The 72,089-nt window shown below is 36.3% G+C and overlaps 4 protein-coding genes and 3 pseudogenes across 5 annotated transcripts; 1 reads left to right on the top strand and 6 right to left on the bottom strand.

Moving 5' to 3' along the window:
• Positions 1–10,698: 10,698 nt before the first annotated feature.
• LOC145789359 (putative CCR4-associated factor 1 homolog 11 pseudogene) lies at positions 10,699–11,731 on the bottom strand (annotated as a pseudogene). The gene has a single exon (XR_014345926.1). The product of XR_014345926.1 is annotated as a putative CCR4-associated factor 1 homolog 11 pseudogene (transcript).
• Positions 11,732–17,799: 6,068 nt separating this feature from the next.
• Positions 17,800–24,143, bottom strand: LOC114283170 (putative CCR4-associated factor 1 homolog 11 pseudogene; annotated as a pseudogene).
• Positions 24,144–30,434: 6,291 nt separating this feature from the next.
• On the bottom strand, positions 30,435–31,500 carry LOC145789198 (putative CCR4-associated factor 1 homolog 11 pseudogene; annotated as a pseudogene).
• An 855-nt stretch (positions 31,501–32,355) lies between these two features.
• On the bottom strand, positions 32,356–32,871 carry LOC114283171 (chaperone protein dnaJ 20, chloroplastic-like). Its single transcript, XM_028225997.1, has one exon. It carries the CDS (start codon positions 32,869–32,871, stop codon positions 32,356–32,358), a length of 516 nt encoding a protein of 171 aa, XP_028081798.1.
• A 4,042-nt stretch (positions 32,872–36,913) lies between these two features.
• Positions 36,914–40,907, bottom strand: LOC114283188 (non-specific lipid transfer protein GPI-anchored 31). The gene is made up of 3 exons (XM_028226018.2): positions 40,441–40,907; positions 39,240–39,266; positions 36,914–37,308 (listed from the first exon to the last, which is right to left on the bottom strand). The coding sequence occupies exons 1-3, from the start codon at positions 40,775–40,777 to the stop codon at positions 37,148–37,150; spliced, it is 525 nt and encodes a 174-aa protein (XP_028081819.1). The 5' UTR covers positions 40,778–40,907; the 3' UTR covers positions 36,914–37,147.
• A 10,875-nt stretch (positions 40,908–51,782) lies between these two features.
• On the top strand, positions 51,783–53,125 carry LOC114283189 (chlorophyll a-b binding protein CP24 10A, chloroplastic). The gene is made up of 2 exons (XM_028226019.2): positions 51,783–52,281; positions 52,455–53,125. Exons 1-2 carry the CDS (start codon positions 52,064–52,066, stop codon positions 53,002–53,004), a joined length of 768 nt encoding a protein of 255 aa, XP_028081820.1. The 5' UTR covers positions 51,783–52,063; the 3' UTR covers positions 53,005–53,125.
• A 131-nt stretch (positions 53,126–53,256) lies between these two features.
• Positions 53,257–58,484, bottom strand: LOC114283191 (uncharacterized). The gene is made up of 4 exons (XM_028226020.2): positions 57,995–58,484; positions 57,852–57,912; positions 56,527–56,671; positions 53,257–53,741 (listed from the first exon to the last, which is right to left on the bottom strand). The coding sequence occupies exons 1-4, from the start codon at positions 58,230–58,232 to the stop codon at positions 53,490–53,492; spliced, it is 696 nt and encodes a 231-aa protein (XP_028081821.2). The 5' UTR covers positions 58,233–58,484; the 3' UTR covers positions 53,257–53,489.
• Positions 58,485–72,089: the final 13,605 nt, after the last annotated feature.

Genomic DNA, 72,089 nt, shown 5'->3' with positions numbered 1-72,089 from the left:
TGAGATTTATCAATAAAAATCTTTTTTTATTTTATTTTAAATCCATGAACGAAAACAGTCTTAATTAACAACTTCTTAGAGCATCTCCAATAGTTATTGCTATAATGCCATTGCTATTGCTATAATTTGGCGATGAATAGTACTATTTTGCCAAATTATAACAATGGTGCTCCAATGATCATTTGTTATTTTGGCAAATCTCAACCAACTTTCTCTCCAAATTTGTAGGTGTTGTTTGGATACAGGTTTTTTTGTTATTTTATTTTTGTTTATTTTTTATCTTTTATGACATTTTTTACCTGTTTGTTAAAAAAAATTATATATTTATATTATTCCCAACTAGATAATATAAAAAATGAAAAAAAATTGAAAAATTAGAAGAAAAATAAATAAATATAATGCACCCCACCAAAAAACATATCACTATACTTATCTTGTAATTATTTATTTCAAAAAATATATTTATTTTTTCATTATACTTTATTGAAAAATTTAAATTATAGTAAAAAATAGTCAACATTATACATTGCAAAAATAATATTACATTCTTTTGTAGAAAATACTCAAAAATAAAATAAAAAAGAAATTTCATTACAAAATTAAAAAAAAATGACATTGCAAATAAAGACTGATAATTACATTAAAAAACAAATGACATTGCAAAATTTAAAAATATATTATCTCGTAATTATTCATCAGGAGGTAGAGGAAAATAGTAATTTGGGCTACTGACATTTGAGGACCATTTTGTGAAAATCTCATTTTTTCGCATTGTGTAATACTCTTTCATATGAAGGTCTGTGGACACCCCATTTTTGACCGTCCTCAAGACTTGGACGTCACCATTGGAACACTTGGGTGTCGTTTGGTAACACGTGTGTGTTTGGTAACGTTTACGTTTTCAGTTTATATTTACAAAAATTTTATAAACTGGTTTTTGTTTATTTTTTGTTTATTTTTAGAAAAACATGAACTACAAACACGTTTGGTAATTGACAAAATGTTTAAAAAAATTTAAAAATATAAAAAAGAGTAAGAAATGGCAAGTGGCGGCGGAAGACGGTGGTGGAAAGTGGTGACGGTGGGTGGTGGGTAGCTGGTGGTGGTAGGTGGGTGGTGGTGGTGGTGGTGGGTGAGTGGGTGACGGTAGCGGGTGGTGGGTGGTAGCGAGTGGGTGGCGGTGGCGGTGGCGATGGGTGATGGGTAGTGGTGGCAGGTGGGTGGCGGATGGCGGGTGGTGGTGGTGGGTAGGTGGCAGGTGGTGGTGATGGGTGACGGTGGCTGGTGGCAGTGAGTGGGTAGTGGTGGCAGGTGGGTGGCGGATGGCGGGTGGTGGTGAGTGGGTGGTGGGTAGTGATGGTGGGTGAGTGGGTGATGGTGGCGGGTGGTGGGTGGTCGTGGCGGGTGGTGACGATAGGTGGGTGGCAGGTAGTGGTGGTGGTGGATGGGTGGGTGACGATGGCTGGTGGTCGGTGGTAGCTAGTGGGTGGTGGTGGTGGTGGTGCGTAGTGGGTGGTGGTGGCGGGTGGGTGGTGGGTGATGGTGGTAGTGGTGGTGGTGGGTGGTGGTGGCGGGTGGTGGCGGCAGGTGGTGGTGGTGGTGGTGGTGGGTGGGTAGGTGACGATGGCTGGTGATCGGTGGTAGCTAGTGGGTGGTGGTGGTGGTGGTGGGTAGTGGGTGGTGGTGGCAGGTGGGTGGCGGGTGATGGTGGTGGTGGTGGTGGCGGGTGGGTGGCAGGTGGTTGGTGGTGGTGGGTGGCAGGTGGTGAATGGTGGTGGCAAGTGGGTGGTAAATGGTGGTGGCAAATAGGTGGCGGGTGGTGGTGACAGGCGGTGGATGGTAGTGACGGGTGGTGGGTGGTGACGGGTGGATGGCAGGTGGGTGGTGGATGGTGGTGGCAGGTGGGTGGTGGTGGAGGAAGACGGTGGTGGAAAATGGTAGCGGGTGGTGGCTAGTGTTGGGTGGTAAAAAAAAAAACAGAAAACTCAAAATGGAAACACATTTTTTGTGTTTTCATTTTTTAGCCAAATTTATAAACTGAGACCACTGATTTATAAATCAAAAATTTTACCAAACAAGTTTTTATTTGAGTTTTTAAAATTTTTGTAAATATAAACAGAAAACTGAAAACGTAAGTGTTACCAAACGGCTACGTTTTCAGTTTTCTGTTTATATTTACAAAAATTTTAAAACTCAAATAAAAACTTGTTTGGTGAAATTTTTGATTCATAAATCAGTGGTCTCAGTTTATAAATTTGGCCAAAAAATGAAAACATAAAAAATGTGTTTCCGTTTTGAGTTTTCAGTTTTTTTTTTTTTTTTACCACCCAACACTAGCCACCACCCGCCACCATTTTCCACCACTTTCCACCACCGTCTTCTGCCACCACCATCCACTACCCACCTCCCACCCCCCACCACCACCTACCACCACCACTCAACACCCACCTACCACCACCACTCGTCACTACCACCCACCCCTCGCCGCCACCACCACCACCCACCATCCACCATCCACCTGCCATCCACCCGTCACCACCCACCACCCGCCACTACCATCCACCGCCTGCCACCATCACCCACCACCTACTTGCCACTACCACTCACCACCCACCTGCCACCACCAGCCATCCACCACCACCAGCCACTTGACACCCACCACCCACCACCCCCTACCACCACCATCACCCACCACCCACCACCCACTACCACTACCACCCACTCACTACCACCCGCCACCGTCACCCACCCACCCACCACCACCACCACCCGCCACCTACTCGCTACCACCCACCACCACCCGTCATCCGCCACCCACCTGCCACCACCACCCACCACCCACCACCCGCCACCGTCACCCACTCACCCACCATCACCACCCACCCACCACCACCACCCGCTATTCACCACCCACCTACCACCACCACCACCCACTCGCTACCACCCACTACCCGCCACCATCACCCACCCGCCACCACCCACCACCACCAACTACCCACCACCCACCGTCACCACTTTCTACCACCGTCTTCCGCCACCACTTACCATTTCTCACTCTTTTTTATATTTTTAAATTTTTTTAAACATTTTGTCAATTACCAAACGCATTTGTAGTTTATGTTTTTCTAAAAATAAACAAAAACTAGTTTATAAAATTTTTGTAAATATAAACTAAAAACGTAAACGTTACCAAACACACCCTTGGTGATTACCCTTGTTTGTGTTCGTTTGGAGTTCCCGGAGGTCTCGGCTACGCGCTTTGCCTCAGGATCTCCGAACTTGACTTTTCAGTGTCTGGTTTTGCACCAAACACTTGTGTTTTGCCTTGGAGGGGCAGGGAATGCCTTGTGAGGCATCCCCACACACCACCGGCAGTGGCTAGAGGCCACCGGCTGGTTTTTGCTGCCATCGGCAATCTTTTCTACCGGTCTGCACCTTTTGTTGCCGGTCGGCACTTTTTTTTGTCAAAATGACATTTTTGGGCAGCCGACCACTGTTCATCTACTTTATGTAGATATTTTGTGCCAGCTGTGATAGCTGGCACCAACTCTGCTTCCCTCCATACACGTGTATGGAGGGATTGCCCTCTAAGCAAGCTTGTTGTATAAGCTTTGCAAGAGGGAGTTCTATAAGAGGAGAAGCCTTCTCTTTGCTCTTGGTTAGAGACTTTAAAGGCAAAACCAGAGCTTCCACATATAGATACACCTTATCTCTATATTTCCTCTCTCTCTCCTCCTCTGTGTGTGTTTCTTGGCCTAAAAGTGTGATTTTACCTTACTTTTGCACCAATACACACACTATTACACCTTGCTCCGAGATTGAGGACTTTGAGGGTTAATTCTTGAGTTTTTGGGCTGTTTTTGATCAAAAGAAGGGGGCTGCCTTGGCTGTTCTTGAAGTGTGCTTCAAGGGTGAGCATTTTACTTTAGTTTCTCCAAACTTGCACTAGTCTTTTACCTATCTTACTTGCTGATTTAGTTTTTGTGCATAACATAAAAAAGGCTTGTATTTTCATGCTTTAGAACTTTCATTAAAAGTCTTTCATGGTTTGAGTTCATACTCACCCTCTTAGGCCTTATTTGGCCTTTTAGTTGCCTCTTTGGTAAGGCTTTGTTTGCTTAAGTGTTTTGGTCTTCTCACCACTGAAAACTAGTGGATTTTCAGTGGTGAGGAAGGTGGTTTGAAGTCTTGCATAGGGGAGGGACACCCCTCTCCCTTCATTGTCTTGTTTCCTTGCTTTTTGGCTTAAAAGGGTAACATGCATGCTTGATCATTTTTGGCCTCATTTCAGAAGTTTTTTGGGTGTTTTGGGTCATATGTGATCTCTGTTTTTGGCCGGATTTGTACCCATTTGCATGCTTAATATACTTGCTTTACATTCCTCCATTTGGCCTAGAATTGTATCTTGTGTTTAGACCATGATTCTTGCATGTGTTGGCTTGGTTCCATGAAGGTGTTGGCATTATTTTACCATGTTTAAGGTCTGTTGGCCATTTATTTCAGTCATGCTTGCCTTGTTTGGTGTCACCTCTTTGTGTTTTGGCTTGTAAGCCTTGAGCATATTGACCTCCAACATGCATAGCCTAGGCTATCCTCATGATTTACCATCATTTAGGGTCATATTTCAGTCTATAAATCATGCTTGTATGCTTGCATTTGTGACCTCTTCCATGCTCTTAGGGTGTACCCTTTTATGCCTAGAAATGAGTCTTAGTGGATGCATTTCATGGGAGCCACCTAAGCTGTCATATTAGGAGGTTTTGGAGTCCCTTTTTTGCAAGTTAAAATTCTGTTTTGGCTTGTCCAAGTCATGCCATGAGTGGTCATGTTGGTGGGAGTGAAGTGCCTCCTTTTTGTGCCTTAACCTTAGGACCATTGGCTTGCTTGTTGGCATGAGTATTGGTCCACCTTTTGGACACTTTTGGCCACTGTTTTGAGGTGGGTTAAGGTCTGCCCCTCTACTATTTTAAGCCACCATTGCATGCTTGTTTCATGTTTGTTGTATGGTTGCTTCATTAGGTGTTGTAGCATGATGATCCCATTGCTTAAATTGTCCATGTTTACATTGCATTTGCATCTTGTATGCCTAACATTGCATGCTTGCCATACTAGTTGCATGACACTTGGCATGCCTTGCATCTTGATATCATGTTGCATTTTGAGCCATGTTTGCATAACATGCATTGCATCACTTGGTTTGGGGTGTCAAACCAAGTGTGAGGGTTAAGGGGCGCTCATACCATAAGTGATGTAACGTGCCTTAACTCTCGGTCACTGGGGCCTTTGATTTCGACATGATAAAGTCTGGTCCTCATTTGTGTGATTGCATGCATTTTTACATCAAGTGGCAAGCTTGATCTCTTGGGCTATCATGCACCATTGATGGCTCGAGTATCGAGGGCCATGCTTCCCTGAGTTCAAAGCATGATGGGAAACATGACCATGCTCACATGTGCCTGAAATCCCATGCCATATACTGTCTGTTCTCTGTTGCTGTCAAAACTGTCTCCTGCAGGAAGTTTCTACAGACCGGCAGAATTCAGTGCCGACCGGCCTTTGGTGAATGGCCGATAAATCGAGAAGCAGCCGGTGGAAATTATGCACTGCCGGTGGGAATTTCCCCCAGCCGGTGGTCCTCTGCAGTATGCAATAAACCTGTCCCAGCACTTTGGAATTTTTCAGAGAGATAGGGCAGTGTAAACAGAGACAGCCTTGGTATGGTGCGGGCTTTCCGGGCAAGGCCGGTTCGAGCATGCATCATTCGCGCATCTCGAGGCGGAGGCTGTGGCCATCTCTCTCCTTCATTTTGCATTCTTTCTATTAATTAAGTAGAAATTCTGTAATAATTAATTTATTTGTCATTCGGACTGTAATATTTATTTGTACCCTCCGAGCGAGGGCAAATCTGTAATAAGTGTGTGTGAGTGGGGTGTATGTCTTCCAATCCCACGTCTTTCTTCCCTTTTATTTATCTGCTTATGATGGTAGACTATGGCATATTTTAAAATTAGCATACCTTATGCAATGCATGCGTGCATTCATACATTTGTCCTGTATGCACCAGGCTCGGTACATCATGCTAACTGCATTCGTATTTCAAATTCCAAATTGAATACGTGCATCAATTGGTTGCATTTCACATGCCATGTTTAGGTTAGCCGAGCCTACTCTAATTGCATCTTGTATGCGTTGCACTAGTCAACTTGACATGAACCAGGACATGCATGTTTGCTAACTAGTTTGTTGTTTTGGCACGGAGTACGATGTAAGTATTTATGCTTTAGCATACCGCATGCGTGTGAGTGTTGCCATGATAGTATGTTTGCCATGCGGCTAGATGCTTATGTGATAAACTGTTTGAATGCCTGTGGGTGAAGGTTGGGTTGCCTGAGTTGGAATAGCTCATTAAAATCCGTATTTTAGCCTACTTGCGAGTAGCAAATTCCAAAACATTTCTCCAAAACAAACGGACATGCAATGCTTTTTTCCAAATTAGGCAATCTAGTCTATACTTGTTTGCTGCGCGCATAACATAGTAATTCAAAGCTAATAAAAAGGAATAAGAACACATAATATTTTCAAAAACGGATATCACGATTAGTAGAGGCCGATCTTCGGATCGGGCGAGAGGAGGTGCTCATAGCTGACCTTCCCCAATCGTACCCTAGCTCCCGAGCCGAGACAACTCCGGTGATGACGGACATGTGGCCTTCGGCACCGAGTCAGGGTTTCCTAAATTCCCCCATAAAAAAATTTAGGTGGCGACTCTGTATCTGGCAAAGCAGTCCATGTTTGGCATTTCTTTCCTAAAATCTGTTTTTTCAAAACGATTTGCCAGATTTGGCCTCTTTGGTTCAGATTAAGGACCGCAAACAAAATCGAGTCCGAACTGTAGTAGCGGGGTCCCTCGCAGGCGCGTGCTACAAGGTCCAAATGAGAAATGTCTGCAGTCATTAGCATATGTTCTTCCTTTTTCATCTCATGTTCTTGTCTTCTGAACTCAAAATCATGTTTTTTCATCTCAAGTTCTTTCAGCTCCTGTGGTGCTTGAATCCTTTTTTCTTCTCTTTCATCTTTTTTTATTTTCCTTCTCAGTAAGTTATTGGTTAAATGTCTCCAATTGTATGCTCATTTTTTAGGCTTTAGCTTCAACGACTTGATTTCTCCGAAATAATTCTTTTGCAGCTTTTCTACCTATAACCTTTTTACCCATTATAGAGACATTGCCCTAACTAACAGTTGGATTGTTACCAACACTTGGGCTGGTGTCATCTTCAAGAGAAATACAATTATCCATAGGAGAATCGGGGGCTGAATTAGGGAAAAATGGTGTATGTATCCTTGACTTTAGTGTGTTCGTAAGATCTACATCTTGCCACTTGATATTGTTTTGCAAGATTGGCCAATGATGTTCAAAAACAAAATGTCTGTTTTCATGTTGATGGTATAACAGTTTTGCTTGAAGTATTTATATCAATAAAATATTAATTAATTAATTAGTTAATTTTTATATAAGAGAAAATATAAAAAAAAAATAACATAATAAATGAAAATGAAATCTTACTATATAAACTTGTGACATCCCACTTGGATGTAGATTTTCGACTTGCGCTAAACACCCACAAAATTTATTGCAACATTTCATGATTACACCCCATCAAGATAAGATAGACACTTATGTTCTTGAGTGATCATTTTGTAGCGAGTAATAATTTTCAAAACTTCTTTCCCAAAAATGAGCATGCGATTGCTAACTTCCAACAATTGGGTCATCAGTAATGTGACACCAAGCTCTACAAATTACCACATCTTCTTGAGTAGTGAATGATTTTTCTCTCTTTATTTTTTATGAACCTTCCATACTAATTGTATGAAAAATTAAAAAGAAAACTATAATTGAAAGAAAAATAGTTGCTATGAACTCAAATTGGTGAAACAAGGTATGTGTATGTATACTATTATAAAAATATTATCCTTTTTTTAGTTGTTTAATTTATAGCTGTTGGTGTGTTGTCTGTTTGGAAAAATGGTCGTTTTTTTACTTCCAGATTGAAATAGAGTCGTTGGCTCATGTTACACATTCCAAGGCACTACCCCCACTATTAAATTATATAGATCCAACGATTGAGATTACACCCTATTTCCTTTTCCAAGACACTGCTCTCTCATTTCCTTTTCGTCATTCTGATTACACCCCATCACTCTATCTCTCTTCTTTTCTATATCTCTTCCTTTTACAAACCCTATCTCTCTTCTCCCTATCTTTGAATTAGAGAGCTAATTGGGGGTTGAGTTTGGGGGTTTCAAAGAGGTGTTTAGGGATGAGAGAGGAACTTCTTGGCCACAAATCGGAGGGAGGGTTGGTGGTCTTCAACGGCGGTGTTTGAGAAGATGGACGATCGCCGATTCAGGTACCTTTTCTTCACTTTTCATGTTTGACAGTGATGAAGTCCATGGATTCAGGTACCTTTCCTGTGGATTCATGGATTCTGGTACCTTTTCTGTAATTCACTTTTCTTGTTCATGCATTCATGGAATCATGGATTCAGGATTCATGGATCACCTTGTCTATAAATCACCTTTTCTATGGATTCATGGATTCAAATTCTTGGATGAGATGAAGTCCATGGATTCAAGTACCTTTAGTATAAATCATTTTTCTTGTTCGTAGGTGCTATTGATTTTGTTGAGATTTATTGATTTGTTTGAGAGTGATTTATTGATTATTGTTGATTTTGTTAATTCTGTAAAAAAAACTTTGCTGATTTTGAGTAAATTAAAAAAAAAAATTATTGAATTTTTTTTTTTTGGTGAATTCTTATTTTAAAAAAATGGTGAAACAATCCCTGAGAGGGAAGGAGGGAGGAAAACAGTCGGTTTTGGCTGAGTTGGCACAAATCGCAACTACCAAAACTTGTGTGAAATTTGACACAAGTTTTGGCATTTCTCAAATTTGATAGCTGCTATATTCAACCACTGGAGTATCATTTTTCAACACTACTGCTATATTATAGCAATGGCAGTTCTAATGGCAAACCATTGGAGATGCTCTTATAAAACCAAAACCCTAAAACAACTTCGGTTGTATTTTTTATTTTCTTTCTTTTTAATTTTTTTTAAAAATAATAATAAAAACATTCATTATTTGTATTTAATTTTTATTTTTGTGCTAAAATAACTTTTAAAAAATTTAAAAATATTTTTTGTTTTTTTTCTAAAAGTTGGTTTGTAAAATATTCCCAAAATGTTTCCAGTAATGATTTGTGAATCAATTTATATATATATATATATATATATATATATATATATATATATATATATATATATATTTAAATAAATGAAAACAAAAAATAGAAAGCAAATACACAACCAATGAATCAAATATGCCCTAGATATTGCTCACATTTTAAAAGGAAAATAAAATAAGTGTTGTGATTCCCATCACATCTATGTCAATTATATTGGATCACAATCAAACAAAGCTTTAACTCTAAACTTCCATCTCCTTTGAGAAATTTGAAGTTTAAATTGATTAAATTATTAATTGGCTGTGAAATGCATCGGGATGATTTGGGATTTGTTTATTTAAAAAAAAAAAAAAAAAATTGGCTTACTTTCATTTTTAATAAATTTTTTTTTAAATTTAAAAAAAAAAATTTGCTTCTTTTTGGTTTTCGTTTTTAATAGACTTTTAGATTCAGTTCGACAAAACATATTAGATATTTTTTTTATAAAAAATCAAAGAAGACAAAAATAAATAAAAAATAATGGAGTCACTTTGCTTGTTTTTGGTTTTCCAAAAACACTTTTTAGAAAATTTTACTTTCTTATTTTTCGTGTTTTTTTGTTTTTACTAAATTTTTTAAATATTTTAAGCAATTTTTTATTTTTTGGATACACCTAACATAAATACACATAAAAAGTATAATTTTTGTGAAAAAAATCTTTTAAAAATTCACTAAACACTAAAAATACAAAAAAAAAAAAAAAAAAAAAAGAGAATTCAGTATATTTTTTTTATTTTTTTATTTTTATTAATTTTTAAAAATATTTTTTCACAAATTTTTTACTTTTTAGATACATCTAAAGGTGCATCAAAAAAAAGTAAAAAAAAAATACTTCAAATTTTAAAAATACTCACTAAAAACAAAAATAAATTTTAAAAATACTCACTAAAAACAAAAACATATAAAAAATAAAAAATTTAACTTTAAAAAAAAATTTAATTTAAAAAACTCAAACAAAGACATAATAGAAACAACTGGTAGGCTGGAATCACTTTCGAAGAAAGCCGACCCAGCCCATAGCTGGGGGCCGTCAGCCTCGCCTTGGAAGTGTTGGGCTGAAAATGAACCGGTTTCATTAAATTCTATTCAAAAAATTTTTTTTTAATTTTTTTTATCATAATATAACTTAATTAATAGTTAAATTATAACGTATACAACCCTCACTTTTTCATTTTTTCCAGGATCACTTTGTTAGTATCTAAACAATTCAAAAACGCTTGTTAATGAATTTTAGACAAAACTTTCATTCTTATAGAATATTTCTAAAGTAATGAATTTAAACAATTATAAGTTGTATGCTTGTTTTATAATTTTCTTTCCTGGAACCTAAAATTATATTTTATATACATAATTCATATATCTCTATGATTGATACATCGAGCCAATCACAAAGCATACCTAAATTATTTAATTGAATCATAACAAATCATTAATATTCATATAATATTCCTAACACAACCTACATTTAATTGATCAAATAAAATTTTAATAACTTGGTACAAGAACATAACAAATTTGCTTTGGTACCAAGTTAAAAGAAGTATACTCGAAATAGGTATACTTGAAATTAGTCTCCAATCCATACAATACAGAGCGAAATCGACAATCAGATCCACCGACTCCTTCTTCTTCTTCTTGGATTAGTCGATTAATGAAGGACGTGTCTACCATCTTCAGAAGCTTCAAGAATGTTTCCATGGTGAGCAAGCTATCTGATCCAGCTTGATGGCTTTTCCCAGCCGCACGATCAACACCGAGTGCCTTAGCCACTCTCTCCAATCCACCGTTCAATCCATTGCAATCCCTCATCAAGTGCTTTATATCATACACATTCCCACCAAAGTAAAAATGCACCATAGCCATGAAAGTTTCGAGGTTCTCAGGCAACTCTCTGTGCGTCAACATCTTTATCAAAAACCCGAAATCATATCCACTGTGAAAAGTCACCCATCTCTTCGACGGCCTTTTGTAAACCAGTCCCGACCACAAAAGCATCTTCGCAAACTCTCTCGAATCGATTCCCTCTTCTCTGTTTTTCTTGAAATCAATTCCTTGCCGCTTTAACAGCTTGATCGAATCCGCGTTACGAACATCATCAGACTCGATGTCGAAGTCTCGGAAATTGAATTGCCACGCGTAACAACTGTCTGTGTACAAGTCGGGAAGGTTGCCTTGATTGTCCGACAGAGTGAGACCCACTTGTATGAGGTTTAACGCGTCCACATTCGATTTCATGAGGAAATAGTTGTCGGAGGGAGACAGACAAGAGTAATGCTTGTCGGAGAAGATGATCGTCCCTGGAAATTCAGTGTCCATTGCCACGTTTGGATAATCATCAAGAACTCGACGAATCAAACCGAACTCAAAACTCAAGTTATCTGCCCAAACATCACGAACAATCACACAACGAGGCATTATGAATTTCTGGATTTACAAATTTTTTTATGTACAGAGAGTAGTGTGTGGATGTGTGTATATATAGTAGAGTAGTAGTTTAATAGAAACCTTTTTCTAATAGAATTGGATTTGAAGAAAAATAGAGTTTGATTTAGGAAACTACGGATTTCAAACAAAAAAAAATAGAGTTTGATTTAGGAAACTATGGATTTCAAAAAAAATAAAGCTTGATTTAGGAAACTACCTTATTATACTTGTTTGATTTTCTATAATATCTTAATACTTAACTCGTTTTAAGAAAACACATTAATATTCACTTTTTTTAATACATAACGCGTTTCAAGAAAACACGTTAATACTCACTTCTTCTTTTCTTTTCTTTTTTTGATTCTGTTTTGTTTGTCTGTTGAAGTATGGTCTCCTAATTTGATAATTGAGTGTCTAAGTTAATTTATACGCATCTCAATTAATTTTGAAAGATCAATTTCACGGTCTACTTGCGATGGTATATTTAAAGTCAAAGCAAAGTGATTCATCTTGAAATTACGTCAATATTAACTCAATTTATGGAGAAAAAAGAAAAAATAAGAGAGGAAAAAAAAAAAAAAAAGAGAAACCATTTTGTCTTTTTCCGTTACCTTCATTCTTTTGCCTCCACAAATACTCAAGTCCAACATCCAACCATAGTATTAGGCCTTCGGATGTGGAATATGGTGGGATCAAATAGCAGAATTGCAGATGCATTAGATCAAATGTCGTTTTGTGGTTGTGCCGTTGGGGCTGTTTGATGGCTGCATCTATGTGCTCGGGGATTTTTCTACAGCATCGGCCACGAATTGTGTCTACTGTTACGATCTAATTCTAAATCGGTGGACCGAAATGAGTCCAATGTCAATAAGTAGAACTTATTGTAAGACACGTGTCTTAAACAAAAAACTCTATGTTTTTTTTTTTTTTTTTGAGGGTTTTTTTTTTTATAAATCTTCTTTTTAAGAGTTTTGTTTCATTTAACCCATATTCTTTTTGACTATTTGAGGTAAGAAGATCAAAACACCCTCAATCTCTCCCGCCCTCTATTAATGTTAATATTTAATGTTGATTGTCATTATGTTTTGGCAGTTCCCATGCATCAGGATGTTAACTGTCATTATATTCATATTAATTTGAAATGAATTTTTATTATTGTGTTGTCAATTACATGATGTGATTCTCCACATCATGTAATTGAAATGAATATTCACATCATTATATTCAAATTAATTTGAAATGAATTTTTGTCATTGTGTTGTCAATTACATAATGTGAATATTCATATTAAAAACATATGAATGTGAACGTTCACATCACTACATTAGATGAGAGAGAATGTTCACATGTTGTGAATGTTCACATCACTATATTAGATGAGAAACAATTTTCTGGAAAGGTGCTGTGAACGTTCACATCAAATGAGAAAGAATGTTCACATTATTTTTATGTGTTGTCAATTAAAAATATATTCACATTATATAATAATATAAAATAATAACATCAACATTATTTAATTTGTGTATAAAATTATCTATGCCTTGGTCCTTTCCCTTCTCTCTCCTCCCCCAACATTAAATATCAATATTAAATATAAAGGTATAAGAGTCTAAAAAAATAGTGCAAATCAAGAAAAAAAACTTTATGAAATAAAAGTATAAATACATGGTATTAAGTGGATTAAAAAATTTCTTCATAGACTTCTGGGTTAGAACACTTCTAAATGAGATTTATCAATAAAAATCTTTTTTTATTTTATTTTAAATCCATGAACAAAAACAGTCTTAATAAACAACTTCTTAGAGCATCTCCAATAGTTATTGCTATAATGCCATTGCTATTGCTATAATTTCACGATGAATAGTACTATTTTGCCAAATTATAGCAATGGTGCTCCAATGATCATTTGCTATTTTGGCAAATCTCAACCAACTTTCTCTCCAAATTTGTAGGTGTTGTTTGGATACAGGTTTTTTTGTTATTTTATTTTTGTTTATTTTTTATCTTTTATGACATTTTTTAACTGTTTGTAAAAAAAAATTATATATTTATATTATTCCTAACTAGATAATATAAAAAATGAAAAAAATTTGAAAAATTAGAAGAAAAAAAATAAATATAATGCACCCCACCAAAAAACATATCACTATACTTATCTTGTAATTATTTATTTCAAAAAATATATTTATTTTTTCATTATACTTTATTGAAAAATTTAAATTATAGTAAAAAATAGTCAACAGTATACATTGCAAAAATAATATTACATTCTTTTGTAGAAAATACTCAAAAATAAAAATAAAAAAGAAATTTCATTACAAAATTAAAAAAAAATGACATTGCAAATAAAGACTGATAATTACATTAAAAAACAAATGACATTGCAAAATTTAAAAATATATTATCTCGTAATTATTCATCAGGAGGTAGAGGAAAATAGTAATTTGGGCTACTGACATTTGAGGACCATTTTGTGAAAATCTCATTTTTTCGCATTGTGTAATACTCTTTCATATAAAGGTCCAAATGAGAAATGTCTGCAGTCATTATCATATGTTCTTTCTTTTTCATCTCATGTTCTTGTCTTCTGATCTTAAAGCCATGTTTTTTCATCTCAAGTTCTTTCAGCTCCTGTGGTGCTTGAATCCTTTTTTCTTCTCTTTCATCTTTTTTTATTTTCCTTCTCAGTAAGGTATTGGTTAAATGTCTCCAATTGTATGCTCATTTTTTAGGCTTTAGCTTCAACGACTTGATTTCTCCAAAATAATTTTTGCAGCTTTTCTACCTATAACCTTTTTACCCATTATAGAGACATTGCCCTAACCAACGGTTGGATTGTTACCAACACTTGGGCTGGTGTCATCTTCAAGAGAAATACAGTTATCCACAAGAGAATCGGGAGCTGAATTAGAGAAAAATGGTGTATGTATCCTTGACTTTACTGTGTTTGTAAGATCTACATCTTGCCGCTTGATATTGTTTTGCAAGATTGGCTAATGATGTTCAAAAACAAAATGTCTGTTTTCATGTTGATGGTATAACAGTTTTGCTTGAAGTATTTATATCAATAAAATATTAATTAATTAATTAGTTAATTTTTATATAAGACAAAATATAAAAAAAAAATAACATAATAAATGGAAATGAAATCTTACTATATAAACTTGTGACATCCCACTTGGATGTAGATTTTCGACTTGCGCTAAACACCCACAAAATTTATTGCAACATTTCATGATTACACCCCATCAAGATCAGATAGACACTTATGTTCTTGAGTGATCATTTTGTAGTGAGTAATAATTTTCAAAACTTCTTTCCCAAAAATGAGCATGCGATTGCTAACTTCCAACAACTGGGTCTTCAGTAATGTGACACCAAGCTCTACAAATTATCACATCTTCTTGAGTAGTGAATGATTTTTCTTTCTTTATTTTTTATGAACCTTTCACACTAATTGTATGAAAAATTAAAAAGAAAACTATAATTGAAAGAAAAATAGTTGATATGAACTCAAATTGGTGAAACAAGGTATGTGTATGTATACTATTATAAAAATATTACCCTTTTTTTAGTTGTTTAATTTATAGCTATTGATGTGTTGCCTGTTTGGAAAAATGTTCGTTTTTTTACTTCCAGATTGAAATAGAGCCGTTGGCTCATGTTACATATTCCAAGGCACTACCCCCACTATTAGATTATATAGATCCAACGACTAAGATTACACCCTATTTCCTTTTCCAAGACACTGCTCTCTCATTTCCTTTTCCTCATTCTGATTACACCCCATCACTCTATCTCTCTTCTTTTCTATATCTCTTCCTTTTACAAACCCTATCTCTCTTCTCTCTATCTTCGAATTAGAGAGCTAATTGGGGGTTGAGTTTGGGGGTTTCAAAGAGGTGTTTAGGGATGAGAGAGGAACTTCTTGGCCACAAATCGGAGGGAGGGTTGGTAGTCTTCAATGGCGGTGTTTGAGAAGATGGACGATCGCCGATTCAGATACCTTTTCTTCACTTTTCATGTTTGACAATGATGAAGTCCATGGATTTAGGTACCTTTCCTATGGATTCATGGATTCTGGTACCTTTTCTATAATTCACTTTTCTTGTTCATGGATTCATGGAATCATGGATTCAGGATTCATGGATCACCTTGTCTATAAATCACCTTTTCTATGGATTCATGGATTCAAATTCTTGGATGAGATGAAGTCCATGGATTCAGGTACCTTTTCTGTAAATCATTTTTCTTGTTCGTAGGTGCTGTTGATTTTGTTGAGATTTATTGATTTGTTTGAGAGTGGTTTGTTGATTATTGTTGATTTTGTTAATTCTGAAAAAAAAACTTTGCTGATTTTGAGAAAATTAAAAAAAAAATTATTGAAATTTTTTTTTGGTGAATTCTTATTTTAAAAAAAAATGGTGAAACAATCCCTGAGAGGGAATGAGGGAGGAAAACAGTTGGTTTTGGCTGAGTTGGCACAAATGGCAACTGCCAAAACTTGTGTGAAATTTGACACAAGTTTTGGCATTTCTCAAATTTGGTAGCTGCTATATTCAACCATTGGAGTATCATTTTTCAACACTACTGCTATATTATAGCAATGGCAATTCCAATGGCAAACCATTGGAGATGCTCTTATAAAACCAAAACCCTAACACAACTTCGGTTGTATTTTTTATTTTCTTTCTTTTTAATTTTTTTAAAAATAATAATAAAAACATTCATTATTTGTATTTAATTTTTATTTTTGTGCCAAAATAACTTTTAAAAAATTTAAAAATATTTTTTGTTTTTTTTCTAAAAGTTGCTTTTAAAATATTCCCAAAATGTTTCCAGTAATGATTTGTCAATCAATTTATATATATATATATATATATATATATATATATATATATATTTAAATAAATGAAAACAAAAAGTAGAAAGCAAATACACAACCAATGAATCAAATATGCCCTAGATATTGCTCACATTTTAAAAGGAAAATAAAATAAGTGTTGTGATTCCCATCACATTTAAAAATTTGCTTGTTTTTGGTTTTCGTTTTTAATAGACTTTTAGATTCAGTTCGACAAATTAGATATTTTTTTTATAAAAAATCAAAGAAGACAAAAATAAATAAAAAATAATGGAGTCACTTTGCTTGTTTTTGGTTTTCCAAAAATACTTTTTAGAAAATTTTACTTTCTTATTTTTCGTGTTTTTTTGATTTTACTAAATTTTTTAAATATTTTAAGCAATTTTTTATTTTTTGGATACACCTAACATAAATACACATAAAAAGTATATTTTTTGTGAAAAAAATATTTTAAAAATTCACTAAACACTAAAAATACAAAAAAAATGAGAATTCAGTTTATATTTTTTTATTTTTATGTATTTATTAATTTTTAAAAATATTTTTTCACAAATTTTTTACTTTTTAGATACATCTAAAGGTGCATCAAAAAAAAGTAAAAAAAAAATACTTCAAATTTTAAAAATACTCACTAAAAACCAAAACAAATAAAAAATTTAACTTTAAAAAAAAATTTAATTCAAAAAACTCAAACAAAGACATAATAGAAACAACTGGTAGGCTGGAATCACTTTTGAAGCAAGCTGACCCAGCCCATAGCTGGGGGCCGTCAGCCTCGCCTTAGAAGTGTTGGGCTGAAAATGAACCGGTTTCATTAAATTCTATTCAAACAATTTTTTTTTAATTTTTTTTTTCATAATATAACTTTAATTAATAGTTAAATTACAACGTATACAACCCTCACTTTTTCATTTTTTCCAGGATCACTTTGTTAGTATCTAAACAATTCAAAAAAGTTTGTTAATGAATTTTAGACAAAACTTTCATTCTTATAGAATATTTCTAAAGTAATGAATTTAAACAATTATAAGTTGTATGCATGTCTTATAATTTTCTTTCCTGGAACCTAAAATTATATTTATATACATAATTCATATATCTCTATGATTGATACAGCGAGCCAATCACAAAGCATACCTAAATTGTTTAATTGAATCATAACAAATCATTAATATTCATATAATATTCCTAACACAACCTACATTTAATTGATCAAATAAAATGTTAATAACTTGGTACAAGAACATAACAAATTTGCTTTGGTACCAAGTTAAAAGAAGTATACTCGAAATAGGTATACTTGAAATTAGTCTCCAATCCATACAATACAGAGCGAAATCGACAATCAGATCCACCGACTCCTTCTTCTTCTTCTTGGATTAGTCGATTAATGAAGGACGTGTCTACCATCTTTAGAAGCTTCAAGAATGTTTCCATGGTGAGCAAGCTATCTGATCCAGCTTGATGGCTTTTCCCAGCCGCACGATCAACACCGAGTGCCTTAGCCACTCTCTCCAATCCACCGTTCAATCCATTGCAATCCCTCATCAAGTGCTTTATATCATACACATTCCCACCAAAGTAAAAATGCACCATAGCCATGAAAGTTTCGAGGTTCTCAGGCAACTCTCTGTGCATCAACATCTTTATCAAAAACCCGAAATCATATCCACTGTGAATGAAATATTAGTTTGAGAGAGTGAGAGAGGATAGAGAGAGAGAGAGAGAGAGAGAGACACTGAAAATGGTTCTATTGTTGTATATTCTTACAAAGAGAATTCTCTCTCTTTATAGAGAGAATGTGATGTATCGGCCACCGAAAGCTAAAGAATTTACATTATATAATAAAGAAAGTGCATCACACACTAACATGCTAAAGCTAAAGTGCTACACTAACATGCTAAAGCTAAAGTACTAAAGCTAATTACAATCATACACTAACATCCCCCCGCAAACTCAAGGAGGGAAAGCATCAACCAAGTTGAGTTTGGAAACAAGATCATTGAAGCGGCCAGGAGGATGAGCCTTAGTGAAGATATCAGCGGGTTGATCGACGGAAGCAATAGGGAGAAGATGAACAATATCACAGGTAACATGCTGGCGAATGAAATGACAATCAATCTCAATATGTTTGGTGCGATCATGAAAAACATCATTGTGAGCAATCTGAATGGCACTCTGATTGTCACAATAGAGAGGGGTAGGACCAGAAGAAGAAACACCCATATCAGCAAGGAGCCAGCGAAGCCAAAGAAGTTCCTGAGTAGTATCAGCAAGAGCTCGGTATTCAGCTTCGGTGCTAGAGCGGGCAGTGAGGGATTGTTTTTTGCTACGCCAAGCAAGAAGAGAATCCCCTAAGAAGAAGCAGAAACCCGTGGTAGAGCGTCGATCCGTAGGATCCCCAGCCCAATCAGCATCGGAAAAGGCACGCAGTTCAAGAGAGGAGGAAGTAGAGAAGTGAAGGCCATGGAACAGAGTGCCTTTGAGGTAGCGAAGGATGCGGAGTAGAGCAGTATAGTGGGGAGTGTGGGCAGCCGACATATACTGACTGACAATGTGAACAACATAGGCAATGTCAGGACGAGTTACTGTGAGATAGACAAGACTGCCGACGAGCTGGCGATAAAGAGTAGCATCAGAGAGAAGAGTCCCATCGAGAGGAGTGAGATGAATCTGAGGATCTACTGGAGTAGAGGTAGTTTTGCAATCAGTAAGACCAGCACAAGCCAAAAGATCGGATGCATATTTAGCCTGCGACAAATAGGAACCAGTAGAATCATGAGAGACTTCAAGGCCTAAGAAGTAGTTAAGAGTACCAAGGTCCTTCATCTCAAACTGGCGGTGGAGAAACTGTTTGAGGTGGAGAATACCAGCTTCATCATTACCAGTGATAATCATATCATCCACATACAGAAGAAGAAGAGTGGTACCATGAGAAGTAGTCCGTATAAAAAGAGCAGAGTCATAGGGGCTAGAGGTGAACCCGAAGTCATGAATGACAGAACTGAACGTAGCAAACCATGCACGAGGCGCTTGCTTGAGGCCATAGAGAGCACGCCGTAGTTTGCAAACCTGATGAGGTGGAAAAGTGGAACCAGGTGGAGGTTGCATGTAGACCTCCTCAAGAAGATGACCATTGAGGAAAGCATTTTTGACATCCATCTGAAAGAGCCCCCAGTGGCGAGCAGCAGCAACAGCAAGTAAACTGCGAACAGAGGTAAGCCGAGCAACAGAAGAGAATGTCTCCTCATAATCAATACCATATTCCTGGTTGAAACCCTTGGCAACAAGACGAGCTTTGTAGCGTTCAATAGAGCCATCAGAATGTATTTTGATTTTGTAAACCCATTTGTAGCCAATCGCAGTCTTGCCAAGAGGAAGATCAACAAGATCCCAAGTATGTGCTTTGTCCAAGGCCTGGAGTTCATCAGTCATAGCTTGCTGCCAAAGAGGATTAGTACAAGCCTCACGATAGGAGGTAGGTTCATAAGTAGAGAAGGCAGTAGATCCAACAATATAATCACGAAGATGGATAGGAGGTTGAGTTACCCGGCGTGGTCGACCCGTAAGAGGATCGGTGGGAGGAAGAACCGGTGGAGAAGAAGGTGTGGTAATAAGAGGTAGACCTTCAGGGAGAGCAGGCTGGACGGGATCAGGAGTGAGCAAGGGCGTCTCGATGAAGGAGGAACCTGTATCAAAATCAGCAGAAAAAAAATCTATGGAAGGATTAGTAAACAGTACAGTAGTGGAAAGTGCAGGTAAGTGAAAGGAGGATAGCGAGGAAAACATTTGGTGCTCCCAGAAAACGACATGGCGGGAGATACGAAAACGTTTAGAGAGAGGATCCCAATAGCGAAAGCCTTTATGTTCAATTCCATACCCCAAGAAAGCAACAAAGACGAGAACGACGTTCAAGCTTGGTGTGTTCATGGGATTGAAGTAGAACAAAGCAAGCAGAGCCAAAAACCCGAAGATTGGCGTAAAGAGGGGGAGTGCCATGCAAACGTTCAAAGGGAGTTTGATTATGGATGACAGGGGTAGGAGCACAGTTGATAGTGTAAACAGCAGTGAGAGCAGCTTCCCCCCAAAAGTTTTCAGGGCAGTAAGAAGAGAGAAGGAGAGTGCGAGTAGTGTCAAGAATATGCCTATGTTTCCGTTCAGCGCGGCCATTTTGCTGGGATGTGCCAGCACAAGAACGATGAGGCAGTGTACCATGATGCTGAAGAAAGGAAAGGAAATCGGAATCCCGATATTCCATAGCACTGTCAGAGCGAAAAATTTTGATGGCTTTGGAGAATTGGGTGTGGACCATTTGGGCAAATCTATAATAAATGTGTTTAAGTTCAGACCTATTTTTCATGAGAAAAAGCCAAGTAAACCGGGAAAAATCATCAATAAAAACAACAAAATAGCGGGATCCCCCCATAGTAGTAGTAGGGGAGGGTCCCCAAATATCCGAATGTATAAGATCAAAAGGTGCAAGGGAAACAGAAGTACTTTTATTAAATAATAAAGCAAGTTGTTTGGCAAGTTGACAGGGTATACAATCGAAATGATCGGGAATTACATGACCCAACTGTCCACTAGAAACCAAAGACTTTAAGCGAGTAACAGAAATATGCCCTAAGCGACAATGCCAAAGATGAAAGGGAGATAATGAGGAAGTAGATGTAGGAGCAGCGATCTGAGGAGAGGCAGGAACATGAAGGTGAATGAGTTCATAGAGACATCCACGCTTACGGCCGATCCCAATAGTCTGCCCTGTCTGAGGGTCCTGTACCAAACAATCAGTAGCAGAAAATGTGATAGTTAGACCAAGTTCACATAATTGACCAATGGAAATAAGGTTTAAGGTGAGAGCAGGGATATGATAAACTTGAGGTATAGATAAAGAAGAGGTGGAAACAGTACCAACATGACGGACAGACATGAGGGAACCATCAGCAGTATGAATTGAGGAAAAATGAGGAGATGAGGAGAAGGAAGAAAAGATAGTAGAACTGGAGGTCATATGATTACAATAGGCAAAGTCAAAATACCAAGAAGAGTTACCTAGGGTTACAGATAAAGCAGTAGGAGGAGGTGTACCAGAAGGGGAGAGAAGTTGTTTGAGCATGGCCTCTACATCCGTCGGAGAAAAGCCAGGGGTAGACGGAGCAGGTGACTCAGAGAACCCCGCAGAGGCAGAAGCATCAGTGTGATGAGACTGATTCTTGGAAGCAGTAGCAGCAGTGTGCTGAGACTGATTCCCGGAAGCAGCAGTAGCAGTGTGATGAGACTGATTCCCGGAACGATGAAAGCTTTCCCGGGAAGAGCCACCACGAGAGGAGTGGCTATTGGAGGATGATCGGGATGGATTGCAAAAACAATCCTGTTGTAGATGACCAGGACTAAGTTTGTTGCAGTAGCGGCAGGATCTGATGGGGCAATTGACCAGGAGATGGGTTGAAGGAAGGCCCCGATTCTGACAATATAGGCAAGCAGTGGTCCGCTGGGTAAATGATGGCCGGTACGGAGGAGTGGCAAGAACAGAATCCACATGATGAGTTTGAAGTGTACCGAGACGAGTCTCCTCCGATAGCAACTCAGAAATTACTTATTCAAGAGTGGGCAATGGATGGCGATGAAGCAGAGAGGCACGTACGGGCTCAAAAGAGGAAGTAAGAGCCATGAGAAATTGCACCAACCTTTGCTGGTTACGATAGATAGTAAATAAAACAGCATCTTCGTGGTTATGCCAAGTTGGTTCTGAAAGAGCAAGCTGATCCCAAACAGAGTACATTTGAGAAAGGAAGTCATTAATGGACTAAGTGGATTCTTGGCGCATGCGGTGAAGTTGGTTCTGAAGTTGATATTGATGGGCAAGACCAGTAGTCTGGTATCATTCTTTCAAAAAATCCCAGATGTCTTTTGCAGGAGTAGTTATAGAGTCAAGCTGAAAGCGACCAAATTGAAGACTGATAGAGGTAACAGAGGTATTACGAAACCAGGTAATGATTTGGTAATTCTTACTGTCCCATTCCTCAGGTCGGTCTTCATATGTAGCAGTATGAGCAGCAGTTTCAGTAGTGGCACTGTCTTTTACTGGTTTAGCCACATCCCCGATGACAATTCGCCAGAGCTTCTTGCCTTTGAGGAAGGAGGACATGGCTTGGGCCCACAGAACATAGTTTGAACCATTCAAAATAACGGAAATGGGATGGGAGGCATCATAACGATCCATAATACTAGTTGAGTAGGGTTAAAGTAATAGGAATAGACCTGTAGGAGCAAAATTAGGTAAAACAGAGTGTACCAGTGAGTCCGGAAGGTCGAAAATAGCAAGGAAAGGTATGCTGGACAGAGATGATGTCAGTAATGATGTCAGCGGCGCACGTTAGCAGAGTGCAGGGAGAAGCACGTTAGCAGGAAGGCGGCGGCGCACGGTAGCAGACAGGCGCAGGCGCGGCGCACGGTAGCTGTTTTGGCACATGCGGGTGCACACTAGCGAAACGGCGCACGAGAGGCGTACAGTAGCAGGCGTGGCGTACGGGAGAGGCAGGGCTGACGTCAGCCACGGACGTGTGGGCGCGTGTGGGCGCGTGACGGAAGTGAACAACAACAGATGGCGCGTGCGGGCGCGTGTGAGAGTGGTGGCGGAAGTGGTGACGCGCAGAGGACACAGGCGGCGCGTGTGGGCGCGTGTAAGGGTTTCTGAGAACGGGCTTGGTGCCGTTGGAATCGTGAGAAAATTCCGAGCGGTTTGATGTAGTGCCACTGTGTACGGGACTAAACACCAAAATCGAAAATTGCCAGAAATGTAACACTGGGCTCTAATACCATGAAATATTAGTTTGAGAGAGTGAGAGAGGATAGAGAGAGACAGAGAGAGACACTGAAAATGGTTCTATTATTGTATATTCTTACAAAGAGAAGGCTCTCTCTTTATAGAGAGAATGTGATATATCGGCCACCAAAAGCTAAAGAATTTACATTATAAAATAAAGAAAGTGCATCATACACTAACATGCTAAAGCTAAAGTGCTACACTACCATGCTAAAGCTAATTACAATCATACACTAACATTGATTACAATCATACACTAACAGTGAAAAGTCACCCATCTCTTCGACGGCCTTTTGTAAACCAGTCCCGACCACAAAAGCATCTTCGCAAACTCTCTCGAATCGATTCCCTCTTCTCTGTTTTTCTTGAAATCAATTCCTTGCCGCTTTAACAGCTTGATCGAATCCGCGTTACGAACATCATCAGACTCGATGTCGAAGTCTCGGAAATTGAATTGCCACGCGTAACAACTGTCTGTGTACAAGTCGGGAAGGTTGCCTTGATTGTTCGACAGAGTGAGACCCACTTGTATGAGGTTTAACGCGTCCACATTCGATTTCATGAGGAAATAGTTGTCGGAGGGAGACAAACAAGAGTAATGCTTGTCGGAGAAAATGATCGTCCCTGGAAATTCAGTGTCCATTGCCACGTTTGGATAATCATCAAGAACTCGACGAATCAAACCGAACTCAAAACTCAAGTTATCAGCCCAAACATCACGAACAATCGCACAACGAGACATTATGAATTTCTGGATTTGCAAATTTTTTTATGTATAGAGAGTAGTGTGTGGATGTGTGTATATATAGTAGAGTAGTGGTTTAATAGAAACCTTTTCCTAATAGAATTGGATTTGAAGAAAAATGGAGTTTGATTTAGAAAATATGGATTCCAAAAAAAAAAAAAATAGAGTTTGATTTAGGAAACTATGGATTTCAAAAAAAATAGAGCTTGATTTAGGAAACTACGGATTTCAAAAAAAATAGAGTTTGATTTAGGAAACTACGGATTTCAAAGAAAATAGAGTTTGATTTAGGAAACTATGGATTTCAAAAAAAATAAAGCTTGATTTAGGAAACTACCTTATTATACTTGTTTGATTTTCTATAATATCTTAATACTTAACACGTTTTAAGAAAACACATTAATATTCACTTTTTTTAATACATAACGCGTTTCAAGAAAACTCGTTAATACTCACTTCTTCTTTTCTTTTCTTTTTTTGATTCTGTTTTGTTTGTCTGTTGAAGTATGGTCTCCTAATTTGATAACTGAGTGTCTAAGTTAATTTATACGCATCTCAATTAATTTTCAAAGATCAATTTCACGGTCTATTTGCGATGGTATATTTAAAGTCAAAGCAAAGTGATTCATCTTGAAATTACGTCAATATTAACTCAATTTATGGAGAAAAAAGAAAAAATAAGAGAGGAAAAAAAAAAAAACGGAAACCATTTTGTCTTTTTCCGTTACCTTCATTCTTTTGCCTCCACAAATACTCAAGTCCAACATCCAACCATAGTATTAGGCCTTCGGATGTGGAATATGGTGGGATCAAATAGCAGAATTGCAGATGCATTAGATCAAATGCCGTTTTGTGGTTGTGCCGTTGGGGCTGTTTGATGGCTGCATCTATGTGCTAGGGGATTTTTCTACAGCATCGGCCATGAATTGTGTCTACTGTTACGATCTAATTCTAAATCGATGGACCGAAATGAGTCCAATGTCAATAAGTAGAACTTATTGTAAGACACGTGTCTTAAACAAAAAAACTCTATGGTTTTTTTTTTTTTTTTGAGGGTTTTTTTTTTTATAAATCCTCTTTCTAAGAGTTTTGTTTCATTCAACTCATATTCTTTTTGACTATTTGAGGTAAGAAGATCAAAACACCCTCAATCTCTCTCGCCCTCTATTAATGTTAATATTTAATGTTGATTGTCATTATATTTTGGCAATTCCCATGCATCAGGATGTTAACTGTCATTATATTTATATTAATTTGAAATAAATTTTTATTATTGTGTTGTCAATTACATGATGTGATTCTCCACATCATGTAATTGAAATGAATATTCACATCATTATATTCACATTAATTTGAAATGAATTTTTGTCATTGTGTTGTCAATTACATAATGTGAATATTCATACTAAAAACATATGAATGTGAACGTTCACATCACTACATTAGATGAGAGAGAATGTTCACATGTTGTGAATGTTCACATCACTATATTAGATGAGAAAGAATTTTCTGGAAAGGTGCTGTGAACGTTCACATCAGATGAGAAAGAATGTTCACATTATTTTTATGTGTTGTCAATTAAAAATATATTCACATTATATAATAATATAAAATAATAACATCAATATTATTTAATTTGTGTATAAAATTTCCTATGTCTTGGTCCTTTCCCTTCTCTCTCCTCCCCCAACATTAAATATCAATATTAAATATAAAGGTATAAGAGTCTAAAAAAATAGTGCAAATCAAGAAAAAAGACTTTATGAAATAAAAGTATAAATACATGGTATTAAGTGGATTAAAAAATTTCTTCATAGACTTCTGGGTTAGAACACTTCTAAATGAGATTTGTCAATAAAAATCTTTTTTTATTTTATTTTAAATCCATGAACAAAAACAGTCTTAATAAACAACTTCTTAGAGCATCTCCAATAGTTATTGCTATAATGCCATTGCTATTGCTATAATTTCACGATGAATAGTACTATTTTGCCAAATTATAGCAATGGTGCTCCAATGATCATTTGCTATTTTGGCAAACCTCAACCAACTTTCTCTCCAAATTTGTAGGTGTTGTTTGGATACAGGTTTTTTTGTTATTTTATTTTTGTTTATTTTTTATCTTTTATGACATTTTTTACCTGTTTGTAAAAAAAAATTATATATTTATATTATTCCCAACTAGATAATATAAAAAATGAAAAAAATTTGAAAAATTAGAAGAAAAAAAAATAAATATAATGCACCCCACCAAAAAACATATCACTCTACTTATCTTGTAATTATTTGTTTTTTTATTATACTTTTTTGACAAATTTAAATTATACTAAAAAATAGTCAACAGTATACATTGCAAAAATAATATTACATTCTTTTGTAGAAAATACTCAAAAATAAAAATAGAAAAGAAATTTCATTACAAAATTTAAAAAAAAATGACATTGCAAATAAAGACCGATAATTACATTAAAAAACAAATGACATTGCAAAATTTAAAAATATATTATCTCGTAATTATTCATCAGGAGGTAGAGGAAAATAGTAATTTGGGCTACTGACATTTGAGGACCATTTTGTGAAAATCTCATTTTTTCGCATTGTGTAATACTCTTTCATATGAAGGTCCAAATGAGAAATGTCTGCAGTCATTATCATATGTTCTTCCTTTTTCATCTCATGTTCTTGTCTTCTGATCTCAAAGCCATGTTTTTTCATCTCAAGTTCTTTCAGCTCCTGTGATGCTTGAATCCTTTTTTCTTCTCTTTCATCTTTTTTTATTTTCCTTCTCAGTAAGGTATTGGTTAAATGTCTCCAATTGTATGCTCATTTTTTAGGCTTTACCAAAATAATTCTTTTGCAGCTTTTCTACCTATAACCTTCTTACCCATTATAGAGACATTGCCCTAACCAACAGCTGGATTGTTACCAACACTTGGGCTGGTATCATCTTCAAGAGAAATACAGTTATCCATAAGAGAATCGGGAGCTGAATTAGGGAAAAATGGTGTATGTATCATTGACTTTACTGTGTTCGTAAGATCTACATCTTGCCACTTGATATTGTTTTGCAAGATTGGCCAATGATGTTCAAAAACAAAATGTCTGTTTTCATCTTGATGGTATAAAAGTTTTGCTTGAAGTATTTATATCAATAAAATATTAATTAATTAATTAGTTAATTTTTATATAAGACAAAATATAAAAAAAAAATAACATAATAAATGAAAATGAAATCTTACTATATAAACTTGTGACATCCCACTTGGATGTAGATTTTCGACTTGCGCTAAACACCCACAAAATTTATTGCAACACTTCATGATTACACCCCATCAAGATAAGATAGACACTTATGTTCTTGAGTGATCATTTTGTAGCGAGTAATAATTTTCAAAACTTCTTTCCCAAAAATGAGCATGCGATTGCTAACTTCCAACAACTGGGTCTTCAGTAATGTGACACCAAGCTCTACAAATTACCACATCTTCTTGAGTAGTGAATGATTTTTCTCTCTTTATTTTTTATGAACCTTCCATGCTAATTGTATGAAAAAATAAAAAGAAAACTATAATTGAAAGAAAAATAGTTGCTATGAACTCAAATTGGTGAAACAAGGTATGTGTATGTATACTATTATAAAAATATTACCCTTTTTTTACTTGTTTAATTTATAGCTATTGGTGTGTTGTTTGTTTGGAAAAATGGTCGTTTTTTTACTTCCAGATTGAAATAGAGCCGTTGGCTCATGTTACACATTCCAAGGCACTACCCCCACTATTAGATTATATAGATCCAACGACCCTATTTCCTTTTCCAAGACACTGCTCTCTCATTTCCTTTTCCTCATTCTGATTACACCCCATCACTCTATCTCTCTTCTTTTCTATATCTCTTCCTTTTACAAACCCTATCTCTCTTCTCTCTATCTTTGAATTAGAGAGCTAATTGGGGGTTGAGGTTGGGGGTTTCAAAGAGGTGTTTAGGGATGAGAGAGGAACTTCTTGGCCACAAATCGGAGGGAGGGTTGGTGGTCTTCAGCGGCGGTGTTTGAGAAGATGGACGATCGCCGATTCAGGTACCTTTTCTTCACTTTTCATGTTTGATAGTGATGAAGTCCATGGATTCAAGCACTTTTCCTATGGATTCATGGATTCTGGTACCTTTTCTATAATTCACTTTTCTTGTTCATGGATTCAGGATTCATGGATCACCTTGTCTATAAATCACCTTTTCTATGGATTCATGGATTCATATTCTTGGATGAGATAAAGTCCATGGATTCAGGTACCTTTTCTATAAATCATTTTTCTTGTTCGTAGGTGCCGTTGATTTTGTTGAGATTTATTGATTTGTTTGAGAGTGATTTATTGATTATTGTTGATTTTGTTAATTCTGTAAAAAAAACTTTCCTGATTTTGAGTAAATTAAAAAAAAAATTATTGAAATTTTTTTTTTGGTGAATTCTTATTTTAAAAAAAATGGTGAAACAATCCCTGAGAGGGAAGGAGGGAGGAAAACAGTCGGTTTTGGCTGAGTTGGCACAAATGGCAACTGCCAAAACTTGTGTGAAATTTGACACAAGTTTTGGCATTTCTCAAATTTGGTAGCTGCTATATTCAACCATTGGAGTATCATTTTTCAACACTACTGCTATATTATAGCAATGGCAGTTCCAATGGCAAACCATTGGAGATGCTCTTACAAAACCAAAACCCTAAAACAACTTCGGTTGTATTTTTTATTTTCTTTCTTTTTAATTTTTTTAAAAATAATAATAAAAACATTCATTATTTGTATTTAATTTTTATTTATGTGCTAAAATAACTTTTAAAAAAATTAAAAATATTTTTTGTTTTTTTTTCTAAAAGTTGGTTTGTAAAATATTCCCAAAATGTTTCCAGTAATGATTTGTCAATCAATTTATACATATATATATATATATATATATATATATATATATATTTAAATAAATAAAAACAAAAAATAGAAAGCAAATACACAACCAATGAATCAAATATGCCCTAGATATTGCTCACATTTTAAAAGGAAAATAAAATAAGTGTTGTGATTCCCATCACATCTATGTCAATTATATTGGATCACAATCAAACAAAAGCTTTAACTCTTAACTTCCATCTCCTTTGAGAAATTTGAAGTTTAAATTGATTAAATTATTAAATGGCTGTGAAATGCATCGGGATGATTTGGGATTTGTTTATTTTTTAAAAAAAAAATTGGCTTATTTTCATTTTTAATAAATTTTTTTTCTTAATTTACAAAAAAAATTTTGCTTGTTTTTGGTTTTCGTTTTTAATAGACTTTTAGATTCAGTTCAACAAAGCATATTAGATATTTTTTTTATAAAAAATCATAGAAGACAAAAATAATAAAAAAATAATGGAGTCACTTTGCTTGTTTTTGGTTTTCCAAAAACACTTTTTAGAAAATTTTACTTTCTTATTTTTCGTGTTTTTTTGTTTTTACTAAATTTTTTAAATATTTTAAGCAATTTTTTATTTTTTGGATACACCTAACATAAATACACATAAAAAGTATAATTTTTGTGAAAAAAATCTTTTAAAAATTCACTAAACACTAAAAATACAAAAAAAAAAAAAAAAAAAAGAAGAGAATTCAGTATTTTTTTTTATTTTTAGGTATTTATTAATTTTTAAAAATATTTTTTCACAAATTTTTTACTTTTTAGATACATCTAAAGGTGCATCAAAAAAAAGTAAAAAAAAAATACTTCAAATTTTAAAAATACTCATTAAAAACAAAAACAAATAAAAAATAAAAATTTAACTTTAAAAAAAATTTAATTCAAAAAACTCAAACAAAGACATAATAGAAACAACTGGTAGGCTGGAATCACTTTCGAAACAAGCCGACCCAGCCCATAGCTGGGGGCCGTCAGCCTCGCCTTAGAAGTGTTGGGCTGAAAATGAACCGGTTTCATTAAATTCTATTCAAACAATTTTTTTTTTAATTTTTTTATCATAATAACTTTAATTAATAGTTAAATTACAACGTATACAACCCTCACTTTTTCATTTTTTCCAGAATCACTTTGTTAGTATCTAAACAATTCAAAAACGCTTGTTAATGAATTTTAGACAAAACTTTCATTCTTATAGAATATTTCTAAAGTAATGAATTTAAACAATTATAAGTTGTATGCATGTCTTATAATTTTCTTTCCTATAACCTAAAATTATATATACATAATTCATATATCTCTATGATTGATACATCGAGCCAATCACAAAGCATACCTAAATTGTTTAATTGAATCATAACAAATCATTAATATTCATATAATATTCCTAACACAACCTACATTTAATTGATCAAATAAAATTTTAATAACTTGGTACAAGAACATAACAAATTTGCTTTGGTACCAAGTTAAAAGAAGTATACTCGAAATAGGTATACTTGAAATTAGTCTCCAATCCATACAACACAGAGCGAAATCGACAATCAGATCCACCGACTCCTTCTTCTTCTTCTTGGATTAGTCGATTAATGAAGGACGTGTCTACCATCTTCAGAAGCTTCAAGAATGTTTCCATGGTGAGCAAGCTATCTGATCCGGCTTGATGCCTTTTCCCAGCCGCACGATCAACACCGAGTGCCTTAGCCACTCTCTCCAATCCACCGTTCAATCCATTGCAATCCCTCATCAAGTGCTTTATATCATACACATTCCCACCAAAGTAAAAATGCACCATAGCCATGAAAGTTTCGAGGTTCTCAGGCAACTCTCTGTGCGTCAACATCTTTATCAAAAACCCGAAATCATATCCACTGTGAAAAGTCACCCATCTCTTCGACGGCCTTTTGTAAACCAGTCCCGACCACAAAAGCATCTTCGCAAACTCTCTCGAATCGATTCCCTCTTCTCTGTTTTTCTTGAAATCAATTCCTTGCCGCTTTAACAGCTTGATCGAATCTGCGTTACGATGATCATCAGACTCGATGTCGAAGTCTCGGAAATTGAATTGCCACGCGTAACAACTGTCTGTGTACAAGTCGGGAAGGTTGCCTTGATTGTCCGACAGAGTGAGACCCACTTGTATGAGGTTTAACGCGTCCACATTCGATTTCATGAGGAAATAGTTGTCGGAGGGAGACAAACAAGAGTAATGCTTGTCGGAGAAGATGATCGTCCCTGGAAATTCAGTGTCCATTGCCACGTTTGGATAATCATCAAGAACTCGACGAATCAAACCGAACTCAAAACTCAAGTTATCAGCCCAAACATCACGAACAATCACACAACGAGACATTATGAATTTCTGGATTTACAAATTTTTTTATGTATAGAGAGTAGTGTGTGGATGTGTGTATATATAGTAGAGTAGGAGTTTAATAGAAACCTTTTCCTAATAGAATTGGATTTGAAGAAAAATGGAGTTTGATTTAGGAAACTACGGATTTCAAAAAAAAAAAAAAAAATAGAGTTTGATTTAGGAAACTATGGATTTCAAAAAAAAAATAGAGCTTGATTTAGGAAACTACCTTATTATACTTGTTTGATTTTCTATACACGTTAATAACTTAATACTTAACACGTTTCAAGAAAACACGTTAATATTCACTTTTTTTAATACATAACACGTTTCAAGAAAACACGGTAATACTCGCTTCTTCTTTTCTTTCTTTTTTTTATTCTGTTTTATTTGTCTGTTGAAGTATGGTCTCTTAATTTGATAACTGAGTGTCTAAGTTAGTTTATACGCATCTCAATTAATTTTGAAAGATCAATTCCACGGCCTACTGCGAGGGTATATTTAAAGTCAAAGCAAATACTTCAGTGATTCATCTTGAAATTACGTCAGCATTAACTCAATTTATGAAGAAAAAAGAAAAAATAAGAGGGAAAAAAAAAAAAAAACAGAAACCATTTTGTCTTTTTCCGTTACCTTTTTTCTTTTGCCTCCACAAATACTCAAATCCAACATCCAACCATAGTCTTAAGAAAAAGAGAATAGAAAATGGTTACCTGAACCGAACCACATGAACCAAATTTTGGAATTCATACAATTACCAAAATGTTTTGGCCTTTTATTATTCAATCAAAACAACATTCCAAAATTAGTTATTATTTTTGTTTATGAACAATAAACAAGTAAATCAAAGAAACATAAACACATACACATCAAAGAATTGAAAAGCTAAATTTGAAGAAATTAAAAAATCCTCATTAGTCTCCATTTTCCCTATTCTGAGCTCTCATTCTACTACCCCATGATCCCTCCTGTTGTTGTGTTGCACGGTAACCAGACCTTCTTCTCAACTCAACAATTTGGCCTTTCCATCTCTTCCTTTCAAGTTGATCACCGCCAACATCGATCTTATAGGTTCCTGCAAAATCTCCCATACTAAGTTCATGATCGTGCTCTTCGCGCGACACAGCATCCAATAGGGTCTTGTAAGCCTCATGCAATTCAACAAATATCCTCGCGGACTCTTCCTTCTCTGAAGGATGGCAGACGTCAGGATGATATTTGAGAGCCATGGTTCGATAAGCTCTTTTTATCTCATCAATTCCGGCATTGTTAGAGCTTAGAGAGAGTACTTTGTAGAAATTAGTCGTCTCATTTTCACTAGCCTTGCACGAAATGGCGATGAACTTTGGAGGCCTGTTGGAGTGACTAGTTAGTGCACTATAAGGACCCGGCTTAGCAACATTTAGACTTGAACTTAGAGAAACCACCATGACTATATATCTCAACTTGAATTGCATATAGATGTCCTAACTATTGTGAGAAATTTGTACATATATATATTTGGCATACACTGGATTTTCGTTATTTTCATAAAAATTAAATATAATTAATACGATTATTATTTTTTATAAGCGTATCACAAACATAAAGTCTTATATGACAGACCGAAACTTACTAATTGGTCATACTGACGAAAAGAACAAAGATTAATTCAAAGCTAAAACGCGTTTTTGCTATGTAATTATCGATGATTGTGACATATTTTGATAAACCATGATGTCAACATTAAGTCTCTTTCTATGTTAGCATTTTTGGATGCATTCTCATGCCGGTATCTGATTAGTTAATGTAAATGGCCTTAACAATTGTTATTTTAATTTATTGCATGGTCCGAAAAACCTAGTAGAATTAAGTATTAAAAAAGTTACTTTCAATATGATCTTTGCTCTAAAATCGAGAAAGAAAAAAATTGTTTGTAACATTTGGATAGAGAATGAGACACGGCTTTTTCTTCAAAATTTTACGAATTTTGTTAAAAAAGTATTCTTAGAACATTTGTTAAGGATTAATTTTTTTTTTAACTATGTCCATTATCATAGAAAAAAGGATTATTTATAAATATATTTTGCTAGAGACTAAAATGTCATTTTCTTAAATTCTTTCTATTTTAACATTATATACTTTTCATAATGAAGTTTTTTTTTTTTTAATCACCAAAATAAATACCTTTATTTTAAATGACTTTTGTGGTTTTTTTTTTTAAGTTTTAATCATAATTAAATTATATAGTGTAAGAAAAATGAATCTAAAAAGTTTTTTAAAAAATAAAGGGCATATAATTTATATGGTGTAAGAAAAATGAATTTAAAAATTAAAAAAATAAAGGACATAATTTTTTATATTTGTCATAGAAATAAAGAGCATTTAAAATTATAAAAAAATCAGGGAAGTCATTTAAAAATATAGGTATTTATTTTTATGATAAAAAAATTTTAAAAAAAAAACTCCATTATGAAAAATATATAATGTTAAAATAGGGGGAGTTTAAGAAAAGTGCATTTTAGTTTCTAGGAAAATATATTTATAGTTAGTTCTCTTTTCTATGATAGTGGAGATAATTAAAAGGATTTAATACATCTTTACCAAGTGCTCTTAGGTACTTGTTAACAAAACCCAAGTTTTACGTATAAGCTTGTTATTATACTTAACAAAATTATAGAATTATAGAATTTTTAAACAAAATTATAGAATTACGCGTAGCTTAGCTTTATTTTATAGAATTTTTAAAAATTATAAACAAAATTCGTTTGGTTTCTATTTTTATTTTCAAAAAGTTATAATGAAAAAAGTTAATATTGTTTAATTATTATTTTTTCATTTCTTTTTTTTGTCAACTATCACCCATTGTTCATTATTACTATTGGCTACCATTATCGATTATCTTGACTTCCAACCACTTTTTACTAACAGTAATCACTTTCGATCACCACCTCTTGTTAAAACCACCTTCAACTACCATATTACGTGGTCAACCGACCATCAACAAACAATTTCAACCACCACTTCTCATCGCCATCAAGTTCTGGGGACTATCTCTAACTACCTTTTGTAGCCAACCTTTTACCTTTATTTTCAAAATAAATTTTTAAAATACTTGTGTATCGTGCTTAATATTTTTTATAATTCAAAAAATAATAAGCTATAAATGTTATCAAACAACACCTTAGTGTTCTTAATTTTTTTTATTTGCTAGTAACCATATAAAGCTTGATATATAATTACTAAAATATATATTAAAATTTACTTAAATAGATTTAGATATGAAAAAATATTACAACTACTGAAGAAAAAAAAAATTTGGTCTTTTTGTTCTATAGTTTAACAAAGTTAAATTTATGACAAGAAAAAAGCACCAAGAAAATTTAAAATTATAATATCAAAGTTAAATCAACTGTAATAAATTATCACTTAAACATCACTCTTTTTTTTTCTTTTTTTTTTTTTGATTCAATGGAAAAACATAGCAGCTTTGAACATTTGTAAAACAACTCTCATAATACCGCTAATATTTCCCAATATAACAAAAACAAAAATTATGATAAATTTAAGTGGCAGATTGATTTGATGTGCCCTAGCTGGACTGCTAAGAGAATAGTGAGTGAAGTTCCTCTCTGAAAAAATAAAAAATTAAAATAAAAACTTATATGGGCTGGTGTTGAGTAGCTCAATCACACTTTGGGCTTTTATCCTACATCCATTTTGACAAGTTTTATTTTCAAAATTTTAAAAGCCTCTTTAGACAATGGCCTCTTTTAGTAAGAGGTCAAAAGTAGTTTTTTTTTTTAATTATATTATTTTTTTATACATTTAAAAAAAAAATTTCAAAATGTTAACTTTTAATCTATTTTCCAAAACAATTCAATATATCTTGTTTTCATGAATTCCCAACTCCAAATGGTAATAATTGTGAGTAAACCATGTTCATTCTTAAAAGACTTTACTTTATAACCTAATTTTTAAATATAAAAATTTCAATATATAGACAGAAACCAATCATTTTAATTGTACAAAAATTAATTATAAAATCAAACAAAATCATTTTATTTATGTGTGGAACTTCCAAAAAGATAAGATTCACCTTCCAAGAATATTATGTCGGGTACTATTAATTTTGTGTTCTTAATAATTTTTTTTTTGAGCAAATTACATATATACCCCTCGAGGTTTGGCTAAATTACAAATACCCCCTGAGGTTTGAGAAATTACAAATTTCTCCCTGAATGCTATATTTACATAAGAAATTAGGGGGTAATTTGTTATGAAATATAAACCTCAGGGGGTAAATTGTTATGAAAATACAAACCTCAGAGGGCGGGATGTAATTTCCGAAACCTCAGGGGGTATCTGTAATTTTACCAAATCTCGAGGGGTGTATATGTAATTTGCCCTTTTTTTTTTAAATATACTAACACGTATTGTAAAATTATTCTATTCGCATATAAATCGACTGTGATAAGAAGATGAGATTTGATAGGGAGAGAATCGACAGCCGTGGATTGGATTTCCTTAAACGGAACTTTCAAAGAGTGAAGCTAAAAAGGTAGATCTCATGGGGATAGGACTCAATCTCGAACCATTGCCATTAAAATGAGAATCAATGCCTTAAAATAGGGTTGTGTTTTGGGGTCAAATTTTAAAAGAGAATCAATTGATGCTTCAAATTAACGAGGTACCAAACGCTGTCATCCATAAAACCACAACCATACACTTGTTTCTCATTTTTGTTCATGTGTTTTTCTCAACAAATACTAGGATTGATAATTTTTTCCCATTTCCACCTCGATCCTTGAAGATTTTTCTCATTATGAGAAGAATAATACTTGGGACCCCCTTTTGGGATCACCCCCTCACCCCCCTTTGTCACGTGGCGGGGAGTGATTGGAGGAGCAGGAAAAAAAAGAAAAAAAAAAAGAAAATATAACCAATGAGAGAGAGAGGGGGTCAAAGGAGGTGGGAGGAAAGGGGGATGAATCATTGTTGTTATGAGAAATAAGTGAGGCGGGGATACGTTGTACCCCCAGCCCCTTTTGGTCTAACCTCTGCACGAATTTTATTTATAAAATATATTTATATATAATTTAATTTTTTTTTCTCAATATGATAAAATTAAAACATTAAAATATTACACTTAATATTTTCCGTTGCTAAGCTATCGCTTGACTCTGATAAATTATGATATAATTCAAAATTAAAAAATATTATACAAATTAAAGTTGCATTTGAATTTATGAATTGGAGTAAAAGAATATAACATCAACCATTTTAGGAATATAATTTTCATTTTAGATTTGAAAAATAAATTTGAGAGTTATAGGTTGATGAATTTAAAATAACATGATAAATTTAATCGTTGAAAATATTTCTATAAATTAATACAAGAATCTTAGAACATACATCTATTTCCTACATCAAACAAACAGTCCTTCAATTCTGGGAAATTTAACTTCAAATTTCTTCATTCAAACAAAAAAATAGTAAGCAACGGAATATTATAACTAATATTATAGCACTACAGGAATCCAAATGTCAGACCTGGCTTAAAAGAAGCAAGAGAAGAGACTTTTACAGAATGATTAATATCTACTCTCTTCCACATCCCAAAATAAATAAATAAATAAAACTCTAAATACTATTTAGAATGCTCAATCAAATCTCAAGTCTACAAACATCACAAAAACAGCCTCTCTCCTACCCCATTCTCTCATCTCAAACCAAAGTAAATGAAGCAGCCACCAGTACCATAACAACTGATCCGATAGATGCAGTGAGCGCAACCGAATCTGAGCTTGCAGGAGCTGCTGCCGGATTAGTCCCAACCGAAGAAGTAGCCACGCCTCCTCCGGTTGTGCTTGGGGAGACGGCACCCTCTGGCAAAATAAAATAGAAATAACCACATGGGTTTTTTTTCATAAATAAAAAAAGAATATTATATAGATGATTCGATCCATATGCATTAATAATCAGTTCGATACAGAAGACAAGATAAAAACCAGATTGTAATCTCTCTATTAGAAACAAACTTCACTTCCTACTAATTCTTAAAATTTCACCAAAAAATTTTTAATTTGTGAATAGTTTTGTTAGCTTTAATCTTGACATACTTCGATATATGATCTCCTCATTTGGAAAAAGCTTTAGTTTCTTGTTCCTTTTTTGTTAAAAAATAAAAAATAAAAGGCATTGAATCTAGAAATTTCAAATTTTTTGAACATGAAAAAAAACTTTATGGGTATGTTTGGTTTGAGTTTGGGAGATGAGTTTTAGAGATAAAAAGTACGAAAAGTTATTTGGTTTGGTTTTTTTCAAAAGATGTTTTGGAAAATTATTTTGAGAGAATGTTTTAGAAAAAGTGATTGATTTGATGTGTATAAGAGAGAGATTTGTTTGGAAAACTTATAAACCAAACAAGTTTTGGGAAATTTTTTTGGAAAAATTTGTTTGATTTGATTACTTTTGAAAACTTATTTGTAGAGAATTTTTTCCAAAATTTTTTGGGAAACACAAACCAAACAAGACCTATATTTTTGACATCAGACTTTATTCTCTCCTCCCCACCCTCAACCACCATCCACTACGGACACTACCACCTTCAAAAGTCGGTCAACAATCAGACAAATCTCCACCCATAATCTTTAACCCTCATAATTGTCTGGTTGGCCATCTCATGGCCTCCGATGACACTTGGCCATCAACTCCAATCAGTCAATATCACCAACACCAACTCAATAAATATGTTTTATTATTTCACCAAAATAAATTTTTTTTTCCTCCTATTTTTTATAAGCAAACAAAAAAAATGGAAAAAACAAAAAAACAAAAAAGTTATCACAAACATTAAGTGTGAACAATATCACTTCCTAGTATACAAAATGTACACCTCATTAAGGCCACGTTTGGCAACTCAAAAATAATTCATCTTTTAATTTTTTTATCTTTTTTTTATCACATCACTTCTCTATTTTTCTGCACATTTTTTCAAAAAAAGACAAAAAATACACTTATTTAGCTCATTCCAAACAAGTTGAAGACTTATCACTTTCTCTTTTTCAAAAAAAGTCATCCACTTCCGTTAAACAATTTTTTTTTTTTATTAATTAAAACTCCCAAAAATACGGAACAGTTTTTCTCATTCAAAAAATTGCTAAATGATTTCCATCATTTATCCAACTGTCAAAAAAATAAAAATATATAATTACAAAGGCATTGCATTTACACCCACTACTATTCAAGTATGTTTCTATATATGCAATATCCAGTTGCTACCACCTAACTTAAATCATATTTTTTAAATAGTAATTCCACTAATCAACAAAATCAAACACAACTATCATATACATTAAAATGGATTGTGAAATCCACTTGACTTTAATGAATCCACATTGACATCATCAAAATTTGAAAAATATTATACAGATGAGTAATGTTAGAGGTCTCAAAAATTATATCAAAATTTTTATCAAATGTCTCACATAGATGTGGGACCCACACTATGTGGGTTCTATGTGTGTCTCATACCTATGTGAGACATTTGGTAAAAATTTTAATAAAATTTTTGAAATCTCTAATATTTTTGTATACAGATTATCTTATTATCTTATCATGTATTTTATTAATGCAATCTCAGTAATAATGACATATCACTAATTGGTATACTAATGTATATATTAATTCGTGCAGGTTAGCACCACTGAAATATTTAATTGAAAAACACGAAGTGTAATATAACTCTAAAAATTATGCATATAAAAAATAAATTAAGGTAGAATAATAATCAGTAAATGATCAGATCAATTCATACCAGGAGCAGCACCAGGAGCAAGACTCACTGCAAAAACAAACAAAAAAATAAATAATGAGAAAATTTTCAAAAGAAAAATGAATAATGGGCTCCAGGATTCCCAAGAGAAAAAACAGAGCAAAAGGTTATGAAATACAAACACCACGTGTAGGGAATAACATTTGTGTTTAAATTACACTAAGATTCTATCTATATAGTAAATGATAAATTAAAAAAGCGTACTTATTTAATTCATCTCAAATAATTATCTAATTTTCACATAATAATACACAAATTTGAGACAAAAAGTGAGACTTACGTATAAGCCAACATAAGTGGATTTGAGTATGTTTGAGATGAAAGTGGTGAAAGTGAAGGAAAAAAATTAAATTTTAAATTGAAAGTGATGGAAATTTTTTTTAAAAATAATTTTCTTGAACAATACATAATAGTTTTGTAATTAAAATTTATTTTAATTTCTTACTTTAAAAAAATACAAGATATTTTAACTGTTCATGCAACGGTTACCTGAGATTAAAATTTCAAATTTCACTTTTATATTTTTTTACAAAATTTTACCCAATCAAAATACTTACGAAAATATATTTTCCTTCCTATTTTTTTCTATTTCACTCCACTTTCTTTCATTTTTCGAAAATATTATTTCACAATTTTCACTCCACATGACAATGTGCTCATTTAGGGTTGGTTTGGCATGTTTAAAAAAAGTCAAAATGTCAAAAAGTCACTATTCTATTTAAGTCACATCATTTTATTTAAGTCACATCACTTCTTTAACGCATCACTTCAAACCCAATCCAAACTCAATCCATATTTTATAAAAAGTCAAAAAACACACTTATTTAGATCATCTCAAACAACTCCTTAGCCCGGACATCATGCTGCGTCTTTAAAAAAAAATTTATTTTTAGTATTATGTAAATCTCAGTCTCTGTTTATTAGTTGGACACATCACCAACTTAAAATTTTCGAAACACAGAATAATTCCTAAATAAGATATTTATACACTTTACATATTAAACAAATCAAAATATACAAGTTGATATACAAAGATTAAGATGAAATTAGCTGAAAGATTCTTGGGTAATTAACCCTAAAAAAATTCAAGATTTTTTTTGTTTTTGTTTTTGGGTCAGGAAAAGCATGAAGAGAGGGAAGAAAAATCTGAGAAGACATTGGTGAAAAAGGAGATGGGACTCACGACCACAGTTAGAGAGAGAAGGAGCAGAGACATGGCAAGCAGAGGGAAGAGCCAATGCCTTTGTGATATTCAAAGTGACTCCCAATTGGCCACTGTTCTTGAACCCCTCGCATAGACACTCTGGGTCCGTTTTCAGCACCGTCTTCAACCCCGTACAGCACGTCCCCTCCGGCGTCTTCACTGTGCTTCCTCCGATTACGTACGTCAGACAGTCGGCTAGGTTTAGAATCAGAGTCGAGCAGTCTGCCGAAGGCGATGGTGCCGGAGCAGACTCCACATTTTTGGAGGCCCAGATAACGAGAAAGAAGAAGAGGACAGTCGGAATCGGAGTTTCCATTTTTTTGGAGGAAAATTTGCAGAGAAAATTGAGGAATAGCGAGGAGTTATGTCAACTTTGTGGAAGTGAATGTCAAGGTGTGTTTAGTGGGGGGTTATGCTGTGTTGTGTTGTGTGGTATATAGAGTGAGGAGAGAGACGGGGGTACGAATTAATTAATATATTAATTAGTATATTAATAAATGATGTGATATAATTTTATTAATATTAAATTTCGGTAGTATTACTTGCACTAATTAGTGTACACATTAGTATATCAACTAGTTTTATGATTTTATTATTGACCACATTTATTAGTATACAAGTTACTAATATTCAAAATCATACAAATAATGTCATATCATCTGTTAGTAAACTAATGTATACATTAATTGGTATATATAACATTATTCATTAAATTTTTATAATTTATATAATGAGTTATAATTTTAAAATCGATGGTGCTACATGCACCAATTAGTGTATTACCTAGTGTATCAACACTAGCTATGACATTATTATTGATTCTACTCATTATGCAAATTATAAATATTAAAAACTTCTTAAATTACGTTACATCATCAATTGATATATTAATTAGTACACTAGTTGATACATATAACATTATTCTTTTAAAATTGTAATATTATAAGAATAATGCTATATGTATCAATTAATATACACACTAATATACTAACAGATGATGTGACAACATTTGTATGGTTTTGAGTATTTGCAATATAATAAATGTGGTTAATAATAATATTATAGCACTAGTTGGTACACTAGTATATACATTAATTAGTACATATAATATCACTGATATTTTAATATACTAATTGATGCGTATAGCATCATTGAAAATTATTAGTTAGTCCATCACATATATCTCTCATCAATTATAATTTATTATATCTTTTTATATTTTTTAATTATTGAATATAAATTTGTGAGATACTATCCTTCACAATATCATTAGATTACCACGTCGCAATATCTTAAACGAATCGATAACTTCCCGTGGGTGAAGAGAAAAGGATGCTTTATTAGGATGTGAAAAGGGAGAATCGGAGGTTGCGGGGAGAAGAATGGGTTGCGCCATGCGCACATGGTGCACAATAATGATCGGTTTTTGAGTGGAGTAGAGATGTAAGTGTACACGTGGTGGGTAATCTGAGAGTTCTTGTTCGGTCCTTTCTCACATAAGGGACGACATGAAGTTATTTGCTGCTGTTTTTGAAATATTTTCATTTTAATTTTTTTAATAAAAATTTAAACACACAAAAAAAAAAAAGGAACAATAATGTGATTTTAAAAATAAAATACTCATTTTTTGGAAAATTTTTAATTAATAATATCAATATTTGATTAATATAATTTTTTAAATATTTTTCTCCATGAATTATATGTGATAAATAATTTAAATTATTTATGTAAATTCCAAATGAATCCACATGACATAAACTAAACTATGCTAGAGACAACCCCAAAAAAAATCTCAACCCAAGTATATTTTGAACTTGGGCTTGGGCAAGCCAATTCAGACTAGGGGTCGGTTTTGGGTTTAGGCTTGGATAAATAGATCATAAACAAAAGTTGTATCTTTAGTAATATATTACTATTTCATTTCATTTCATATAATTTGTATATTTATACAATAAATTGTACATGTAAAATTCACTATATAATATCTACCATTAGAGATGAAAGAATTCTTATTCATTTTTTAGATTTTTAATTACATATCTTGTTAATTGGGTCAGTTGAAAATAATAATAATAATTATTATTATTATTATTATTAATTAGGTTAGATTCAAAAAAATAAAAATAAAAATAAAAATAAAAATAAATAAAATAACACTCAGGACAATCAAATTTAAATTAAAATTCAAACTAGGACAACTTTAAATCCTGAATAATCCCTCACTCCATCCGAATTCCACCCCAATTCCCAGTGGACCAGCTGCAAAACAGATGTGCCAAAGCCAATTCATGATGTATCATGTTTCAAGGAAGGGACCCGTCCTATGAGGTGTTTTTCTAGTGCAAATACAACTTTCAAAGACAGAAATGAGAGTGTCGATTAATAAGTAGTCTCAAAATATTATATAATATTATTTGTGTTATTTTTTTTTTATATAAATAAGAAATTGTGGAATGCATTAGGTGGGTTAATTTTTATCTTCAAATACATAACAAAGGTAAGTTGATATTGTTTTACTAATAAAAAAATCTTATATTACATAATAAATTAAGATCACTGCACTAATAATATCAATTTTGAAGTCCTGTTTGACTAGCAAGATTAATAATGAGAAAATTAATAATTTATAGAATAATTATTATCCAGCTAAATTAGTAGGTATATAAATCCCTTCTTGTTCGTGTTTATTTTGCATTATTCGGTGTAGGATTAAAAATCCTCTAATTTTGTGGTTTATTTTGAAAAGTAAGTTAAAAGCTGATTTTTTTGACTTTTTAAAAAAATGTATAAAAAAAAATAAAGAGATAACATGATCCAAAATAAGTTAAAAATGAAAAAGTGACTTTTAGCCAAGTTTCCAAAATAGAACATCCATCAAAATCTAACCTGAATGATATAAATTATAACCAAACAAACATTCAAATATGAGTCCTATAAAATTAAAAATCACAATTTTATATTATAATTTGCTCAATCTTAAGAGACTCATACTCTTAATAATTATCCGAGGTAGTCATGTCGCAAAAGCATGAACTGAAGCATCTGTGAGAAAGGAGGGATTTTATTTTATTTTATTTTATTTATTTATTTATTTATTTTTCATTTGCTAAAAGGGTGAACATGAACTCAGGAATCTTGGAGGAGTGATCATGGTTAACACACATTAAAAGCCTAATTGCAAGCCTTGACTGCATATTAACTTTAGACCAAGATTTATGCCAATCAAAGCATGTATCTCTAGATATTTGCAAATGGAACACTGGCTTCAACATTTCACACCCTAATAATGATTAGCCCCACCTTTTGTTTTGGAACCAAATTAGTATTTAGCCCCACTTCACCCACCCCATTTGATGTCATGGGCTCATGTCCAACTTTTTGCACGGTTTGTGCTTCAATTTGAAAACTTAGGGTGGTCACCCACTCCAAATTTCTCAACTATATATGGTTGTGTTCTCGGAGATGAAATTATAAAATTAGATTACATATTTTGATCAATTTTATTTCTCATGTTTAGATATTAAAGTGGAATTTCAATGAAAAGTGATACATAAATAAAAAATTTAAACAAAATTAAAAATTTAAGTTTATAAGATTCATTATCAGCAAAATCTTACTATTGAATAAAAAAAAGGCAGTGGCTTGGACTGGACCGTACTGTTGGGTCCGTGGGGGCCCACCACGAGTCCCGTTTTGATAATCTGAACCGTTCAATGTGTAGAATTCGTCGAGTATTATATGTCTGTAAAAAATCACATTTATCGGATATCGATAGCTATGTGAACAAAATAGTTTTTTATCAACCGTTAATTGTTTCACCGTCTATTTTTTTTATATAAAACTGATTTGATCACATAGCTATTGATATCCGATCAACGTGATTTTTTACTGGCATGTAGTACTCGACGATTTCTACACATTGAACGGTTCGAATTATCAAAACGGGCCCCAAAAATAGACCCCGTGAGCCGAACTGGACGGGTCCAGTCTTAATCTCAACTTGAGACAAGCTGGACCCTAAAAAAAATTATATATCAATTAGAAAAATGTAACACCCATTATTTCTGTGATTGAGGTTTGCTGGCTCTAATAATAAGTAAAACCTGAATGTAACAGTTATATCATATCAACAATAATAAAATTACTTGTCAATATTAACGTAGTATTACCATTGCAATAATTTTTTCCTTTTAGACAGAGATAGGGGTGTATGTTTTTTTTTCTTTCTGGTTGGATGAGCTGTCACTCCTCCTCTTGGGCGTGGTATGCCATGGGCCCCTCATGAACATAATCAATCTATAGGGAATCATTTTTATTTTTCGGTGGAATTTAAACCCTTTAAAATATACTGCCATATATATGATTATTATGCACTTTTTATGCAAAAAGGTGTATGTGTGATCTCTTCACAAAGTACTCTTCTTTTTAAACCTTCCTCATGCATCCAACTTTTTTCACTTTTGAGGTGGTTTTGGGTAGGATGATAAAATAGTGAAAAGTTAAAAAGTTATATTAAAAAAATTCAAAATTCCTTCCATTCTCTCTATTTTTATATATTTTTTTACAAAATGCAATTTCAAGTATTTTAATTTTTTTGGTCTCGTATTTTAATTAAAAATTTTAAAAATTATTTAAAAAAAATCACTTTTCAAACCACTCCATGTTAGCTTGCAAGAGTCTTTTAGCATAGTTCAACATTTCAGTGTTGTCATGCTATGAGTTTCTTTTTTTAGATGGGAGTCATGCTATGAGTTAGGATGGTAAATGAAGTGGATTTAAATTATTTGGCTGAATTTGATGAGACTATCTGATCTTTAATTTTTTAATTTTTAATTTATAAATAAAAAAAATTGCACAAAACAAGGCTTAATGTGAATTTTTCACCAGCATTGCCATTCATATTTTTATTATAAACTCTCATTTTTTTTTTTAGTCTCTCATAAAGAAAATATAAGCAAATAAAAATTACATAATATTTTAGTATATACTTATATGTTGTTGGATTTTTATATAATCAAATATTCATAATATTTATAGATTCTCTCTTTAGCAAAAAAAAAAAAAAAATAGTGGATAAATTATGGGGGGAGTTACAAGCAATAGGACTTAATTCTCATAAAGACCTGACATAAAATAATTTAGCCCATCTTCTATTTTTACCCTTTACATTTAGTTGAGTGATTTTATCCTAAATTCAGACACATCTATCTCTCTCTCTCTCTCTTTCCTATTTCTGTCACTGAAACACCATTTCCTCCTCCTCCATCACCATTTGTTGCTCGGCTCAACCATCATCTTCATCTATCATTGTCAACAGCACTCACCTCAACCAACGTCGTCGTTCTCCTCATCTCTCGCCTAACACCACCATCATTCTCCCTCGTTTCCATTACTATTGCTCCTTCTCCCTCATTCATCTGCTAGCTTCAACACCGCAATCCTCCATCATCAATCTACCATCTTCGGCATCGTCATTGCCACCATCTTCCTCCATCACCGATCTACCATCTTCAACATCGTCGTTGCCACCATCTTCCTCCATCACCAGTTTGGGATGCGAAGTATCTAATCAATGCATTGAAGGGTGTTGTTGATCTTCTACAGATGTGTAACTAATCTGATAAATTTGTTACTTAATTCAATAATAAATTTATCACTCAGTAATTTATGAATGGTAAACTTATCAGATTATAGATTTGTAGGTGTAAGTGTGGGTATTTTATCAATGGAATGACAGAGTACATACAAAATAAATAAATTTATCAATACTTCATAATAGAATGTGGTGATACCCCTCTCTCTCTCTCTCAAATCAAATTTGCTATTTGTAAATTTTTTAACAAATTCAACAGTGATAAATTTATCACTGCAACTCTGGTTGAGATTTGTTGCATGATAAATTTATCACTGAATCTAACTTTTGATTCTTTGTCTTGATTTGTGACAGCATAAAATAATGAGAATTCTTCTCTAGTAATGGTTTCTCTTCTCTCTTCTTCATTCTTTTAATTTTTTTTTTTTTTCTATTTTTCTCTTATCGCTAACGGATCTAAGTAAGTGGTTGCGGTAGTGATGTGTTGGAGATGAAAAATGGCCAAAAAAAAATATTGTTGAAGGTCGAAGATAGTTGCCGGAGGTCAATAATGGTCGCGAAAGGTCAGAGGTGGTCGCTGACTGTCGAAAGTGATAGTTGGTGGCCAAATCGTGGTTCGCAATTTGGAGTTCAAAAACAAAAAGGGAAACTACAAAAAAATAAAACAAAACAAGGGCAAAAATGAGAAAAAAATTATAATAAAACTTAATAATGCATAAAAATATAAGGCGATACCTAATAAATAATAACTCAAAAAAGTAAGACCGGCTGGTATATTACCCATAAATTATTTATTCATTTTAGCCCAACCTATCCAAAACTGCCCATGACTAAGGTTACGTAGACCATGTTGAATAACTTTTTCAGGCCCGTTTCTTATAATGAGCGGGCTTGGAAATAATGTTTTGAATTTTAACTCCAACCACAAATTATATATATATATATATATATATGAGGGAATTGCTTAATTGTTTGAAATTTATTTTTTTATTTTATATTTTATTTTGAATAATTTATTAATGGTGGCCTATATGTTAAGTGAAGATTTTTTTCATAATTATGCAAACATTCTTGATCAATTATGCAACATGTTTTTTCGTAATTACTCAAACATTATTGGTCAATTATGAAACAGATTTTTTCATAATTATGTAAATATTTTTAGTCAATTATGAAATATAAATCTTTTATTTTTTAACAAATTACAAATACACTCATAAGGTTTGTTTAAAATATGAATCGGCCATATAATACTAGAAATTACAGATATCGTTTATTATAAATTTTTATTTAACACAATACTCAGGGGAAAAAAAACTATTCTACTATACAATAATAAATTATCAAAATTGTTTATTGAAAAATATTTCTCATATCATTAAAATCTGTTAATTGACTTAATGATTTATTTATTAACAAAATTGTTGACTAAAAAATATTTTTCATATCATTAAAAATTGTTAATTTACTTAATGATTTATTTATTAATAAAATTGGTCATTTGTTATATGAATATAAGTTATGTATTAATAAAATTAGTCATTTGTGTATATATATATTTTCTCTTGCTTCTTTATTAGTTAAGTGAATTATCTTAATAGTTTTTTTTTTAGATATGAGAATTATCTTAATATTTGTTTTATATTTATTTATTCAGAAAAGTTACACACCATAATTTTTTTTATAAATTCGGAGGAAATGTTAAAGAATCATAAATTCACCCAAAATGATGGTAATAAAATTAGAGTCTATATCATTGGGTGTATAATAAATCAAAAAATAATACATATCATACCACATAATTTTATTATATATTGAATGTTTTATTCTAATCAATTTCATAGAACAATATTTTAATTTTTAAAAATTATCAAAATATAAAACTCAAATATACTGTAATAATAGCCCGTGCCTTTCTGAACTAGTATATATATATATATATTACATTATTAAATTTTGTTATTAGATATTAATCTATTAACATTATTTTGTATTTAAGTTGTAGTACTAACACATAATTTTATTAATTAATTGCTTACAAAGTCAAGGCTTGGGATTATGTGTCTTTAATAAATGTATAAAATCAATTTCATTCAAACTGACGTGGGTAAGCCTATAAAGGCCATAGCCTACTATGAACAATCCAAGCCTATCACTTGGAGCCCAATACATAACCCAGCTAGTAAAGTTCAGAACAGTTGGAATCCAACGTAGCATAAAGAGCCAATGACATTCAGACATACAGCAGGTAAAGAACAAGCCACATCAGCAGACAAAAATCTGCAAAGTTATTGCCACTGCACATCACCATTAATGCAGCCCATCACAGCATTTATTACGACAACATCTCTCCGTTGGAGCAGCACCCCCTTACCCTGAACAAGGTAAGCTACAGCATAGACTTTCGGCCAAGATGGCAGGTCGGAAGGGACAGCGAAATGATGACCAAAGGATATAAGCAAACGTTGAAGACAAGAAGAAGGCTAAGTTTTTCTATCTCCAATTCATCTCTCTACATTTCACTTCTCTCTCTCTCTAACTTGCTCGTCGGAGGGTTCGCTAGGGGACTCCCCATTCCCCATTGAACTCCTGTGCAGGTTTTCTGGTAGGCTTGAACACTCAGTTACCAGTTGAAGAAGCGTGGATTAGTCCTACCCATTCCACCTGGGACCCGTTGTATAGTAACTGTATCATCAGTTGACGCCGTCTGTGGGAACACTTTGCTCCTCACGCCAGTTGTGTTCACTGTCGCCAGAGACCCTGTTCCAATACCCCTTTTCCGCTACGCATAGAAGTGCATGGTCACGACTAGATCCATGGCTTCTCACCAAAATGCTGCCGACCACCAAGCCGATCCCCCCAATCTAAACAACTCACCATAATATTTTATCGAGCTTACCAACAGCATTAACCGCATGGCCGAGCAAAACCAAGCCCTGATCAATGCCCTACTCCAAAGAAACCTTCCTATGCCCCCTCAACCACCTCCCGATATTTCCCCCAACTACGAACAAGCCCGAGCCATACTATTCCGCAGCCCAATCCGCCCAACAGAGAAGGTTTGCAACCCCCTCCTCCAGGTATAAACCTACCACCCCGGGGCCCACAACCATCGATCTCGCCACCAATCCTTGAAGGAGAGGCTAGCAGCGTCCAGCCCCCATTGCCCTCCGGAGGTGACCACATCCCTCTCTGGGACGCGGAACTCCGAGCCATAAAGCTCCAATTCCAAGGGGTCATGCAGAACATCCAGCATAAACCCTCTACCACAGCAAACTCACCATTTGTCGCCTCCATCCGCGACAAACCTCTACCCCCCAAGTTCAAGATGCCCACCATCGACTCTTTTGAGGGTACGACGGACCCAGTCGACCATCTGGAGACCTACAGAACCCTCACGATCCTCCATGCATTCCCTGACGAGATCATGTGTCAAGCTTTCCCCGTGACACTGAAAGGGTCAGCTCGGCTGTGGTTTAGCCAGTTACCAGCAGACTCCGTCTCCACTTTCCAGCATCTCAATGACTCCTTCCTCAGCTATTTTATTGGAGCCCAGCGCCAGGGACGCCCGGCAACCCAACTCTTCAACATTCGACAGACCGAGGGGGAGTCGCTACGCAGTTTTGTTACCCATTTCAACACCGAGGCCCTGCAAGTAGCGGAAAATGATGACAAGGTCATCCTCACTACTTTCATGGTCAGTCTGCAGTCGTCCGATTTCCTGTTCTCCCTCTCTAAAAACCCCCCGACCTCCATAGCGACACTACTCTCCAAAGTCCAAAAATACATGAATGCTGAGGATTCCCTAGCCGCCGGGCAAGATCCAATAAGCAAAAACCCGGCCCCCAGAGAAAAGAGAAAAGACTCAGAACCCAGAAACACCCAATATAATAGTCAAACACCACATTATACCGACCGGCCCCCCCAAGCTGACCGATCGGCACCGGCCCAACCACCCGGTCGGTTCGAGCGCTACACACCCCTTAACTCCCCCATGGAACAAGTCCTCAATCAGATCCAGCGGGACTACCCCCTTAAATGGCCCCAACCGTCACGAACCCCTTCCAATCGGAAAGACCAGTCCAAATATTGCCGCTTCCACCAGGACCATGACCATAACACCGATGAGTGCGTTAACCTCAAAAATCAGGTCGAGACCCTCATACGCCAAGGCGTCTTAGCCGGTTCACGGACACCCGCCCTCAGCAGAGACAAAGAATTGAGCCCCTCAGAAACAACCGCCGGCGCACCCCCCCTGGCAGCCAGCCCAACCTAACCAAGGCCATGATCACCCTCCACAGCAACCTCGGCCGCCAGGCAACCCCCCTCCACCTGTTGGCGAGATCAAAGTCATTTCAGGCGGCCTTGCTTGCGGGGGACCATCCCGCTCGGCTCAGAGGGCAGAACTCAGGAAGATCAGGCAAGGCTCAAACAAAGCAGTTGCCACGGTCGATCGACCCTCCAAACAGCCCAAGCAGTGGACCGAGCCTATCACCTTCACGGACGCCGACTATACAGGCATCCGCTACCCTCATGATGACCCTCTCGTCATTTCTGCCCTCCTCTCCAACTACAAGGTCAGACGAGTTCTCATCGACAACGACAGTTCTTCAGACATCATCTTTCTCAACTGCTTTCGCTAGCTCAAAATTGGGGAGGAAAGTTTGTCTCCTCTCCAAACCCCTTTGGTTGGTTTCACTGGCGACCGGGTCACCTCCATCGACTCCATTGATCTTCCCATCACAATCGACGAGTACCCATGGCAAACTACAAAGTTGCTCACCTTCCTTGTTGTCGACTGCCCATCCGCCTACAACATCATCCTTGGCCGCACTGCTTTAAATGTCTTCCAAGCTATCACATCAACTTATCACCTTGCCGTTAAGTTTCCCACCGATCTGGGGGTCGGAACTGTAAAGGGAGAGCAGACCGTGGCCAGGGAATGCTATGTTGCCTCACTAAAAGAAGTCAAGTTGAAGGAAGCTATGATCATTGAAGGACTTGACGTCCGAGATGAGGACGAGTTGATCAGAGGAGAACCCGTGGAGGAACTCATGGAGGTTCCCATCGACCCCACCAACCCAGCGAAAACTGCCGAAATCGGCAGCCAACTATCCCCCTAAGCAAAAGCCGACCTTACTGCCCTCCTGACTGAGCACAATGATATCTTTGCCTGGACCCATTCAGACATGTCGGGTATTGACCCCTCCTTCATAACCTATCGCCTCAACATTGAACCTCATTTCCGACCTTACCGCCAGAAGCAGCGCATCTTTCATCCTGAGCGCAATACTCTTATTGCCGCAGAGGTTGACAAGCTCCTTGAGGCACAATTCATCAAAAACGTGGACTACCCTAGATGGTTGTCAAACGTGGTCCTGATCTGCAAGAGCAATAGTAAGTGGCGACTCTGTGTCGACTACTCAGATCTCAACCAGGCTTACCCACATCACAAACCATTCATATTATAAGATCTATTAAATAGATCATGTATTCAAAAATCACTTAATCATATATCAATAATTACCTAATCTAATAGTATTTTTTTTTAATAAAAAATAAATAAATTTAATAGTAAGTATTATTTTGACAATAGATTGTTGATTTTTTAAGATAAATATGATCTGATTATATTATTATCACGTTTGATCATCTTATATTTTATATAAATATTCAGTTGAGTGAATTCAAATGACCAAGTCTACTACCGAGCCCAACAGCCAATTTTGATACTCAATGGGAGAGAATTCATCTGAGTCCACGTGGTTGGAGACAATATAAAGATGTAGCGCAGGATCCCATTGGTCCAAAATCTATCCACTGAGAGATCTTACACTTCATCTGCAGATTTCACTTATCCTACTTGGCTCCTCACACAGCACCCTTTTTGATCTCTCTCATCTCATCACTTGCCACATATAATGGAATAACAAGCTCATTGTGCATCTTAGGACAAGCTCAGGCAACCACCATATATATATTTAGAGAGAGAGAGAGAGAGAGAGAGAAATGGCTGCAACATCAGCTCCAGTGGGCTCTCCCTTCTTGTCCGGTGGGAAAAGAAGCCAGACGTTGTTGTTGTCTGCAACCATTGGAGCTAGATCACTTGGTGGCGGTGTGGTGGCTCCTAAGAAGTTTGTTCTGCTGGCTGCTGCTCTTAAGAAGTCTTGGATCCCTGCTGTCAAAGGTGGTGGCAGCTTCATCAACCCCGAATGGCTCGATGACTCGTAAGTCCCCTATCTTTTTGTGTGTATTTTCGTTCTCTGCTTTCGTCTTTCCAAGAACACATGAAAACTTATGCTCCATCGAAAACACTTTCCTTACAGACTGTAAAAAATGTTTCCTTAAAAGCACAACCCAATCTCTCTATACATGTGTTAAATTGAGTTACTTGATCCAGGCTACCAGGGGACTATGGTTTTGACCCTCTGGGCCTGGGAAAGGACCCTGCATTCCTCAAGTGGTACAGAGAGGCCGAGCTCATCCATGGCCGGTGGGCAATGGCTGCGGTGGTCGGCATCTTTGTTGGGCAAGCCTGGAGCGGAATCCCTTGGTTTGAAGCCGGTGCTGACCCCAGCGCCATTGCTCCCTTCTCCTTCGGCACCCTCCTCGGCACCCAACTCCTCCTCATGGGATGGGTAGAGAGCAAGAGATGGGTTGATTTCTTCAACCCAGAGTCGCAGTCTGTTGAGTGGGCCACCCCATGGTCGAGAACGGCGGAGAATTTTGCCAATGCCACCGGTGACCAGGGATACCCAGGCGGCAAATTCTTTGACCCATTGTGCCTGGCCGGGACAATCGTCAACGGAGTATACGTTCCGGACACAGAGAAGCTGGAGAGGCTGAAGCTGGCTGAGATTAAGCATGCCAGGATTGCTATGTCGGCTATGTTGATTTTTTATTTTGAGGCTGGACAAGGGAAGACACCTCTAGGAGCTCTTGGTTTGTAAAACTGGTCGAAGGTATTAGAGAGAAATTCACAATCCTCAAATTATCTTTTCAAGATGTGAGTAATATGTGTACAATATGTAATACATTGTGTAGTAATATATCTAGTATTGCTTCAAATCATCATATGATCCATTAGTCTAACTTCAAGACAAAATGACTATATGTGAACATTTTAAAGTAAGTTGTAACACCAACAATAATGAAAGAGACTACTGGGCATTTGGCAAACTTCAATACAAAATGAGACAATGTAGAGCAATTAACATATTTTTTTTAAATGAAAACCAACATTACTGAAAAGCTACTGAGCATTTAGGTCATATTAATGTAGACTTTGTCTAAAGATAAAATAGATGCTCAACAGTTCTAACAACAACAAAATGGAGAGGTTGCCTTAGGTTTTGCTAAAAAAACAAAGGAAAGAAAATCAGAAAATCAACAGATACTGCAAAAATTTTAACAATATCAGTTGCAGACATCAATATCATTCACTACCCATAGCCATCAAAAATTCACCCTCACATACCACCTCGCCTCCGACGTATGCCTTCCCTTCCATCTTCGCTATTCCAAACCGTTTCTGTAGCTTGATGAGTGTCATTCTCATCACCAATGTGTCTCCTGCAATAACTGGCTTCCGGAATCTGACTTTGTCGATTCCAGCGAAGAAGAAGTTGTCACGGGATCCTCCCACTTCTGGCTGCAGCATGACTATGCCACCGACCTGTGCCATTGCCTGGATACAACAGTCATCCGCATCATCATTATTTATTCATTATACAAGCACTAACCCAAATGTTAGCAGGCGTATGCAAATATCAATTTAGTGATTGTAGACATATATACAAGTGCCAATTTGAGATAATGAACAAACAATGGTATAACCAGTGAGTTTTTCCAAATTATTGGTCCAAAACAAAGACTAGTTTTTCAAAATCCTACAATCAACTATCCAAAATACAGAATGAAAATATTTCCAGTTCTTTTAAAGGTATATCAAAAGTATAATATACCTCTTCTTAGATGCATATATTTTAATTTTTAGATGCTTATATTTCTATCAGATTACTTACAAATGTTTCAACAATCATTCAGTAACCAGAACATGTATGATTGTGAATTTGTGAAGAAAAATTATTAGTGATGCAAGAATTGGTCTTCTCTAGAGGAGCAATGCTAAAACACGTTGAGCTCTACAGTTATATCTAACTAACTAATATTGAAAGTTATTAAACATGCACAGATATAGGTGTGCATCCCATTACTTATCAAAACCCGACAGGCAGTAGCTCAAATAACATAAAGCTCCTAAATCAAGCCGTGGAAGGGTAAAAAACTAATCAAGTAATCAACTCACATGTAACTTCTAATCACACCAAAAATTTGTGGTTTTGGAAATGCAAAACCGCACGTTCATCCAGATCCCTCACAGTTTAATGTGTGGAGTAGACATCAATTTGTCCTTATTTCACATGTATTAGCTATGCCAGTCCACAAGTAACACAAACTGAAGTTTTCCTTCTCACTATTATATGTTTCTTTCATATGATATTTCACATATTTATCAAAAAAATAAAATAAATAATTCTCAAAACAATATTTTGAACATTAATCAAGACAAAAACATTCTTTCGACAACTCTATAATAGAATTACAGAAATAGAAATATGTCATGGGATCTAATAATCTACTCTATATTATTTCTTTTTTCAGTACAGGTTCGATAATTTTACATATTAAGGAAACCAGACATTTTAAGGTACAGCCAGATACTTCAGTCAATGTCATGGGACTTTGCTCCTTACTTTTTTTTGAATCATAGTCTAATTCCTAAATCAGACTTATTCATGCCAATATGAATGAAGATTTAGGCCTCCTCCACCTCCAATACAAATTTCACCTAAAAGCCCTCTATGTTGACTCCAAGTCCACTATGACCTCATTTTCCCTAAAACTTCCCAAGAAGCTGCTTATAGGAGAATACAGTGTATTTATTTATAAAAAATTTAAATAACTAAAAAAAGATAATCCAACTATCCAAAAAGAAGCAATTAGCAATCTTGTAGTTGTTCTACTGTTCAGTGATTCTAGAGAAGTCAAGTGACCACCAGCCGACTTTCCCAATTTTCAATAATGAATTAAAAGTGAAAAGATTCTTTTGCTAAACATTATACTATTAACATTCTGCAAGTCCCATGAAAAAAAATAGTCACAATTATCATATTAAGATTGCTTACCCTGTGCCCCCATTACACTTGAACTCATTAAAGCAAAGGATGAGAAACTACAAAAGAATCATATTATTGAACACGGAATCTAAAAACAGAAACCTCGTTTGGTTTTACATGACAATCTAAAACTTCTCCATAGTCAGTATTCTTGCTCACTATTGCATACTGTATCTTTTGTAGATGCTATGCTATACATGACAATCTAAAACTTCTCCATAGTCAGTATTCTTGCTCACTATTGCATACTGTATCTTTTGTAGATGCTATGCTATAGAAATTAGAGTGAACTAAATCTTAAACTATGCATAGGTGGTAATAATCAAAAAGAAGAATAGGCTTCAAGGGATTTTGAGGACATTATTCTTTTTGAACACTTAATCAGTGAATCCTACCTATTAGTGAAAATTTACCACTAAACATTCACAATCAAAATAGAACAAAAATTGTCTAGAAAATGGCTCAATGGAAGGGGTTCACATACATCACTTGTAATAAAACCCCACTTAACCAACCTTAACACAATCAATGAAAAAGGAAGTAAGATAACATATTTTGAACCACACCTTGTATTAAATCCATTGCTAGAAGATTCACATTCCATGTTTCATGTATGTTGAGATTATCATTGTTCACCTTTTTTTCTTTTCTTTCTTCTTCTTTTTTTTTTTTTTTTTGGATCAACAACAAAAAGAAATTGATTTTCAAGAGGCATCTGCTACCAAATACAATCCAAAACACATTTGCTACCAATACATAAACTTTAGGCACAAATTAGCAAAATATGTTTTCTGATTTTCTATAATTCATTTCCATTTATCTACTCCAGGCTTTCCAATAACAATAGCATATTCATTGTGTAATGTGCAAATTTGAGTGGATACACCGAGAATATATCCCAACCCAAGGTTTGCTGAAAGAGTTGACAGTAATAGTTGCAAAAAGAAAACTCTCAAGAATCATCTAAATCAATATGTGATGACAGAGCGAGGAAACACAAAAATCATTCATTTTTCAGTGAGAATAAGCCAATTTTATAGCTTATTAACATTTCTAGTCAGTGATTCAAGAGCTTCAAGAGCACAAATAACAGGCACAAAAATACCTAAATTTAAAAAGATAAACTCAGCTGCAGAATGAGCCAGATTGAAGAAGTGCTGACATTAGAAAAGCACCCAAAAAAATTCACAACTCAACTCACTAGCATTAAATAAGAATGCACTTGTAAACCTAACTCTTAGCCAATGATTCATATTAAGCAAAGGACCTAGGAAGCAAGTATGTAGCATTTACCTCAACCATGAGGACACCAGGCATAATAGGCCTCTCAGGGAAATGCCCAGGAAAGAAGTTATCATTTATTGTTACATTCTTAATAGCAACAGCTGAAACTCCTGGATTGTATTCAATCACTCTATCTACTAGAAGAAAGGGAAAGCTGACAAAAGAAAAAAAAACAAAAACAAAGTGGTATAAATTTCCATCTACATGTAGATAATTTATTCAGAATTGAACCATAACTAAAAAAATGCAACAAGGGTTTTCAAATTATACTCTTTATAAACACAACAAAAACATATTTATGACCCAAATGTTGCAGAAAATGGAGCAGATTGGAATGCATTTACTGGTGAGAAAAAAGGGGTTAATTTCACTTGCACCCCTAAACTATTATCATTTTTCTATTTCATCACTAAATTATCAATTTAATCTATTTAATTCCTAGAGTTTATGTTTTCAGTTTGTTCGTACAGCCCAATTTGAAAGCCTGTCCAAGTCAGTAATGTGGAAACCTAACCTAATGAGCAAAAAGTAAATTTAAAATTTGGACAACCTAAATCATACAACAAAACACTCATGTTACTCGCTCTATATTAAATAGCTTCCATTCTACAGCCAAACAATCATCTTCTTCTCCGCCACTGGTTTCTCCTTCACACTTCATTTCAAAATAGTAAGTTTTTAAAAAATAAATAAATAAAATTTTTTGATGATTTAATTATATTGTTTTAAGTAGTTTAAATTTTGAAATGAACTTATTCCCATCAAATTACTCATTATTTGGACAACCATATTAACAAAAATTAGAGAACTCTAGGACTAAATTGATAGTTTAAGGATAAAATAGAAAAATAAGCATAGTTTAAAAGGATAAATGTGAACTTGCCCAAAAAAGAAAAGGAGGACAGAAAATGGGTTAATTTCACTACTACCCCCTAAACTATCACCATTTTGTCTACTTTATCCTTAAACTATCAATTTCATTTATCTAGTCCCTAAAGTTTGTTATTTTCGTTCATTTGGTCCAATTAGAGAATATTATACAAATCAGTAATAGTTAAAAAAGTTCATTTGTTGGGTAAAAGTTGAACCAATTTGATGGATGTTTGGTTGTATGTTTAAATTGTTTTAAATTTTAAAATGACCCATTTAACCATCAAATTAGGCTTCAACAGTTGCAATCTTCCTCAATTGGACCACATGAACTAAAGTAACAAACTTTACAGACTAAATAGATGAAATTAATAGTTTTGAGATGAAATAGACAAAATGGTGATAGAGTATAGGGGATAAAAGTGAAAGTGAAATTAAACCAAAACATAAAAAGAAACAGTTACCGGTGGGGCAAAATCTCGCGAATCTGATTGATATCAATCACGCTCGGAAACGCTGGGTACCCTGCAACAGTGAATTCAAAAAATTAGAGAGAGAGAGAGAGAGAGAGAGAGAGAGAGATGGTAGAGAAGAAGCAAATGCATACTGAATTCGATGGGAACTTCTTCGGTGGAGTTTTGTTTCCCAACTGCAGAACAATTAGATACAAAACAAGTGCGATTGGTCTTCGATTGGGTCGGGAGAATGAGGGATCTGGAGATGGAAGAAGAGGTTGTAGAGGAGGAGACAGAAATCGATCGACGCAAAGAAAGAGAGAAGTTGGTGTGGGTTCGGTGAGAGCTGAGAGGAGAGGAAAGAGTGTGAGAGAGAGGTGTCGAAGCCATTGATGTGAGAGTGAGAGAGTGAGAGAGAGAGAGGTGTTTGTGATGGGTGGGTTTAGGTTTTGAGAAATTTATTGAGAAGGTGATGGGGAGAGAGAGAGAGAGAGAGAGGCGACAGTAACGAGGGGGAGGAGTGGAGGAAGGTTTTTTGGTTTGGGTTTTGGTTGAACAAATTGAAGAAAAAATGGACGGAAATTCCTACGTTGGTGAGGAGTGGAGAAAGTGGTTTTACTTGTTTTTAGCTTATTTATAGTTATTAAAAAAGTGTAATTTTTTATATATTTATTTATTTAGGTTGTATCAACCAATATCTGTTTCTTTTTTATTTTTTTCCTCATTTTTTTTATTTTTCTTCACTTTTTTTTTTATAAAAAATCAAAAATTCACATATTTAGAATATTTCAAATCATAGGATTTTGACAAGAAACTAAAAAAGTCAAAAGACTGCTTTTACGTCATTTTAAATCATATCATTTTTTATATTAAACAATGAAAAAAAAAATAAAAAAATCTAGAAAGTCAGCTTTTAAATCAAAACACCCCTAATTCTCAGCCACCACCTATCTTAATTTTTAAAATTTAAAATAAATTTTTAAGAGTTGTATTTTTCTTATGAATTTGTAGATTATTTTTGATAATTTAAATCATTCACTTTATAAAACCCTCAAAATATATTATTCATGTAAAATTTTAATTTATTTAAAAAATTATAACTTTTTCATTAATCATTCTTAAATAATAATCCTTCTGGTCCTCTTCGTAATTAATTTGTAGCCACTCATTCTATCAACAGCATAAGTCGTTGTCTTGTTGGTGCTTGTTGGCCCCCCTCCAACGCCTAAAGATATCAAAGCAATAGGAAATTTTAAAAAACATGGAAAATAAAAAATTTAATTTGAAAAATTTAAACCAAACAAGTACATAAAATATGAGAAATTTGAAGTGTGTGCTGTGGGGGAGTGGTTCTGGAAATACTCTTTTGATCCAATGGGACACTTGAGCACCAAGGATCCTCTAGAGTGAAATTTCCCTAAAGTTTCCTAGAGTGCTACATTGTGTGGTTGAGATTTACTGGTACCAGTAAATCTCAACCACACAGTAAATCTCAACCACACAATGTAGCACTCTAGGAAACTTTAGAAAAAAATCACTCTAGAGGATCCTTGCTCGCACTTGAGATCCTCAGCTAGTGACCTAAAAAAGAATGAGCACTCTAGTCGAGGGTGTCGGAATTAACACTCCAACGAATAAGTCAGTATATACTCTCTCGATTGCTTGTATCTTAAGTTAAGCGTACTAGTTCTCACATACCTTTATTTGGTTGATGTTCTTCTATTTATATCTTTTCTTGGACCTCAGGGTTGGGCCCACCTTTAATCTATCATGTAATTATTTACTCAGCCCCATTTGTTGCAAACTGCTCTTCATTCGGCTTTTTGCTCAACTGGCTATACGACCGATTAGGATACTTCTGGGTTTGTATAAGACAAGACCGAACATAATGCATATATCTCGACTCCCCAAACTCACTAATTCGGCCTCTTTGCATCCCCCGATACTCGGCTCCCACAATTGCCCCCCAAACACTCCACTAACAACAGTTAGCTGGTGTGTTTGGTTTCGAACTCGAAAAGTCATAGCCGAAATTCGGCGACTAACCTCATTCCAACGCAGATGTCAGAGCTCACACGCATTTTGGTCATCATTATAACTTCTCGCCCCTTTGTACGCTTCTTCCATTTATTGTGATTTAAAATTTTGTTGTCTTTTCGAATGCACACTCATTGCTGAACACTTGAAGCTCTTGGTGTGCCTTCCGATTCGCCTCTGCAACCTCCCTTTATCTCTCATTGTTTCCTTCGCTTCTTGTAAGTTCTCTTCCTCTCTACTTCGAATCCCTTTTCCTTGTTTGTTTTTAATTTAACGTACTCCATAAACTGACAAAAATGGCGAAGCATTTGAAAGACCTCCTTTTTGCGGATCGAATCTCTGACTTTCGACGCCATTTTTCCATCCCCGATGACGTCCATTTGTCACTTGTGACAGACAGTACCCTTGATATAAAGAGGGCTGATGAAAGCACAATCGTCTTCCCTCTCTTATCAATTGCAGAGGGCGGAGTCTATTTCCCCCTTCACCCATTCCTTAGAGCCGTCCTTCACCATTGGGGTCTAATCCCTTCCCAACCTAATGTAAACTTTGTTCGCATCATAATGGGAATTATAGACTTAAACCATCGCCTTAGGATTAATCTCGGCATACTTTCTATTCGGCACTGTTATGCCTTGGCCAAGTCTTCTGGCCGGCATGGGTGTTATTTTCTTAAGGCCAAGGACACCGACCATCAATTAGTGACTATGCTTTCCAGTTTTGGCAAGCAAGTCGATGACGTCATGGTCGTTGTCTGAGGTGGCTGGAAATTCGGCGAAGGCGAGGACCGCCTAGATCCTATACCTAGACGGAGAGGCGAACCAGGTGGCCACAGCCCCTTGTGTTTATTTTTCTTATGTTTACTCGGCTTTATCTTTGCGGTCTCATGGTTTTACTTGTGCAGGAAACGACTTGAAGAAAGTTTTGGTTTCAACCGACGACGCCGTTCTTGCGGAAATTAAAGTCACGCTCCAATACTTTGGCCGTCCTAGCCTTCAGAAATAGGGGAGGGCGGCCCACATGCTTCTTCGATACGAGCCAACGTATACGATGTTTTCAGCGGCAGAAAACATCCCAGTTCCGAGGGGCGAGGAGTTTCTTACGGCCCTCATCTTAACCAACTTCAAAAACTTGAGGCAAGTTGGTTTGGGCGGATCCGACTCGGAGCAGGCAGAGGTAGCTGAGGTCGCTGAGTCGCCAAACCCGTCTAAAGCCGAAGTAGATGAGGCTTTGAAGTTGGTCTTTGAGGAAGCCGGCCTCAACTCATCCAACCTGCCGTCCACCTTAGGCCGAGGGGACGTTTCCTTCGGCGACATCTTTGCAGGTTTAGAAGACCTTCCTGGCGCGTACCCTGAGGACATGGCTAGGTTGTCACTCACACAACTTGCTAAGAAGAAAAACGTCGAAAGAATGGCCGCCCGGCGGAGAGCGGATGCCATTCGATCGGAAATTCTCCCTACTGCCGATGCTGAGCCCTCCCAGCCTGTTGTCGAGGGGGAGATGGCTGAAACCCAAATGGCCAAGTTGGAGCGGGCAGAGCAGGCAAATTAGGAGCAAAGGGGGGAGAAACGCCCCGCTGAGGCAGAAGCCGAGTCAGCAGAAGAGCAGGTCGACAAACTGTCGCGCGTTGAGGAATCGGATTTGGTTGTTCCGTTCACTGTTCAATCAACGATAAGGAACATGCCGATTTCCTGTGACGCGTTGGTTTTAAAAGACCCGACTGTGGCCTTGAGCATGGTCTCTTCGATTTCCCTGCCGGCTGACCGAGCCATATTTCGGGCCGAGCCAGACTTGCTGTCGATTGCGTTAACGGCTCAGTCGGCTTTATTAGTACGTGCTTTTTTATGCAGTCTTCCACCTGAATACATATATATTTTTAATATTATTTAACTCTATTCCCTTATTTTGCAGACGGTGAGCAGGATAGCCAAAATAGGCCGCCGTCAACATGACACTATAGAACAGATTGCCTTGCTCAAAACTGAAGTTGAAAATGAAAAGAGCAAGGCTGTGGAAGCCTCTCAGAGAGCCGATTCCGAAGCCGCAAAAGCGGCGGAGGAACGTGCATGGGCGGATTCTAAGGCTGAGAGCGCGAGGAACTCCAACCAGTTAAGGTTGGCCGCCGAGGATAGGGCGAAAGTGAGTGAGGACGCGCTCCAGCTAGCCAAGGAGGTGATTGTCAAGTTGGAAGCCAACTTGGAAGAATCAAAGAAGGCGAAGGAAAAAGCCGACTCCGAAGTTTCCAAAGCATTCCAGGCTGGACAAGAAGCCGCCTTGGAGAGCTATGCGGATGAAGTGCCCAAATTCGAGAACCGGGGCTTCAGACACGGCTGGCTCAAAGCCCTTGCTGCCGCGAATGTGACATTGGCCTAGCCGATTCCATTCGAGCAAGTGGACGTTGAGCCGCTGGCGTCTGACCTTGAGGACTGACTAAGGTGACATTTTTAATTTTTGTTAGGCATCTTCCATGCAAGGTTGTAGGCTTTTTGTTTAATAGATTTCTGTTAATTTGAGATAATTTTCAAGTGTAAAATGGCTACTGTCTGTACTCAACTTACTTAATGAAAATCCTCTTTGCTTGAGAACTTACTTTGTTCTTTGCTATTATTTGTGCTTAAAATGTTTTTTGCTATTTTAAATAAGATAACCGTTGTCTGCTGTGCTTGCTAGTTATCGATCCAATAGGATGTAGGATTACGAAGTGCGCAAATTAGACATCCGCGACCACCTTCCGATTAGCTAACTATTTTGGCAGTTTAGTAATTTAACCGAACAAGTGAAACGGCTCAGGGCCTCGTCGTATGGCCGATTAGCTTCATAAATGTACCCTTGTCTCAGCCAATGAACTAGAAAGGCCGAATACTATTAGCTCATGGAGTGGTTGAGGCATGCATAGATCAGTACCGGGCTTAGATATTTGGTCGATCAGATTAATAAATCTGCCTTTGTCCCAGCCAATGTATGAACTAGAAAGGCCAAATACTATTAGTTCATAGAGTGGCTGAGGTACGCGTAGATCGGCACCGGGCTTAGATATTTGGCCGATCGGATTAATAAATCTGCCCTTACCCCAGCCAATATATGAACTGGAAAGGCCGAATAGTATTAGTTCATGGAGTGGTTGAGACACGCATAGATCGGCACTGGGCTTAGATATTTGGCCGATCGGATTAATAAATCTGCCATTGCGCCAGCCAATGTATGAACTGGAAAGGCCAAAAGGCACACGTAGATCGGCACCGAACTTTTGAAGTTTATCATTAATGAAATCACCTCGGGGACGCTGCACCCGTTAGGAATAAATGGAGTGAATTCTTCGCGCCTGTAAATCCCATTATTGTGCTCAGATTCGATTTAAACCAGTCCGTTGAGGAAGGTTAGATATTACAAATATCAAGAAGACTATTCTTCAACAGCAGAGGAGAGGGGAGGACATTGGCTGAGCTGGATACAGAAATGAATCACAATAGCGAGCCTATGCGTACGGGAAGTAGGACGTCGAGGGAACGGGAAAAACGTCAGTCTCTACGTCGAAGTAGATCACCCAGTAGCTCCCATCGACCCCGACCGAGAGGTGAATCCGATGCGACACTACGACCGTTGAGTTTTGCGGTTTTCGTGGGGAATAAATCGATGACGGAAGCGAATTCAATTGTTCACGACCTAGGTGTGGCAGTCGAGTTCGCTCGACAGATTTTTTCACCAGAAGTCCAGCAGTCGATAGTCGATCGACAGGATTTTGAAGTGTTTAGAGAGGGTACCCATGGAGCAGTGAAAGGGTTGTATACCGCCTATAAAATTGGCATGCGTCAACGTGCCGCGCAGCGGGAGATAAAGCAGAAGAATGAACGAATTCGAAACTTCAAGGCTTGCGCAGAGAAAACCGAGCGTGAGCTAAGGAATGCCAAAACTGCCAAGCCGCATGCTGCCGGCCAATCTAACCCAGTCGTGAAGTAAAGGGTGACCCAACGGTTGATAAGTCATGTGATTGCCGATCGAGATACAGCAAGCATGTTTGTAGTAGAGACCGCAAGGTCCAGGGGTTATGAGAAAGGCTTCCACGACGACCGGAAGGTGGAAATAGACAAGACCAAGGAGAAACTCGCCGAGAAAGTATGTCGATGCCAGAACCGGGGTTTCAGGCACGGGTGGATTAAGGATCTACAAGCCGTAGAGGCTCTCCGTGAAACAGGCGTTGAATCAGCGTCGCTGTTATACCAACGTTAGCACTTTCCCTTTGGTAGTTTCGAAATGGAGAAAAACGACGATGAGGGTGATGCCGAATAAAATTGAACATTTTGTAAACGCTCCAACACAGATTGGATGCAAATTATGTACTTATTGGTTAATTTAATAAAACATCATGTTTTAAATGTTTGCATGTCTCAGCTTAAGCTTATATATTCTGAGTCAATCGGTCAATGTAATGAAACATTTCATTTTAGCTTCATTTTAGATGCTTGAATGTTTCAACTTTTGTTAACAATGCGCGCTTTTTAATCGTAATATTCATGAGAAGTACGCCAAATCTGGATTACTATTCTGTCCAAGCGCATCATGCGCGGATGGGCGCTTTAAATTCGGAGACTTGATCGGCCCAAAAGTCTTGCACTGATGGGGCTCCGAGTTCAGAGACTTAAATCTTGGCCAATCGTGATATTCACGAAGGGCGCTCCGAATCCGAAGGCTTAATCAGCCCAAAAGTGTTGCACTGATGGGGCTCCGAATTCGGAGACTTGGTCTTGGCCAATCGTGATATCCACGAAGGGCACTCCGAATCCGAAGGCTTAATCAGCCCAAAAGTGTTGCACTGATGGGGCTCCTAATTCAGAGGCTTTTTTGTCTTGGCCAATCGTGAGATCCACGAAGGGCGCTTCAAATCCGGAGGCTTAATCGGCCCAAAAGTGTTGCACTGATGGGGCTCCGAATTCAAAGGCTTTTTTGTCTTGGCCAATCGTAAGATCCACGAAGGGCGCTCCGAATTCGGAGGCTTAATCGGCCCAAAAGTGTCATGCATTAATGGGGCTCCGAATTCAGAGGCTTTTTTGTCTCGGCCAATCGTGAGATCCGTGAAGGGCGCTCCGAATCCGGAGGCTTAATCGGCCCAAAAGTGTCATGCACTAATGGGGCTCCGAATTCAGAGGCTTTTTTGTCTCGGCCAATCATGAGATCCACAAAGGGGACTCTGAATCCGGAGGCTTAATCGGCCCAAAAGTGTCATGCACTAATAGGGCTCTGAATTTAGAGACTTGGCCAATCGTGATACACGAAGGGCACTCCGAATCCGGAGTCTTTATTCGGCCCAAGCGTGACGTACACGGATGGAGCTCCGAATTCGGAGGCTTATCTTAGCCAATCGTGACACGAAGGACACTCCGAATCCGGAGGCTTAATCAGTCCAAAAGTGTCATGCACTAATGGGGCTCCGAATTCGGAGGCTTATCTTGGCCAATCGTGATACACGAACAGCGCTCCGAATTTGGAGGCTTAATCGGCCCAAAAGTGTTGCACTAATAGGGCTCCGAATTCGGAGGCTTTTTTGTCTTGGCCAATCGTGAGATCCATGAAGTGCGCCCCGAATCCAGAGGCTTAAACCGAAAGAGTTTTGAACTGGATTTCGCAATGAGAAAACAAGAAACTTTGCATTGTAAGAGTGAAATATGTACATGGTGAACCATTCAAAACAAGTATCATACCCCACAAGTCGGGTTTAATTATAGAATTTATGCAAGTGCGCTGAATTCCAAGGCCGTGGCAGACTCCTCCTAGACATATCTTTGAGCCGATATGTCCCTACTCCCGCAATTGAGTCAATCTGATAGGGTCCGTTCCAGTTAGGACCCAATTTTCCATCAGCCGGGTTCCTGGCAGCTGGAAATACTTTCTTCAGGACCAACTCTCCTGGTGTATAGCGGCGCAGCTGAACACGTTAATTATACGACTTAGCAAGTTGTTGCCGATACCGTGCCATGGATGCAAGGGCACGGTCTCTTCGTTCCTCAACCAGAATCAAATCCAAAACTAAAATCATGTCGTTTCGGCCCATATCAAAAACTTTTGATTTCAAGGTTGGGAGGCCAATCTCCAAAGGGATGATTGCCTGCGTTCCGAAGCACAAAGCGAACGACGTCTCCCCAGTGGATCGCCTCGGAGTAGTGCGATGCGCCCATAACACACTCAGTAATTCGTCGACCCATCTGCATTTGGCTTTCTCCAGCCTCTTCTTGATGCCGTCCAAAATAGATTTGTTGGAGGCTTCAGCTTGACCGTTACTCTGAAGATAAGCTGAGGTGGAAAAATAGGGCCGAATACCATACTTGCTGCACAGTTCCGAGCCTGTCGAGTTACGGCTTAGGGGTGTTTTTAATTTCCCCGTCTGTCTCTGTGACTGATTTGTACGACTGTATAGACTGTACTGTACTGAATGATTGTATATATGTATATACTGTTTTGTCTGACTGTGTATATTTGAATGAAAAGTCTTCTTGGCATGCAGACTGTCACAGCTCATTAGACATTATTTGTTTACTATATTGGCTTCCGCCAGCCCCTGTACTCTGTATTACTGTACTACTTTTAAGCAGGCCTTCGGTAATCTCGGATTACTGGCCGGTTACGGTGCTAAACCCATAGGGGCGGGTTTCGGTCGTGACAGAGTGGTATCAGAGCGATACTTACCACGAGTTATACCGCACACACATGTCCAAATGAGCTATAGGATGTCCTAGAAAAGTGATTGGGGCATTACATGAGCATGATAAGTATGTGATATGACTGACTGAACATATGCTAATATGTTAATCTGTTTAAACAAATGACTACTTATGTTGATAACTGTTATAACTGCTTATAGTGAAATGGATAATGCAAGAACTGCAAATGAAACTGAATCCTCATCCTCTGAGGCCAGAATGGCCAGACTGGAACGAATGATGGAACTGATAACTGAAAGATTAGACCAGCAACAGAGTCAACAGCCCCCACCTCCTCCTCCGGCTGTACCGGAACAGAATGCTAATGTTAATGATGGGGACATAATTGCTCTCACCCACAAGTTCAGCAAAATGAAACCGCATCCTTTCAGGGAGGCCTTGAACCGTTAAAGGCTGAAGCATGGGTTCTTGAGACTGAAAAATTATTTAAGGTTTTTCCGTGCTCTGAAGCACATAAAGTGCTATTGGCCACCTTTACTCTGCAAGAAGAACCTAGAAGGTGGTGGATGCTTATCCGTAATGAAAATACAGTTATGACTTGGGCTCAATTCAAGGGAGCCTTCTTCGAGAAGTATTTCCCTCAGTGTGTTAGGGATAGAAAGGTGACTGAGTTCGAACAACTGAAACAGGGCACAATGTCCATTGCTGAATATGAAACAAAGTTCACCGAGCTTGCGAGATATGCACCGCATATGGTGGACACTGATTACAAGAAGGCCAGAAAGTTCGAAGGCGGCCTGAATGTTGCAATTCTTGACAGAATAAATATTTTGAAATTAGCGAATTATGTAAATGTTCTTGACCGAGCCTTGATGGCCGAATCGAACATCGAAGCACTGAAAACTAAAACACCAGCGTCTGAATGGTGTGCTAAAAGGCAGGGTTTTAAGTTCAAGAAAGGCAAGCATAACCCATTGAGTAAGAAACAGAATACGGGGTCAACAACTAGCCCCAGCCAAGGAAGTGGTTTCATACCACCCTGTTCTGAGTGTGGCAAGAAGCACAAAGGGGTCTGTTACAAAATATCTGAAGCTTGTTACAGATGTGGCAAGGTGGGCCACATGGTTAAAGACTGCCCTTTCTGCTCCACAAGCCAGTAGTAAAGTTGTACCAAGCGTGGCGGCATCAACTGTTACACCAAAACCGAACCCCAAAGCTACCGGGAAAGAGCCCATGAGGCAGGGCCGAGTATTTGCCCTAGTACCGGGAGACGTACAGAATACCGAGACCGTTGTGTCAGGTATTCTCTCTATTTGCACCCAAAATGCTTATGTACTAATTGATTCGGGGTCTACACATTCATATGTGTCGCATGCTTTTTCGCAAAAACTGAATAGACCATTAGAACCCATGAATTATCTGTTAGCCGTATCATCACCCATTGGGGAATCTATGACCTGTGCATATATGTACCCTGCTTGTGAAATTATTGTTGGAGATGTACATCTGTTTATTGATTTACTGCCACTGAACATTGACCATTTTGATATTATATTGGGGATGGACTGGTTAACGAAATATCATGCCACCATAGACTGTGTAACGAAACAAGTAGTTTTCCGTCCACCTGGTTTGCCTGAATTTGTGTTTAATGGGGTTGGAGTAGTACCTCCTCCATATCTGATTTCATCTGTGAAAGTTGTTAAATTGATTAGAAAGGGATGTAAAGGATATCTATGTTCTGTATTGACTGTATCTACTGATGGTATTGCTAGTGTGAACAGGATTCCTGTAGTTAGAGAATTCCCAGATGTTTTTCCAGATAATTTGCCAGGGGATTTGACTGACAGAGAGATTGAATTCACCGTTGATGTGATTCCAGGAACGCAGCCAGTATCTAAAGCTCCTTACCGAATGGCTCCAACTGAACTGAAGGAATTGAAAGTGCAATTGCAGGAACTGTTAGATAAGAAGTTCATCAGGCCTAGCACTTCGCCATGGGGTGCTCCTGTTTTATTTGTAAAGAAGAAAGACGGCTCACTGAGACTGTGCATTGACTACCGTGAACTGAACAAGGTAACTGTGAAAAATAAATACCCATTGCCACGTATTGATGACTTATTTGATCAGTTACAGGGTGCTCAAGTATTTTCTAAGATCGATCTCAGATCCGGATATCATCAGTTGAAAGTTAAACCAGAAAACATTGATAAAACTGCTTTTCGAACGAGGTATGGACATTACGAATTTTTAGTTATGCCTTTTGGAGTTACCAATGCACCTGCTGCATTCATGGACCTCATGAACAGAATCTTTAAACCGTACCTTGATGACTTTATTGTTGTATTCATTGATGACATCCTGATTTATTCTAAGACTAGCGAAGAACATGAACAACATCTGAGACTTGCCCTACAGACCCTAAGAGAACAGAAACTTTATGCTAAACTATCTAAATGCGAATTTTGGCTTGATCATGTTATGTTTTTGGGGCATGTTGTTAGCAAAGATGGAATTTCTGTTGATCCGCAGAAAATTGAAGCTGTAGTAAACTGGCCTAGACCAACAAATGTGACCGAAGTCCGAAGCTTTTTGGGTTTGGCTGGATATTACAGAAGATTTGTCAAAGATTTCTCCAAAATTGCCTTACCATTGACTCAGTTAACTCAGAAGGGGATATCATTTGACTGGACTGACCAAAGGGAATCAGTATTCCAAGAGTTGAAAACTCGACTTGTAACTGCACCGATTCTTACCCTACCTTCAGGTACAGATGGTTTTACCATATTTAGTGATGCTTCTCATAAGGGTTTGGGGTGTGTTTTAATGCAGAATGGGAGAGTAATTGTCTATGCTTCCCGACAACTGAGACCGCATGAAAAGAACTACCCGACCCATGATCTGAAACTTGCTGTAGTAGTATTTGCACTGAAAATCTGGCGTTACTACCTTTATGGGGCAACATGTGAAGTATATACCGACCACAAGAGTTTGAAATATTTCTTCACACAGAAAGAACTAAACATGAGACAGCGGAGATGGCTAGAACTGATTAAAGACTATGACCTACAGATTTTGTACCATCCGGGAAAAGCCAACACCGTTGCCGATGCATTGAGTCGGAAATCGACTGGAAACTCAGCATGTTTGCTTACCAGATAGAAAGAGTTGCTTTGTGACCTTGAAAAATCTGAAATTGAAATTGTTGTACGAGAACAAGGTGGAACCTTAGCTGCTATTTCTGCTCAACCGGCACTGATTGAAGAGATTAAAGAGAAACAGCAACTGGATGACTTCTTGAAGAAGATCATCGAAGAAAAGGAAACTAGACCAAGACCGGGTTTCAAATTTGAAAGTAATGTACTGAAATTTCAAGAAAGACTGTGTGTACCAAACGATTCTGAATTGAGAAGAAGAGTTCTGCAAGAGGGCCACAATTCAAAATTTTCTATCCATCCAAGGAATACGAAAATGTATCAAGATCTAAAACTGAATTTCTGGTGGCCGGGAATGAAGAAAGAAATTACCGATTTTGTATCAAAATGTCTTCATTGCCAACAAGTCAAAGCCGAACATCAATGACCCGCAGGCTTATTGCAGCCCTTACCGATACCGGAGTGGAAATGGGAACATATTACCATGGATTTTATCGTTGGATTACCTCGCTCTAGTAAAGGTATGGACTCAATTTGGGTTATTGTTGATAGACTTACTAAATCTGCTCACTTCTTACCTGTTAAGACAATCTATAATGCGAACAAATTGGCTATACTCTACATTGATGAAATTGTTAGACTGCATGGAGTGTCTGTGTCCATTGTTTCTGACAGGGATTCGAAGTTTACGTCGAGATTTTGGCAAAGCTTACAGACCGCATTGGGTACTGAATTGAGACTAAGTAATGCTTATCATCCTCAGACCGATGGCCAGTCAGAAAGGACCATCCAGACTTTGGAGGATTTACTAAGAATGTGTGTCCTTGATTTTCAGGGAAACTGGGAAAGCCATTTGCCCTTAGCTGAATTCGCCTATAACAACAGCTATCATTCGAGTATTGGTATGGCGCCCTTCGAGGCACTGTATGGCAGAAAATGTAGATCTCCGATTTGCTGGGCAGAAGTTGGAGACGGGCCTCTGCTTGGGCCCGAGATTGTATACGAAACGACTGAGAAAGTGAAACTGATACAACAGAGACTGAAAACTGCGCAGAGCAGACAGAAGAGTTATGCTGATATTAGAAGACGAGATAGAGAATATGAAGTGGGTGATCACGTTTTTGTGAAAGTGACACCGATGAAAGGCCAGACTCGTTTTGGAGTCAAAGGCAAGTTAGCGCCGAGATATATCGGACCATATGAGATTATTGAGAAAATCAATCCGGTGGCGTACCAAGTTGCGCTTCCTCCTGAAATGGAGCATATGCACAACGTCTTCCACATTTCTATGTTGAGGGACTACCTCCGGGATCCTTTCCATGTGATAGAGCCTACTCGTGTAGTGCTGAGTGATAACTACACTTACGAGGAACGACCTATTCAAATTGTAAACCGACGGATCAAGAAGTTGAGAAACAAAGAAATCCCGTTAGTGAAAGTTGACTGGCAGAACCATGGTGACGTGTATGCCACTTGGGAAAGGGAAGATGACATGGCTAAAAGATATCCTGAACTGTTTCCACTGAATCTTGTTTTCTTCTAGAATGAAGGTAATTCGAGTTTAGAGGACTAAACTCTTTTTAAGGAGGGGAGACTGTAACAACCCTCGTCACTGTTTACCGAATAACCATTGATTACCGTTAAATTGAAACTGATTAAGATTGATAATTGAACTGATTGAAATACTGAACTAACTGACTGAAATATGGAATTGAATTGACTAAGTATATCTGTTTAACTGTATGTCTATCTGTTGACTGTTTAATTATCTATTCAGTTTTTATGCTTAAACTACTAATTGAAGGCCTTATCGGCGGCCAAACCGGAAACCGATTAGTGTTTTATGATCATCGTGATTTATGTGATTTTATGGTTTAATTACCTGAAAACTGATTAGGTATAATTAAACTAGATTAAATTAAGCTAAATTGCATAGTTTGACTTAATTACCATTTTGCCACATGAGTGGCCCACTACCTAGACTATAGTTGAGTCTCATTACACTTAACCAAAACATTTCTTCTCCCATTTCTTGCACACAACCGACCATAGAGATAGAGAGTGAGAGAGAGTTGAGTTGTCCTTGAGAGTTTTGGCTCGAATCTTGAAGAATTGAAAGCTTAAGTGCATAATTGAGCCTCTAGACTTGTAATTGAGGAACCTAGGTATGAATTTCATCCTCTTGATTGTGTCTTCAAGTTGATTCATGCATGGTTCATGCCTAATTGAGGAGCTAAGTCATAATTTAGTTCTAACATGTTGATTTATAGCTTAATTCATGCATGCATGTTTGAATTGTTGAATTTTTGAGTTGATTCCATGGAGGATTGTCACATACATGCTCATGGTTATGTAAGTCCATGTTTTCATCTTGTTTTTGAAAGAATTGGCTCATTTGAGCT

This window comes from Camellia sinensis, chromosome 12 (assembly GCF_055761805.1).
Source record: "Camellia sinensis isolate YWXY chromosome 12, ASM5576180v1, whole genome shotgun sequence".
NCBI classification, from domain to species: Eukaryota; Viridiplantae; Streptophyta; class Magnoliopsida; order Ericales; family Theaceae; genus Camellia; species Camellia sinensis.
The sequence above is the reverse complement of the archived record's forward strand: the minus strand, read 5'-3'. Positions and strand labels throughout refer to the sequence as shown.

Bases quoted from the DNA above. Each gene is read 5' to 3' on its own strand.
- LOC114283171 (XM_028225997.1), bottom strand. From the start codon at position 32,871: ATGGTGGTTTCTCTAAGTTCAAGTCTAAATGTTGCTAAGCCGGGTCCT.
- LOC114283189 (XM_028226019.2), top strand. From the start codon at position 52,064: ATGGCTGCAACATCAGCTCCAGTGGGCTCTCCCTTCTTGTCCGGTGGG. The intron at 52,282-52,454 runs GTAAGTCCCCTA...TACTTGATCCAG, and splicing joins CCCGAATGGCTCGATGACTC to GCTACCAGGGGACTATGGTT.
- LOC114283191 (XM_028226020.2), bottom strand. From the start codon at position 58,232: ATGGCTTCGACACCTCTCTCTCACACTCTTTCCTCTCCTCTCAGCTCT. The intron at 57,913-57,994 runs GTATGCATTTGC...TCACTGTTGCAG, and splicing joins AGAAGTTCCCATCGAATTCA to GGTACCCAGCGTTTCCGAGC. The intron at 53,742-56,526 runs GTAAATGCTACA...TGTTGTATCCAG, and splicing joins CTGGTGTCCTCATGGTTGAG to GCAATGGCACAGGTCGGTGG.
- LOC114283188 (XM_028226018.2), bottom strand. From the start codon at position 40,777: ATGGAAACTCCGATTCCGACTGTCCTCTTCTTCTTTCTCGTTATCTGG. The intron at 39,267-40,440 runs GTGAGTCCCATC...TTGTTTTTGCAG, and splicing joins TTCTCTCTCTAACTGTGGTC to TGAGTCTTGCTCCTGGTGCT. The intron at 37,309-39,239 runs GTATGAATTGAT...TTATTTTGCCAG, and splicing joins TGCTCCTGGTGCTGCTCCTG to AGGGTGCCGTCTCCCCAAGC.